Genomic DNA, 70,160 nt, shown 5'->3' on the forward strand with positions numbered 1-70,160 from the left:
GAGAAGCTGGACTTGGACATGGTGTGCATTCAGGAAACGCACATTAACAGCTTTAGGGTGGCTTGATGGGTAGAGGGTGACTGGAGGAAGGGCCTGTCTTTCTGGCCCTCCTGGCCAGGGAATAATGATAAGGTTGGAGTCTTGTTCTTCACATTTGCAGTGCTCCATGGCACTTGTTACTGCTAGATTAGTGTTTATGGTCCCCAGTTAAAGTGTGAAAGGAACTGGCTCCCTTCCTCTGGACTACACAGTGTTTGGTGTAGGGGGTGTATTTTAATTGTGTCAGATGGCCTGAGAACTGCTGGTCCCATTTTCCCAACTGTCAGAGGAAACTCTTCTATGATGACAACTCCCTGGTGCAGGTTTGTAGTGAGGTCAGTTTAGAGGACATTTCTCTCCATAGTGGAACCAGTGGAGGGCAGGAGGTAGCCTCCAATTCCTCTGATCTGAGCTCACACCAGACACAGATGCAGTACACCTTTCTGCAGGGATAGGCCAGGAGTCACATTGATTTACGTGAAAGAGAGCAAGTCGACAGTCCAGTTGCCACCATCTTCCCCTTGCCCAGGTTTAATAGTCATGGATAGGCAGGAGGGAGGAAGAGTCCCAGGCTGGACCCCAGCACACCTCTCCTTCTCTGAGCATCTGGAGCAGAGGCAGCTGGTGCTGACAGCTCCAAGGGAAGGCTTAAAAGCCACAGAGCAATTGAGGGTGGGGCAAGAGGAGGGGAGGATTTCCCCCAAGAGGCTCTTTCCCAGCTGCTGAGAAGCACAGAAGTACCCGGTGTTTGCTCTTGCGGTGAAAGGGGTTAATATGTTTAGACGGCCTGGCTAACTCAGCTGGCAGCACCTCTGGCTCTTACTCTGAAGGTTGAAGTTACAATTCCCTGTCTGGGTGCTTGGGGCTCCTCTTCAACAACACAACACACAATCTGCTTAAGCCCCCACCCAGTAACCTGGGGAAACTAGCCCTGGCCACTGGGTACCTCTAAGAGGCGATACTTTCCCCACTCACACGCACTGAGTGTAGAAAAGAAACTTTAAGAAAAAGGAGAAAGCTCACCTTGTATTAACTTGGGAAAACACCACAATCAGGATTCATAACACAACACTATGAGCAAAACATCCACCCACAGCCCGCTGAGCAGTGGCCTTTTGCCTCCGGCTTGTAAATCCAGACACCAAAAGCTCTTTGGATGTGCTGCTCCCTCCACTGCACCTCACCCACAGCTGCTGCCCTGAGTTAATGAAAACCCAGAGTTCACCTCTCACCTCCTGGGGGGAAAGCCCCTTTCTCCCTCCACTGTCTGGCAACATTGCCGGCCACTTGCCATTCCCCTCGTCACCACTCTGCTGGCCACCCTCTCTGCTCTGGGATGTCTTGTGGTCCCTCCAGGAGCGGAACAGGCTCCCTAAAAGTAGTCGCCACCAGAGCCTGAACAGTAGCTCCATCCCTTCCACTCGAGGCCACGCCCCTGCAGCACCCCTTCTCCCCAAGGCCCCACTCCTGTGCGGCCTTTTCCCCACAAGACCCTACCTCCTGCTCACTGCTCTTTGCCCCCTCCCCCCTGACTCGCCCTTATGGTCATTACAAAGTGGCAAGGCAGAGCCCTTCCATTTTTAAAAGTCCTGGGATGTTGTTCCCCCCTGTTCAGGCAACCCTGGGGCCCTGCACTTCACACAGCTCTCCCTGATTTCAGCTGTTAGTGAGGGAGCCTCACTGCTAGCACAGACTGGGTAGTTTGTTGGATGAGAGACACTGTCCCAAAGCAGGACTAATGCTTAGACCTGGTGATCAGTTATTTCAGATCTGTTGGTCTGCAGCAAGACTCTACAGTGAGTCTTAACCAGCTCTGTTATTACACAGGGATGAACAAAAGGGTCAAATGGTGCCTGGAAGCCTTAAGAAGAATCCACCCCACCAAGTACACCACTTGTTGCTACGTGCTCTCAAGTCCACTGAGAATGTTTTGGGGTCACTCCTCGCCATTATCAACCTAGGGAGAATACCAATTAGCAGGTGCTCCAGTGGTGCAATTGGTTAGCACACAGTACTTATATGGCAGTGCTGAGAGGGAGTTGTGAGTTCAAACCTCCCCTGGAGTGCTACTGGCTTTCATTAATCAAGTGGCACCACCCCTCATTTGGCCCTCTGAAATGTACAATTCCAGCCCAGGGGACACTGAGGCAGGGCAGAGGTTAAAAATGCCCCCTTCACTTATTAGCTCCTCTCGAAAGTGCAGGTCAGAATCTACAATCCTTTCTCCCCCACCAGCCCCTGTGCCAGGATTCCTCAAGCAGAGCCTAGAGTCCTGCTCATGGCGTCCGTACTACAAACCCTAAGTGACAGGGAGAAAACACTCAAATCCCGCCTGGTGCAGGGAGCCAGGTTTGCTCTTCAAATTCTGTCGTTGGTACATTTCCAGGTCTGGGAATGTCCCACAACAGCATTTAATGGGAAGCTGCCTGCAGAACAGTTACACTGCACAGAGCTGCTATGGAGGAGGGGTGGGAATTAGTAACATTTTGAGGATTGTTTGGGAAATAAGCCTTTATTTGGTGAGGTTAATAACTATCTCAAGTTTATTTACTCAACTTAAAAATTGGTGTCACTTGATTTTTGCATTTCCCTGTGAAAATACAACTGGCACGTGTGGCTTTCTACAGGGGGTCATGACGTTAAAGTTGGGGAATTCGGTTTCTGTACTTGTGTGTGGGGGGGGGAGTTACTTTTTTACAGCTGTCTCACAGCCAGGCACACCGGGCTGTTACCTGCACCCACTGTCCTTGCCAGGGGCCCCTGTTGAACCCTTGGGGCTGCACTGCAGTGCTGGCGTGATGCTGCAGGGGGAGAAGCTGCTGTGGAGCAATGTAGAGCACGATGATTCAATTCTCACTGAATTGTCATTCCAATTGTTTGCTCAGACCAGCTTCCCCAGCACACTCACGGCTGCGCATCAGTGTAAGTGTGTCCTTGGCTGAACAGTGAGAATTCCTGCCCATTTCCCTTCCGGCTGGAGCAGGATTAGAGTGTGTTTGTGTGAACGACATTGCTGTAGATTGTTGTTCTTTCCTCACTCTGACAATTCAGACAGTCCCTTTCCTAGTCTAATCTCCAGCACATTGTTCCAAAAGCCGGGGGCAGGATTTCTCTGGGGCACTGAAATATTTCCAGGGGCCGGTGCATGAACTCAGCCTTGCATTCCACCCTTGATGTTTCCTGGACGAACAACAGCAGCAGAAAGAAAAAGCCGAGCCAATATCTCCCTCTCAGGGATGCAGGTGGCCACGTCCCCTCTGTCTGCCCATCGCCACTGCAGTAGAGAAGGGTTCACTGGAATCGAATGCCCTGGCTCAGACAAGAGACACAGGGATGTTTTGCTGTTCATGGATCTGTGCAAAGGAAATTGTGTCTCTGTATGAAATTGAGGCTGGAAATCAAACGTCAACATGGTGGCCCAATACCCTAAGGAATGTGGGTGAAGGACTCAGGCTGAGAAATGATTTAACAAGGGGTTGTTTCAATTTATTGGCCTGATTAAAACTATGGCTAAAAGCCCCCTGTAACAGGGGCTGCGGGTCAGGACAGGAAGTTCTGTGCAGAGTGTTCAGAGCTGCCCTGTATCTGCCCTTTCTCTGCACCGTACCTGCTCCCAGAATGCACCAGGCCCTGAACTGAACTCTTCCCCTGTGGGCCGAGCTGGTTTCAGAGGCAGGAAATGAAACGTCCACATGGTGGCCCAACACTCTAGGGAATGTGGGTGAAGGACTTGAGCTGAGAAATGATTTTACGGGGATTTGTTTCAATTTATTGCCCTGACTAAAACTATGGCTAAAAGGCAGCCACTGTCGTTAGTACTTGTAGCTGTGTAGGGACACCCCAGTGGGTGTTAAGTCGATTGTTTTCACCAGAGGCAGTCGATTATTTTATCAAGGTACAAATTTCTTGGTCAAGGCCTAGACTCCAGAGAAAACAATACACTGATGATAAGAAGAAGGCTATAAAAAGAATTTGCAGCCACCATGGGCATAACTATGATGTGTCGTGTTTCACTCTTTATATCTGGCGCCACCTCCTTTCCCTTTAGCCTTGTAGTTGACCAAGGGCAAAGCTGAACATCTCTTCAGATACCAGGGAGTGTTTATGTCCATTCCTGCGAGCTACACAAGGGTTTGATGTTGCTGCTTTCAATCCTCCGGCTCTGCTGGGATAAGGAACAATTCAGGCTGTCAATGAACTGAAGGAGGAAGACCGGTTTTTGACAGGGAGAGGGACGTCTCCTCTTAAAGGTGTTTGTCTGGCTGGCAGTCCTGGTTCCCAGGTCTTGTCCGTGGGGCTCCAGCAATTTTGGGACCGGGTCACTCCCTTGGTCCCACCTGCCACCCCCAGGCGCTCCCCCTACCCCCCGGGGCCCTGGCAGTGCAGCATCTGCCTGCTCACTCCAGTGGCTGCTGGCCCCTCCCCATGGCAGGGCGGGGAAGAGCTGTGCCTCCACATGCTGCCCCCACCCCAAGCCCCTGCAACCAATGGGATGCTGCGGGGGTGATGCCTGGGGGCAGCAGCATGCAGAGGCCCCCCAGCCCACCCCGCCTTGGAGCCCCAGATAAGCACCGCACCCCTGACTCCCTCCCAGAGCCTGCACCACCACCCCCTTCCCACATACCCCCTCCTCCCTCCAAACTCCCTCCCAGAGCCTGCACCCCCTCCACACCTCCCAGCCCCCAAATTCCCTCCCAGAGCCTGCACCCCGACCCTCCACACTCCCCAGCCCACAAACTCCCTCCCACAGCCTGCACGCCCCTCCACATATGCCTGCCCCCAACTCCCTCCCACAGCCTGCACCCCCTCCCTCTACAAGCCCACAAACGCCCGCCCCCAATCTCCCTCCTAGAGCCTGCACCGCCACCCCTCCTCCTGTTCCTCCTACCCCCTACCAAGGCCCAGAGCCTGCACCCAGCACCAAAACTCCATCCCACAGCCTGCACCCTAGAACCCCTCCCCCACCCAAACTCCCTCTCAGAGACCAGCCTCTCACCCCTTTTGCACCCAAACTCCCCCCAGAGCCTGCACCCCTCCTGCACCCCAATCCCCAGCCCCAATCCAGGGCCTGAATCCTAGTCCTCCTCCCCCACCCAAACTCCCTCCTACAGTCTTAGGCAGGTGAGAGGTAGAGTTTTGGGGGGTGGGTTCTGAGTGGTATGAGTGACATTATTGGCCCACTGGGAGGATTGGAGGACTGGCACTGGCCCTAAGGTAAATTGAGGTTGAGACCCTGCTTTAAGGGATTGGAGCAATGCTGGAGAGACTGACAGACAGGGAGCTGGGGAGCTGTGTGTGCCCCAAGGAGAGCTGTTGTTGTGCTCTGGTGACACAGAGCGGGGGTGGGGAGTTTGTAAGCTGTGGTGTTTGCATACAGATAAAGTTTAGTAACCCCTAGGTTAAAAACTGTTCCTGCTCTGGGCTATACATGACACTCTTTGTTGCGAGTATAGATCAGTGGGTGAATGTTTCCCTGCAGGATAATAGGTTCCTAGTTCCAATCCAAGTGATTCCCTTGAAAAACTTTTTCGAATGAAAATGGATTTCAAGACCCATCTCCAGTATGTTCAGGAGTTCGCTGAATGTGGGGGGCGGGACTTGAAATGAATTTAAACACTCAGCATTTTCCTATGCAAATGAATGAAGACCTAGCAGAGCTGTCCAGCAGCTGAAATCAGTTCCAGACCTCGGCGTCTCTAAGAGGGACACTCTGTATCTGAGGCATGTGCGACACCTCTGTGGTGATGACAGGTGAAAAAAATGCTGGATTCAATGAAAGATGAGACCATAGGAGGGGAAGGTGAACGGCAGCATCAAACAGGGTCATAACACTGAGACACGGGGCTTCACTGTCACTACCCCTGTTTTCCATCATTTATATCCCCCTCCCCCACACACTGTCACACACAACCTTCTCCCCTTGAGCCCAATCCAACCCTCCCCCTCTCCCACACACTCCATGGGAGACAACCTCTCAGTGACTCACCCAGATGGGGGCTTGTCTTTGCATCTCCCCAACAAGGGAACAGAGAGCCGAAAGGGCCACAGGAGACCAATGGAGCTAGGCAGGACTAAAAAAGACTTCCCTTCCCTTTCCTTCTCTCCTCTTGAGTTCTGTTAATCACACCCATGGGACGTTCCAGCACTGGGTGGGCTCAAAGCACCAACCTTCCCCTCAGCAATGAAAGGGGGAACCAGCTCTATCACACAGAAGGAGGCTCCCCACCTTTGCTGCTGCCATTCAGCAGCCATTAATATGGATTTGTTTTAGTTAATGCAACCCCCTCAACCCCTAATTCATCCATGAATCAAGGAGGCAAGACCCTCAGTTGGGCATCAGAGGGGTAATGGGTTAGTGTACAGGACTTATAGTAGCAGTGCTGAGTGGAGCGATGCTGAGGTTGTGAATTCAAACCTCACCTGAAGCACTAGCTTTCTTTAAGCAAATGGGTTCTGCCAATCAGTTTGCCCTATAGAAAATACAATTGCAGCTCAGAAGACACCGAGGTCCCCTTGCTTTACAGAGAGCAGGGCAGATTCCACAGATCTACCAGGCTCTGCTCTCCACCAGCCACCTGTGTCAGGAGGGGTCAGGCAGAGCCCAGAGCACTGCCCCTGACTTCCCCTCAGTCTTTGCTCCCCAAACCACCTGTGTGGTCACCCTCTTCGCTGTGAGACTCAAACCCTGCCTGACTTTCTGTATGTTGATGTGGTTTTCGTCTGTCCTGTTGATGTGCATGTGGGTCCTGTGTGATTTTGGTGGATGCCTGGCATAGTTTTGGGTGCGTGTGTGTATGATTTTTGCATACAGATTGTTTTTTTGCTTAGTATTCTTTTGGTATGTGGGTTTTGTGCTTTCTTATTGTGGGCTTTTGCAGTATTTTTTGGTGTGGATTTGTTCTTTCTATATTTTGTGTGGCTTTCCCTTTTGCATATATGTCTCTGTGTGCTGTGTGGGTTTGTGTGGGTTTGGTTTTTGTTTATGTCTGTGTGGGCCTGTGCAGTCTGTGATTTTCTCTTTCTCTCTGTGTGTTTGTCTCTCTGTTTGTATCTTCATGTGTAAATTCACTGGAATTTTTCAAAATCTTCACAGCTTTGCCAATTTTCACCAGGAATTTTTCTCTATTAACAAATTCTCACGTGTTCCCTACCAGTTGCTGACCATTGCCCCAGGGGCATGTCAGTCTCAGGGGCCTGATTGCCCATTGACCCTTCCCTTATTGGGATTGGGAACTAGCCAACCAAAAACCCCACTAAGTTTTAGTAAAGGGCCAACAGTCCCTTACACGAGCCAGCCCCATGAGGGTCACCGATGGCCAGAAAAGGCAGCACAAGCTGGTCCCATGGTGTAATGGGCAGCACTCAGGACCCTGAATCTTGTGGTGTGAGTTCAAATGTCAGTGGGACCTTGTGTGGGTTTGTGGTAAAGCCCTAGTGCTCAATTTCACTGTCTCCAGTTGTTTAAGAGTGAGTCTTTTCCCTCCTGCTGGGTGACTCACACCTACTGGAGCCAGGTGTTTGGTTGGGATGGCTGCAATGGATTGGGGTGTAGAAGAGGCTATGGCTGCCTGTAGTCCTGTGGTGTGACCTGGTGGTTGGTATTCTTGCTGCTTCACCTGATGCTCACGAGTTTGGCCCTTGTGCTTCCTGCCACACTTTTCCTCTGGCCCACAAGGAACTTGAAGAAAGGAGTGCCAGGGCCAGGATTAATAGTCAGGGCTTGGCAGGAGGGAGATGGAGCCCAGCCTGGAGCCCCTCACACCTTCCCTCCTCCGGACACTTAGAGCAGAGGCAGCTGGTGCTGACAGCTCCAAGGGAAGGTTTATAAGCCATAGAGCAATTGAAGGCGGGGCTAGAGGAGGGGAGAACCATGCCTTTGAATGGCCAGCAGACAGTCACAAAGACCCCCGGCCAGGCTGCTTCCTGGCATGCCAAACACCCACTGAAAGCGACCCGCAGACGAGACGGAAGTGCCCCGGGGCAGGCTGGGAGTTGTAGTTCCTGGCTCGTCTCAGAGCGGAAGTGACAATTGGTTGCTCAGGCAACGCGCCCCCTCCCGGTGCACACTGGGAAGCGTAGTTCTCCCTCTCACACGCGGCCTCTATTGGAGGAGGGGCCGTAGCTCGGCAGTTCGCCGCGCCCCTCCCCGCTCCCTGATTGGCAGAGAGAGCGCGGGACAGAGACTCGGCGCGGGGGCGGGGCCTGGTTCCCTCGCCCCGAGGCTTCGCTGCCTCTGCCCCCGCCCCCTCCCCGCGGGGAGCCGGGGGGGGGCACCAGTGGGACCCGCCCCGGCGCTGCTGGGGGGACTCGGGCTCGGGGGCAGCCGGCGGGCGGGGCCGGGCCGAGGGGCGCTGAGGCGGGACGGGGAGAGGCGGCTCCGCACGGGGGGGCCGGGGGCTCAGACACCCAGTTCCAGGCGCCAGGCCCAGCCCCTGCCCCGGGAGCAGCCCGGGCCCGTCGGAGCCGGGCGGGGGGGGCACAGGGCAGAGGCAGCGCGAATGAAAGGGCTTCACCCCCCCCGATGGGCCTGGGGGGGCAACGGGGGGGCTGAGCTGTCTGGGAGCAGCCCCACAAGCGGCAGCCTGGGGCCGCGGGGCCTTTAACCTCCCCAACCTGCCCCCTAGTGTCCCCCCCGTCCGCTGACTCTCCTGTCAGCACCGCCCCCTCCTCCCCCTCCGTCTTCAGCACCCCGACACCGACCTCCTCTCGCCCCATCCCCCACATCCTCCTTCCCGTCCTCAGCACCCCACCCTCCTTCCTCTTCCTCCCCCTCCATCCCCATCCTCACCGCCCCATCCCTAATTGCCTCCAACCCATTTCTCATTGCTGGGCCCCACTTTCCCATCCTCCCACTCCCCCAGTCCATCCCCAGGGTGTGAGGTTCCTCATCTTCAATCTCTGCTACACCCAAACCTGCCAGGTTCCCCTTTTCAACCACTGTGGGGTCGTCCAACCCGCCGACACCCATCCACTCTGGGCTCTCTAAATCCCACATTCCCACAATGCACCTTGGTAACCCCTCCCTCTTCTATCTCTAATCCCCCTATTCCCTTCGCTTAGGTCCTCCTGGATACCCCAGCCCACAGTCAGGCCCCCACATACATCCCAGTCACTCATTCACATCCTGAGCTAGTTCTTCAGGGCCCCCCACAGCCCAGCAAACTTCTCCATCCATGAGCCCCATGGACCACATGGACCTGTGGCCGGGAAGGTGAGGAAGCTCCCACTTTGGCTGGGCAGGCTGTGGGTGTTAATCTTTTCCTGTCTTGTGTGTGCTATGCTCACAAAGGCTTTTTGCTCCCTCGGGGTGGGGTGTGGTTTTGGCTGAAGATGAGGTGTTTTGGTAGCCCTGTGGATGCTGTGTGGTGTCTGGAAGGGGGCGTGTGTGTTCCCATCATGCCCCTTCCCCTCTGCCTGCAGAGCTGAGGACAGACAGGTCTGAGGAGCAGAGCAGGAGCTCTGGGAAGGAGAAGAGCAATATGAAGATGGAGTCTAAGATGAGGCCAGGTAACTTCTGTGGAGGGAGACATGCTGGACAGGGCCTAGGATTGGGGAGACAAGGAGGTGTGAGCCCTGGGCTCAGATTTCTAATTGTAGCTGTGATGGCAGAATGGGAGGAGGGTTGAAGCCGAAGCCCTGGGGTGCGGGAGTAGCGAGAAAAGGAACCTCACCACCATTGCTTTTTCTTTTCCTCTTGTGTTGTGTTTCATACCAAGGGAGAAGAAGTCATGGGGACGGAGTGCAGCCCTGAGGTGAGATGGAAAGTGATCAAGAGCAGTGACAGCGTGAATCCTGTTGATGCCAGGCAAGAGCTCCCCAACTGGGACAAGAGTAACCGTCCCTGTCGGTGAGAAGTGTATCTGGTTTGGGAAGGTTTCTAGTCACAGCCGTACTGGCTCCAGGCAGGGACTTCCCGTTACCTGGGTGTGGGTTTCCGGACTAGCTGTGGCTTCAGGGGAGATGATGTTGCCATTTGCGAGAGCTGATCATCTCTCTGGCCAGGAGTGGTGTGTGCTCCCTAGCAGAAAGTTGGATCCATGAGGGTGACTCCCTGTTGTGAATTTCTTTCGTCCTCCTAGGTTTCTCTCTCTGTGTTGGCCAACTTTCACTCAAACTCTCTCTCTCTCCTTTCATAGACACCTGTCATGAAAATTCCCCAAACTGAAAATTTTCTGCTGAAAAACCAATACTAATCTGTTTGAGGACTTGATTTGAATGTATTATTGTTATTCTCTTCTGATTTATCTCATTTCAGTCTTTGTCCTCCAGATGTGTTTCCAGCTGTTGAGTTGTGGGGGAGAGAGGCCAATTCATAATGTCTCTACTTCCCTTTCATAGTTTCTTTCAACTTGCTAGAAAGTACCTTTGCTACGACATGAGTCAAGCACTGTCCATTGTCTCTGCGCTATCTCAGAGAAGTCTGCATTGTACATGGTTCCTGGAATAGTCCTTGGGAGTGTGGATACCTTCAATGGGCCAGCAGGGAGTCTGGCTCCTCCATTTTTGCACCTGAAAGGCTGGTGGGGGGCATTTCCCAACCTCATAACATATTTCTGTAATGCACACAGAGCAAACTTCATAACTTCTCAAACCAATGTGAACACATAGAATGCAAGAAGACATTAATGTTCAACAGATGAACAGTTCAAGATTTTTGAAATGATCCCTCACCAGGCAGACTTTGTTCAAAACGTATCATCACTATATGAGAGTGGTGAATATGGGGCTTGCAGGGTGCTGCTTTGAGCACAGCTTGCCACCCCTGGGCTTACATTACAATGGGAACGTGCCCTTAGAGTCTATCTCTCCCGGGATAAAGATGGCAGGATGACTGGCCTGGGTCATCTGACTTGGGCTCATTATGCTAAGGCTGAGAGGCTAAAAACTGTGGTGCAGATATTTGTGTTCACACTGAAACCTGGGTTCAGAAACCATCGCCCCTCGTGGGGTCTCAGAGGTTGGGCTCAAGTCCATATGTCTGCACTGTCATTTTATAGTCTTGCAGTCCCAGCCCCATAAGCCTGAGTCAGCTGACCCGGGCTTTGAGATAGCTGCTCTGAGTGTGTTAACGGCAGTGTAGACATAATGTTAGGGTACGTCTCCAGTGCAATGAAACATCCAGGGCAGGCCTGTGTTGGAGTTATCAAGGTAATGTGGCTTCTTCTGTAAAGTTGCAGTGTACGTGTCACAGCTCAGGCTCAGTACCCTGCTCTAGGAGCCCAGAAGGTTGGGAGGGAGTTTAGCAAGTGGAAATGGTAAAACCGCAGTGAAGTATTACCCTGGAGTCATGTCAGTTCTCCATTGGTCTTTCTGCTTTTGGGGCAGGGATAATAACTCTCAGTGGTGCCTTGTTGAGTGGCTTTTGGGGCACCTGCTCTTGGCTCCTGTCAGAAGAGAAGATTCAGAGCTAGATGGTCCTTTGGTCTAGCCCAGTGTGGTTTTTCTTATGGTTTAAATTACACTCCAGGCACTGATAATAGAGTTACTGAAAGTTTAGGAGTTAGCAGCTGGTAGGTTGTGCATGACCCCCTGGGGCAGGGTCAGAGGCAGAGGCAGGGGCAGGTGTGGGCTCTCACACCAAATGCTCTTTGTGGCTGCCAGAATCTGTGGGCTGCTCATTTAGGTTACACTGAGTGTTAAGTCCTGCTTTGTGCACAGTGTATGAGAATGAAAATCCTAAACCGCCCTTTGAAATAACGAATGTAGCAGGACGTGTTATTGTCCCTGCCCCAAAGCAGACAGACCAATGGAGAAATGCCATTGAGTCCAGGGTAATACTTCATTGCAGTTTTACCTTTTTTGCTTGCTAAACTCCCTTGCAGCTTTGAGGGGGCCCAGAGCCCAGTATTGGAAGCACCTGACCTTTCTTTCTTCTCTTGCTCTTTGTCAGCAAGGAGAAGAAAAAGAAGCTCTCCTTCAAGCTGGAGTCAGAAGGGCGGCGTCAGGATGACTTCCTGAGTGCCAGCTCTAGTCATTTGCTCTACCAGCTGACCTATCGAAGGGCTGCCACTTCTCTCTCCAGGTTCGCCCATTGGTGTGTTCAGAATGGAGAGGGGTAACTAGTGGTGTTCCCCAATGGTCAGTCTTAGGAGCACTCTTATTCAATTTATTCATAAATGATCTGGAGAAAGAGGTAAACGGAGGTGGCAAAGTTTGCAGATGATACTAAACTGCTCAAGATAGTTAAGACCAAAGCAGACAGTGAAGAACTTCAGAGACATATCACAAAACTGTGATTGGGCAACAAAATGGCAAATGAAATTTAATGTGGATAAATGTCAAGTAATGCACACTGGAAAAAATACCCTCAACTATACATACAATATGATGGAGGCTAATTTAGCTATAAATAATCAGGAAAGAAATCTTTGAGTCATCATGGATAGTTCTCTGAAGACTACCATGCAGAGTGCAGCAGCAGTCAAAAGAGCAAACAGGATGTTAGGAATCATTAAAAAAAGGAGAATAAGATAGAGAATATCTTACTGCCTTTATATAAATCCATGGTACACCCACATCTTGAATACTGTGCACAGATGTGGTCTCCTCTTTTCAAAAAAGATATACTGGCATTAGAAAAGGTTCAGAGAAGGGCAACTAAAATGATTACGGGTTTGGAATGGGTCCCATATGAGGAGAGATTAAAGAGACTAGAAATTTTCAGCTTGGAAAAGAGAAGACTAAGAGGGGATATGATAAAGGTATATAAAATCATGAGTGGTGTGGAGAAAGTGAATAAGGAAAAGTTATTTACTTGATCCCATAATATAAGACCTAGGGGCCACCAAATGAAATTAATAGGTAGCAGGTTTAAAACAAATAAAAGGAAGTTCTTCTTCACACAGTGCACAGTCAACTTGTGGAACTCCTTACCTGAGGAGGTTGTGAAGGCTGGGACTATAACAATGTTTAAAAGGGAACTGGATAAATTCATGGTAGCTAGGTCCATAAATGGCTATTAGCCAGGAAGGGTAAAAAATGGTGTCCCTAGCTTCTGTTCATCAGAGGATGGAGATGGATGGCAGGAGAGAGATCACTTGATCACTGCCTATTAGCTTCAATCCCTCTGGGGCACCCGGCATTGACCACTGTTGGTAAACAGATACTGGGCTAGATGGACCTTTGGTCTGACCCGGTATGGCCGTTCTTATGTTCTTATAGGGCACCTTCTACACGGCGACTGGGCAATTGACTGACTTTAAATCTAGCTAGCTCTGTTGGTAGAGCGTGATGCTCTTAATCCCACCATCATAAATTCAAGCCCCATGGTGGGTGATAGCGACAGCCCTTAGGTGTCACTCTTCTGCTAATAGTCACAGATCAAAAGGAAACAAACGCTCTGTGCTCTTTGGCAGGTCATGTTTCTTCTTCTCTCTGAGCTTCACTAAAACATGAAGAGAGAACAAACTGACATTTGCATCCTATGTTAAGAGAGTATTTTCTCCTCTTCCATTGTACCCCAGGCAAGAAGAGGGGATAATAACCAGTTAACGGATGATTGCAGAAGGAAAAGTTTGGTCTTTATAAATAGGGCAATTATCATTTGGTCTCCATGTCCACTGATGGTAGGACAAGAAGTAATGAACTTAATCTGCAGCCAGGGAGATTCACGTTAGATAGTGGGAACAGCTTTCTAACTCTGAGGGTAGTTAAGCTCTGGAATAGGCTCCCAAGGGTGTCTGTGGAGTCTCTGTCCTAGGAGGCTTTTAAGAACAGGTTGAACAAACCTCTGTCAAGGATACTCTGCATATACTTGGTCCCATAGACAACCTGCTCTGGCTCTGCTTCCCTCCTTCTGCTCCCTGCCTGGGCCGGCTGCTCTGGGCACTTGATCCCACATGCCCCCAATGCATCGTCTCTGCTTGGCTCTGCTTCAGCAGAGAGGGCTGGATTTCATGACCTCTCCAGGGCCCTTGCAGCCGTACAGCTCTATAATTCGATGCCATCGCAATACAATACAAACAACAACAAAAGTGGAAACACCCCAATCTAACATCTAACAATTGAGCGTGAACTGACATTCCACAGCACAAAGTGACAACACGTAGGAGTGCAAAGCCTGACAATTCAGCACCATGCAAATGAACGCCCCATGGGGCAAAATGATGCACTGCAAAAGAGCTCAGCTCAAACCAGTGCAACACAAGCCAGTGCAAAAACCATACAACACGAAAAAATGCATCAGAGTGCAAAGGTTCACTGTGCAAAACAGCTCAGCGTGGAACAATGACACAGCACAAACCCACACAACAGAATCATATAGAAAGGTAGGGCAGGGAGGGACCCTGAGAGTCAGGACCAAGTCTCCCTTGGCCGTCCCTGACAGGTGTTTGAAGAACAAGGAAACAAAGGGCACCACAAACTTATGTTTTTTGGATGAGCAAATAAAAGGGAGTAGCATTGTCCCCCTTGGGTAGCCCCTGTTCAATTCCAGGTCAGAAAACAAAACTCTTCTGCAAGAATATCCAAAAAATATTGTGTTTCACTTTACTTCATAAGTACAGTTGTGTGGCAATTAAATGATGACTCTAAAGTTTCCTAAAAGTGTGGGAAATATGGATGTATCTGAGGAAATGGCTTGGAATGAAGGAAGACAAAAACTGATGGGTCGAGAGAACAGGCCCTGTTTCCCCCTGGTTTGGAACTTCTCTCACAACTACTGGAAGAGAAAAGCTAAGCAAATGGTGTTCTATTGTTGCAAAGGAGATTAAAGTGAGGCCATTTTCTGCAGATAGAATTAAATGGTCATGTCAGGAGTGGGATTTGAAACCACGTCTCCATGCAGAGACCAGAACACCCAATGGATTGGAAAAAAAGAAACTTATAACTAGTACTTTAGACCAGTCCACCATCCTGATACTACAAAGAAGGTGACTTATCAACCCTAGTTTTCATTAATAGTTGATGAACTCTTTAGGGAGGTCAAGATGGCACATCTCTTTCAACTCCTAGAGACTTTCTACAGCACAGCTGATTTTTAGATACACTCACCCGGACCTAAAGTTACATGTTTCCTGGAGCTCCATGAGTTCTGCGGTGTTGGAATCTCCCTGTTCGCTTTTTAAGTGAACAAAAGATGGGTGCTGGCATTCTGAGAGAGTAATGATGAACCTCAAAATCCTGCCCTGTGCGCCAGACAGTTAAGCAACCAGCACCCACAACCTCTACTATGATAGCATCCTGTCTGGGAACAACTCACTTACCAACAGCTGGGGTGTGAAATCCTCATTTTTTTGTTGTTCTGTCACTGTAGTCCCCACTTTCCTATTACGTGTCTGTATAATCTCTGTCTGGTTCTGTAACCGTTTCTGTCTGCTGTATAATTAATTTGTTTTGCGTAAACCAATTAAGGTGGTGGGGTATAATTGGTTAGAAAATCATGTTACAATATGTTATGATTGGTCAGTAAAATGATTGGTTAAGATAGAGCTAAGCAGAACTCAAGTTTTACTATATAGTCTGCAGTCAATCAGGAAGTAAGGGGGGGAATGCGAATGGGAATTGGAATTATGTTTTGCTAAGGGGGGGAATAGGAACAGGGAAGGGGAACAGAGACACAGGCAAGCCTCTGTGGTGTCAGAGCTGGGAAGGGGGATCCTGAGGAAGGAAACTGGAATCATTGCTTGCTGGAAGTTTACCCCAATAAACATTGAATTGTTTGCACCTTTGAGCTTCATGCATTGCTGCTCTCTGTAACAAGTACGTCTTTCAGGGTGTGAAACCCCCCAGAACCAGTATAATTAAGCTGACCTAAGCCATGGCTAGATAGTGCTAAATGAAAGGAAAGAATGTTTTGCCAATGCTGCTATTACAGGGATGGAAAACCCCTCCCCTCACTGTAGCAGCTGTCTATTCCACAATGCTACAGCAGTATTTTAAGCACAGCCAGCCTCAAAGGGAGACCAGATCTGGCTTCATGGAGGGTCAGGCACTAAGACAGCAGCAATGACAACACACTAATGCTTTCACAGTTGGCAGGATTTGAACCTGCGTGGGGAGACTCCAATGGATTTCTAGTCCATCGCCTTAACCACTTGGCCACAACTACTTGATGAGCAGCTGTTGCCCTACATGATAATTCTGTTCTCACAGAATTGTCACTTCAAATGGCTCAGACCAGCTTCCCCAGCACACTCACTGCTGTGCATTAGTGTAAGTGTGTCCATGGTGAACAGCAAGAGTTCCTGCCCATTTCCCTTCCAGCTGGAACATGATTAGTGTGTTTGTGGCTAACGACATTGCTATAGATTGTTGTTCATTCCTCACACTGACAATTCAGACAGTCCCTTTCCTATTCGAATCTCCACCATATCATTCCAATAGCCGGGGGGAGGATTTCTCTGGGGCACTGAAATGTTTCAGGGGATTGGTGTGTGAGCTCAGCCTTGCATTCCATCCCTGATGTTTCATGGACTAACAACAGCAGCAGAAAGAAAGAGCCTAGCCAATATCTCCCTGGCAGGGATGCAGGTGACCACGTCCCCTCTGTCTGACCATCGCCATTGCAGGAGAGAAGGGTTCACTGCAATCGAATGCCCTGGCTCAGACAAGAGACACAGGGAGGTTTTACTGTTATTGGATCTGTGCAAAGGAAATTGTGGCTCCGTGTGAAATTGAGGAGGGAAATGAAACGTCCACATGGTGGCCCAGTGCCTTAAGGAATGTAGGCGATGGACTCTGGCTGAGAAATGATTTAACAGGAATTTGTATCAATGTATTGTCCTGATTAAAAGCTATGGGTGTAAGGTGCCACTGTTGTTAGTACTTGAACCTGCGTGGAGACACCCGAGTGGGTGTCAAGTCCACTACCTTAACGAGAGGTAGTTGATTATTTTGTCAAGATCCAAATTTCTTGGTCAAGGTCTAGTCAATGTCTAGATGACAGAGAAAATAATACACTGATGATAATAAGAAGAATTTAGAAATATTTACAGTTGCTTTGGGCATAACTATGATGATTGTTTTATGTTTCACCCTTTATATCTGACACCACCATCATCTTTCCCTTTAGCCTTGTAGTTTACCAAGGGTAAAACTAAACATCTCTTCAGATACAAAGGAGTGTTTGTGTTCATTCCTGCTAGCTACACAGAGGCTTGATGTAGCTGCTTTCAATCCTCCGGCTCTGCCCTGATAAGTAACATTTCAGAGTGTCACTGAACTGAAGGAGGGAGATCATTTTTTGACAGATTACGCTTCCTCTTTAAGGTGTTTGTCTGGCTGGCAGCCCTGCTTCCCAGGTCTCTCCTGAGGGAAGAAAGTTTCTGTGCAAAATACTAAAACTTTTAACAGAGAGGAGGGAAAAGCGATGGTCACATGATGGGGCCAGTATGTACCACAACATGATTCTTTTATGTGGGATGACTCGGAAGATTGACTGATCTCCACTTCCTTGGATTTGAAGAGATGTTTAGTTTTGTGCTTGAGAACCTGTAAGACTGAAGCAATTTTATGGATGATGACACTACAATTGAAGGGTTATTTAATGTTGTAGAAATCATTAAAAACACTTAGTTTCAACTTGAGCTGCCTGTTATTAAAGGCTGGTTTCCCCACGTCAGTTCCATAAGCTCTGCTAGAAAGGCCCTGGGTTCTCTCCTGCCTTGGTGGGAACTAAAGGCAATCGTCCCCTGCTGCCCTTGGCTTCAGGCTGATTTTCCTGGGGAGGGGATGTGGAATTGGTTTGTTTGCTATTGAGAGGGAGCCGGGCCAGTCTCAGGGAACGAGAACTCCTAGCACCTTCCCAGCCCAACCCAGGCTGCTGCCCTGTCCCAGCCTCTGTTCCCCTGGGAGCCCTGCTTGTTTGACTCTAGAGCAGGCTGGGAGCAGCAGCTGGGGCAGAGGACAGCCTGGGCTGGGCAGATGCTAGGAGCAGAGCACCAGAGGCCTCTACTGGCTCCCTCCTCAGCAGCAAACAATCAGTCCCCACACACACCCTGGGACAGCAGCCTGGAGCCAAGGACAGTGTCCAGTGGGGGGTTCTCTTTTTCCTCTTCCTGGGGTGAGCAGGGACCTGGGGGTGTTTCTTGCAGGGCAGTTGGAACTGAATTGGGGAACAGGCTTTTAATAACAGGCAGCTCAAGTTCAGACTAATTTTGTTACAATTTTCTTTATAATGTAAAATAATTCAAAAGTAAATGGGCAGGAATGATTGGAACTCTTTTCTCCCTGTCGTACAAAGAAATGGCTTTTTGGCTTTTCATGATACAGGAGTCAGGTTCGTTCACTGTGCAGAATCAATGTGCACAGAAGCCTGCTGTGTTTCATTTCTTTAGTTCTGCTGCCCTCATGTGGCCATTTCCTTCCCCTCCTTTCTGTCCAAAGTGAAGAGCCCAGTTCCTGCAGGGAGAGAAGGATATCTTTCTTCTTTCCTTCCTCAAAAGCCCCCTTCCTTGGAAAGCCCTTTGCTGGGTCTGGGTGGGGAACAGCCATTCCTGAGGATTAATTTCACACCATATTTGGGGTTGATATTTAGATTTTACAGCCAGACTAGATCACTAGGTACCTCTGCTCTGACCTGATTCAGAACAGAGTCCAGAGAATTTTATCCAGTGACTCCTACACCCACCCTAAGATCTTCTGGCTGAACGAGGCAGGTTCATTCAGAAAGTCATCATGTTTGGATGTAAAGGTGGGAAATGATGGGGAAATTGGTCCCTCTTTCAAGTTTCAATGTTGTAACTTCTACATCTAGACCGAGGTGGCCAACCTGAGCCTGAGAAGGAGCCAGAATTTCCCAATGTAACCGCCAAATGTGCACCTTTGTATGCAACTACTGAGTCAATTGTGAACCTTCCCATCATTATCCCTCTGAAATAATGATGTGATGGATACTTGGCTGTATATCCCAGTGTGCCCTGCACGTTTACAAGCTGCATTAGCCAATCCAACCATTCGGCACTTGCAGATGGGCACCTCTGTACTGTGCCTGAGTCTTGTACAGCTATGAAAGGCTGATAGATGCCAATATTTCACTGTCTTTTTAACCTGCACTAATACCAGGCCAAGCCAGGACTGGGAAGAGAGACAGAGCAGCAGGTTTCCCATATTGTATCCATTTCCCTTTTTCTTGACCAGTTTCTCCTCTGCATAACTTGTATTTTTTTTATTGTGAGCCTGGCTAACTCAGCTGGTAGAGTGTCAGACTTTTAATCTGAGGGTCCAGGGTTCAAGTCCCTGCTCAGGTAATAAACTACTCACTATATCTTTAAACATTGTTCTTCTGATGTCCTCTTTGGTGTTACTTTTTCTCTTCAAGACTGTGCCTTTCCTAAGAAGGGCCTTTGTGTGTGTGGGTTTGAAGGGGCAACTTCCTAACATCCTCACTGTCCTTGCAGCCTGGAGGAATAAAGGCCTCTGGGCACACAGCATGTTCCTCCCCTGCATGCTCACGCACACACAGAAAACAAAACAGAATATCTCTAAGGAATTAGAATCACCTGCGGCCTTCCTTTATCCTGCTGGATCCCCAAATGATGATGCTCTTCAGCCTAAACCCATGTCCCCTCTACTCCCAGTGACCCTCAGTCCCAATCCACTGCCCCTCCTATGCACACTGCTCCTCACTCCCAACCAGAGCCTACTCCTCTTCACCCTTCTCCTCTATCCAAACCCACAGCCCCCTCCTATTTCCAGTGCCCCTCTGTCATAAACAGATAGCTAAGGGTTAATGTCTCTTTCACCTGAAGCACCTGACCAGAGGACCAATCAGGAAACCGGATTTTTTCAACTTTGGGTGGAGGGAATTTTGTGTCTAAGGTCTTTGTCTGTCTGCCTGCTTTCTCTGAGCTTTGGAGAAGTAGTTTCTGTTTTCTAATCTTCTGTTTCTAAGTGTAAGGACAAAGAGATCAGATGGTAAGTTATATGGTTTCTTTTCTTTGGTATTTGCATGAATATAAGTGCTGGAGTGCTTTGATTTGTATTCTTTTTGAATAAGGCTGTTTATTCAATATTCTTTTGAGCAATTAACCCTGTGTTTTGTCACCTTAATACAGAGAGACCATTTGTATGTATTTTTCTTTCTTTTTTATATAAAGCTTTCTTTTAAGACCTGTTGGAGTTTTTCTTTACTTCAGGGAAATTGAGTCTGTACTCACCAGGGAATTGGTGGGAGGAAGAAATCAGGGGGGAGATCTGTGTGTGTTGGATTTGCTAGCCTGATTTTGCATTCCCTCTGGGTGAAGAGGAAAGTTCTTTTTGTTTCCAGGACTGGGAACGGAGAGGGGGAGTCACTCTGTTTGGATTCACAGAGCTTGTGTCTGTGTATCTCTCCAGGAGCACCTGGAGGGGGGAAGGGAAAAAGGATTATTTCCCTTTGTTGTGAGACTCAAGGGATTTGGGTCTTGGGGTCCCCAGGGAAGGTTTTTTCAGAGGGACCAGAGTGCCCCAAAACACTCTAATTTTTTGGGTGGTGGCAGCAAGTACCAGGTCCAAGCTGGTAACTAAGCTTGGAGGTTTTCATGCTAACCCCCATATTTTGGACGCTAAGGTCCAAATCTGGGACTAAGGTTATGATACCCTCAATCCCAACGCACAGGCCTCTCCTATTCCCAGTGCCCCTCAATCCCAAACCACGGCTCCTTCCTTCCCTCCAGCAGCAGGTGCTTCAGACTCCCTCAGGAAGATTTTCTTGCAAGGTTTCATGTATGAGTCTGCATGTGGATTTCACAGTGCGTTGGAAATATGTTGCATTGCTTGCCAAAATGATCACTTTTGGCTCGTGTTGGATTCCCAGTCTCCTTGTTATTGGGACAGGAGAAAGAAAGAGTTGTTATCCTTGTTGTGTGAATCAAGGGCAGCACAGCTGTGCTTGGCAGACCCCGATTGAGGGACTCACCCTCAATTCAATAGCACTTGGTAGGCAGGGGACAAGGGTTCCAGGACCAAGTGGGCTGGGGTCCCAATACTAAAATTTAGGTGTTAAATCAACTTTAGGACAGGGTGGCAGTGGAGGGATGAGTGAGTTCCTAGACAAGACAGTGATGTACAGTGCCTTCTTATTTTCCCTCTTTTCCACTCAGGATGGCAGGTGAACTCTACAGAGGCACCTCTGGGCTTGCACTGACTAAGGACAACAGTTGTGAGTGGAGTAACGGGGGGGCTCATATTTAAGGACTTTTGGTTGCTGGACCTACAAACCGTAGGGATAAGGACACTGCCCAGCTTATTTGGGGGTGGGTCTTTTCCTCGTGGTATATGTTTATGTGCTGGGGCTGCTGACATGACTTCTGCTAACCCTAGGCTTACATTGCAATGTAGACATATCCTAAGAGGGCATCTATACTGTGATAAAATCCCGCTTACCTGGATGATCTGATTTGGGCTCCTGGGGATCAGACTGGAGCCCAGGCTTGGAAACCCTCACTCCTTGTGGGGTCTCGGAGGCTGGGCTGAAGCTCAAGTGTCTACACTGTAATTTTATAACCCTGCAGCACAAGCCCCACAAGCCTGAAGCAACTGACTCAGGGTTTGAGAATAGTGACTTGGGTGTGTTAATGGCAGTGTAGACATAATGCTCGGCTATGTCCACACTGCAATGAAACACCCAAGGCTGTCCTGTGCCAGCTCAGGCTCCTGAGGGTTTTGGCCGTGGGGTGGTAAATTTGCACTGTAGACATCTCAGCTCAAGCTCAATATTGGGCTCTGGGAGCTCTCAAGGTTGGGAGGGAGTTTAGCAAGCAAAAAAGGTAAAATGCCAGTGGAGTAATACGCTGGACTCAGTGGCATTTCTCCATTGTCTATCTGCTTTGGGGGAGTGACAATAACACGTCCTGCTGCATTCGTTATTTCAAAGGGTGGTTTAGGATTTTCATTCTCACGGTGCCTGAAGCAGGGCTCAACCCTTGGTGCAAACTAAATGAGCTGCTCACAGATTCTGGCAGCCACAATGAGCAACTGGTGTGAGAGCCCAGACCTGCCCCTGTCCCAGAGGGAGGGGCTCATCTGTGACAGGCTGGACCACTGACCTATCAGCTCTTAACTCCCAAACTTTCAGTAATTCTGTTATCAGTGCCTGTGAGTATAATTTAAACTGCCATACTGGGCTAGACCAAAGGCCCATCAAGCTCTGTGTTTTGTCCATTGGCAGTAGCCAATAGCAGGTGCCTCAAAAGTTAATCAACAAGGCACCACTGGGAGTTGAACCCAGGATCTCCTGCTTACAAGACAGGGGCTTTAACCAGCTAAGCCACAGTGCCCACCTGTGGTTGAAGCACAGTGTCTGCCCACACCTGACTCCCTGCCATCCCCACTGGGGCCTGACAAGCTTTGCTTGTGTTTGGATTCTCCAAAGCAGAGAAGCAGGTGAGCTTTTCCTTGCAAGCTCTGTGTGTGTGTGTGAGATTCGTTGGCCAGGTCTGCACTACAAAGTTATTTCAGCATCATTGTATTGCTCAGGTGTGTGAAAAACACACAACGCTCCCTTGGTCAGCAGCTTTTGGCTGGTGCACACACTGCAATGCCATGTCTGGCAACAAAACTGCCCTGTTTTGGTGACAAAATAAAACCACCTCAATGAGAGGCCTAGAGCTTTGTGCAGCAAACTTAAAGTGACAAATTGTCAGTGTAAATGCTGCTGTTCATTATATCACCATAACTGGCCTCCATCAGTATCCCATAATGCCCACTGTGAACTCACCTGCCCTGCATTCCTGCTACAGAGGCTGGGCCCCTCCCCTTTCATAGTTCCAGAAAGTTCTGAGAGCTGAGCCGCTATCTGCCCTGGGATTAGGTTGATATACTGCATTGCCAGCCTAAGTAACGTAATTACACCAACCTAATTTTGTAGTGTAGATCTGTCCAAAGAATCACACACACATCTTGGGAGCAAAACTTCACCTGCTCTTCTGCTTTACAGAAGCCAAACACGAGCAACATTTGTCAGGACCCAGTGGGGATTGGCAGACAGTCAGGTGTGGTCAGACACGGTGCTTTAAGTAACAGCAGGTACCATGGCTTAGGTGGTTAAAGTACCTGTTTTGTAAAGAGGAGATCCTGGATTCAACTCCCAGTTGTGCCTTGGGGAGTGGCTTTTGGGGCACCTGGCATTGGCTACTGATAGAAGACAAGATTCAGAACTAGATGGACTTATTGTTTAAATTACACGCACAGGCACTGATAATAGAGTTACTAAAAGTTTGGGTGTTAAGAGCTGATAGGTCAGTGGTCCACTCCCCTCAATGCAGTTTTACTATTTCCACTTGCTAAACTCCCTCCAAACCTCTATAAAATTACAGTGCAGACATATGGGCTTGAGCCCAACCTCTGAGGCCCCACGATGGGTGGGAGTTTTTGAACCCAGGCTTCAGTGTGAACACAAATATCTGCACCACAGTTTTTAGCCCCTCAGCTTTACGTCCATGAGCCCAAGTCAGATGAGCCAGGCCAGTCCTGCTGCCATCTTTATCCCAGGAGAGATGGACTCTAAGGGTACGTCTCCATTGCAATGGAAGCCCAGGTGCGGCACGCTGTGCTCAAAGCAGCACCCTGGAAGCCCCATATTCACCACTCTCATATAATGATCATATGGTTTGTACAAGTCTGCCTTGTGAGGATGGACACTGCTTGATTCACATCCTAGCAAAGGAGCTTCCTAACAAGCTGGATGAAAACATGAAAGAAGGGTAGAGACACCATGATTTGGCCTCTCTCCCCCTTAACTCAACAGCTGGAAACACACCTGGAGGACAAAGACTGAGCTGAACTGATTCAGAAATCAGAAGAGAATACTAATAATACATTCATACCAAATTCCCCTGCCAGACTAGTATTGGTTTCTCAGCAGGATTCCTGGGCCCAGCCTTGGTTGGGGTTATGAGGACTCTGCCACACATGAGAGTAGAAAGAGCATCCTTGGGGTCAGGCAGGCCTCTGGTAAGGGGTGGGGACTGAGATCCTTTCTCTGGCCAATTGCACCAGGGTCATGTATAAACCAGGGAAGTTCCCCACAATAGCCGGACCTGAACCCACTGTACACTTGCCCTCTGTACTCATTGCTTCTCTGTCTCTCTTCCCCTCATCTCTGCTGCTCTCCCTCTGAGCTTTCTCAGCACCTGGCCCCACAGCACTTCCTGCCAGCCAGAGACTGCTTGTTCTAGGCCTGCTCCTGTGGATGTGGCCTCTCTCCTGATTCCTGAGGAAAGGAACCTTTCCAGGAAATGGCCATGGATTCTGGGAATCTGCATGTGGCTGGTGGACAGCACCAGGAATCATTTGGCTCCTGGCACACAAGGCCACTTAAAACCTGAGCACCCAGAGAGGGGCTTGAACCTTCAGATTAAGAGCCTGATGCTTTACCAACTGAGCTGCCTGGGCTTGTTGAAACCATCTTCACCATTCACCACAAGAGCGAGCAGGTAGGCAAAAGAGAGGCAAAAAAAGTCCTAGGGAACCCTCATGTGGCCTAATGGATAAGGTATCTGAGTGTGGGTCAAAAGATTGAGGGTTGGAGTCCCTTGGTGGTTGTGTTTCTGCAGTTTTACCATTGTGCTGAAAGTCCTGTTCCCTTCAGGGTTGGAACCTCTTCTTGGCTGCTCAGGCCAATGCTCTGGCTTCAGCTAGAGCCCTGGGAAGGAGTTGGGGGTTGGGTGTCACAAAGGCTGGGACATGAGACCCAGGTGCTTCCAGTCTAGCCTTTGCCATTCCTGACTTGTCAAAGAAAGTGGGTGACTGCCCGGGCTGGTGTGTGCACCTGACCCTATGTTGGAGGGTACTTACTATATAGCGTCTTCGGAGCCTGGGTGTTTCTCTGCTTCTCGCCAGCTTGGGAAAAGCCTCTTGGGGTAAAATCTCCTGCCCCACTGCAAAAGTGAGCACCTTGAGTGGGACCAGTCAGAGGCCTCACCATGGGGGCTGGCCCTGCTTTCCTACCAATTTATGATGTTATCCACAGAGCATCAGCAGCTGCCCCGCATGCTGGTGACCTTCAGTGGGTGTTTGGCATGGCAGGGAGCAGCCTGGCTAAGTGTTTTTGTGCCTGTCTGAAGGCCACACAAAGGCATGGTCCTGCCGTCCTCTAGCTCTGACCTCAGTTGCTCTGTGGCTTTTAAGCCTGCCCTTGGAGCCATCAGCACTAGCTGCTTCTGCTCTAGGTGCCCAGAGGAGGAGAGGTGTGCTGGGTCAGTTTAACAGATGCCCCTTCCCTGGTACTGCCATTGCTCAGCTGCACAGAGGAGCTTTCATCCCCAATCCCTGCCTGTCACTGCCCAGCAGCCCTCTGGCACCATTCCTGAGGGCTGCCCTGCCTCACTTTCTTCCTACCATGTTGGGAAAGACAGTTCTCATTATTAAAGGTGAGGTGGGCCATCTAGGGGCAGAAGCCTGTTCTATGTTTTCCTACTGCAGAGCCCAAGCTCAGGAACTTACCTTGGGTGCAGGCACTGCTGTGCTCCCAGAAAACATCCCCTGCATAAAGAGGGATGACAAGGCCTGCTAAACCCAGGGATTGAACCAGGGACCTTTAGAGCTTTGGTTTAACGCTCACCCAACTGAGCTACTTTGGCACCTGCGTGAAAACATTTTGGCCAGTTGCTTCCCTATCTGGAATGTTTTTGTCAGCAGTTGCACACAAAAGGGACAGGAAAACAAACGGCTGCTCCACACCCCCACTGGAGGAACCCGGAACCATTAGCTGAGGTGAGTAAGAAGTGTCTGTTGGCTGACTGGGCCTGTCCCTCAGGAGCTGGAACAGCAGCTGCTGCCTCCCCCTCGGCTCCAGGCTGTGGGAAATGCTCATTGCCTGGCTGCATGGGCGGATGCGGCTCCGTGCTCTGGAGAGCGTCTGTATTGCTCTGTCAACCCCCCGTCTTCACTGAGCCAGTCTGGTAAGGTCCCAAGTGCCCCCTCCGGCCTGGCAGCTGCGAGTGTGCAGACATCAACCCCCCTGCAAGCCCCAGAGCCAGCAGAAGCGCCAGCCCCCCCAGCACCACAGGGACACTCAATGAACTTCCTGTGGGGATATGGTTCCTTGGCGTCCAGCTGCTAGAGTGAGAGTCAGGAGAGAGCAGTGTCTGGCTCACCTTGGGGGAGAGAAGAGACCTGATGAGTGCGGATCTCCCTCAGCCTCCCCCGCAATGCTGGTCAGTTTTATTACCACTGTAATAGTCAGTGCTTCCCTTCAGGGCCGGCCCTAGAGGGGTCTGGGGTATGGGACAAATCCCCCCCTTTCCTCCCCAGGCCCTGCCCCCACTACACCCCTTCCCCCAAGTCCCCACCCCATCCTGTCCCATCTCTTCCCTTCCTGCACCTTCCTGACCCATTCCTCTCCTACCCCCAGCTCTTCCTGTCCCTGCTCCTTCCCCTCCCCACCCAGTGCCTCCTGCACCCCACTGAACAGCTGATCACTGGCAAGTGAGAGGCACTGAAAGGGAAGAGGAGGAGCTTGTCAGCAAGGCCTGTAGTGTGGAGGAGGAGCTGGCTGTCAATGGGCGCTGAGCACCTATTTTTTCTCTGTTGGTTCTGCAGCCCCATAGCTCCCATGGAGTCGCTGACTTGGCTCTTTTCGCACTCTAGAGAGAGGAGCAGAACCAGGGCTATGGCTGATCTATGGGGCATCAGGTGAGTGCCAGCGGCTTCAGGTGCTGAGAGTTTGCCTGACCCCTCAGGGTCACAGTGTGAGGTGGTGCCCCAGGGATCTCTATGAAAGGAGCAGAACAGGATTTACTTGGGGTGGGGAGAGAATTGAGAGTGTCTCAGGGGGTTGTACAGAGGTGTTGCCGGGATTAGAGACTGGCTAAAACACAGGCCTCACTGGGAGCAGGATTTAAACCTGCGCAGGGAAACCCTATTGGATTTCAACTCCCACATCTTAACCACTCGGCCATCACAGCTGTGAACACAAAAATGCCCCAATGCCAGAGAAACTAGTAAAAAATCACAATGCCCAGGTGTGAAGTCATCTGAACCACAAAATTCCCACCACAAACCTGGCTCCCAAAGCACGGGGGGGATTGGGGTTTGTTCTCTTTGCTTAGCCATGTGCAGTCACACAGACAGCGCGTTTAAAAGTCTCCCCTCCTGCAGAGCGGGAATGGGAAATGATTCTCAACTTGAAGCCCGATGTAGGGTGACCAGACGTCCTGATTTTATCGGGACTGTCCTGATATTTCCTTGTTTGTCCCGCGTCCCGACCGATGTTTGGTCGGGACCCTGGACAAACAAATAACTTTGTCCTCTGCTCCGACACACAGGCATAGTCTGGAGGGATACTTACCCCCCCCCCAACTCCGCCCCCTCATTCCCCCATTGGATCCATCCCCAAATCCTGGCCCTGGCCCTGCCCCCAGCCCCACCCCCTCACTGCCCCATTGGATCCCTCCCCAAATCCTTGCCCTGGCTCTGCCTCTTTCCCAAGCACACAGCATTCTTCCTCCCTCCCAGGTTTGCACACAGGCCATGCCCATGGCCAGGAGCGCAGCGCGGAAGCTGCTCCAGCCCTGCAGCCTGCGGGGCAGTGCAATGGGGCTGGGGGCAGCGTGGAGCAGGCAGGGCCCAGGTGGGCGGGGGGCAGAGACACACATGGGGCTGACACACTCCTGCCGGGAGCTGCCTGGTTCACCCCTTGCCCGGGAGCTGCTGGAAGGGCCCGGGTCATGGCTCGGCTGCAGAGCTCGGAGCCCAGGCTGGGCCCAGGAGTGAGGGGATGGGGGAGCTGGGGGTGTATCGGGGGTCAGAGCCGAGAGTTGGTTGGAGATGGGGCTGTGCCACTGCCTCTTGGCGGCGGGGCGGCCCTCTGGTTTTTTTTTTTTGCTCCGCCCCCCATGTCCTGATATTTCATCTTTGATATCTGGTCACCCTAGCCTGATATAAAGGAGGAAGTCTGGACCAAGGGGCCAGGGACTGGCCTTTGCTAGAGAAACCACTGTCAAGTTTTAGCCAGTTAGGATAAGTCAGCAAATAAGAACAACTTCAGGTGTCAGTAACTGCTACAGGTTGCAAATTCCTACATGTAGCAGTTTCTGGCACTACACCTGCACAGCTCTGCTCCCCGGCTCTTCTCAGGCTCCTGCTCTCTCCTTAGCTCTGCCCCACTCTCACCCAGGCAGTTCCAGCTCACATGGAGGATGGGACCCCCTGGCCTGGTGACTCCCTCATTACACTACCTGGCCTGTCAGTGCGGCTAACTTGGAGCTTTGGCCTCTCCCCATTGTCCCTGCGGACTGTCAGTCTCAGGGTCCTGATTTCCCATTGATCCTTCCCCCTTCTATTGGTGCTGGGAACTAGCCAACCAACCCCCACCCCAAACACACACTAAGTTTTAGTATAGAGCCAAGAGCCCCCTTACACAAGCCAGCCCCATGAGGTTCACCAATGTGCAGAGAAGGCAGCACAAGCTGGTCCCATGGTGTAATAGGCAGCACTCAGGACTCTGAATCCTGTAATCTGAGTTCAAATCTCAGTGGGACCTTGTGTTGGCTTGTGGTCATAGGCGGCAGGTTATATACATTTGCGGTGCTCGGGCTCCAGGAATATTCAGGGCTGGGGGCCCTGCTCGGGCAATATTTGGAGTTGGGTCTCTTCCTCTGGGCCCTGGCACCCCTCTGCATGCTGTGGTGCGTCTCCTGCCTGACAAAAAGCAGCAGGGGCCTGTCTCCTGCCTGCTCCTGTTGCTGGAGTAGAGGGATTCTGGGTAGAACTGCTGCCCCAGAGTCCTAGTGCAGGCTGCCCTCAGCCTCTCCAACACCCCCAACCCTGAGCTCCCTCTGAAGCCTGATACTCTGCCCCAGTCCTGAGCCCCTCCTGCATCATGAATCCCTCATCCTCAGCCCTATGCTCCCTCCCAGAGGCTGCACTCCTTCCCATCCCCAGAGCCTGCACCTCTCACCCCTTCCTACAACCCTGCCGGAGCCTGCACCCAGCACCCAAACTCCATCCTAAACCCTGCACCCTAATCCCCAGCCCAGGATCTGAAGCCCAGACTTCCTGCCTAAATCCCCTCCCAGAGCCTTAGGCAGGTGGGGGTGGAGTTTGGGGGTAGGTTCTGGGCACCACCAAAATTTCTACAAACTTGCCACCGATGCTTATGGTAACACCCCAGAGCTTAACTTCCCTGTCTCCAGCTGTGTAAGAGTGAATCTTTCCCCTCCTGCTGGGTGTCTCACACCTCCGAGAGCCAGGTCTTTGGCTGGGATGGCCACAATGGGTCAGGGCTCTAGAACTTGTTACCCTGATAGTTGGGATTCTTGCTGCTGCACCTGATGTTCACAAGCTTGGCCCTTTTGCTTCCTACCACACTTTTCCTCTGGCCCATATGGCGCTTGAAGAAAGGAGTGACAGGGCTGGGATTAACAGTCAGGGCTTGGCAGGAGGAAGACTCCCAGACTGGAGCCCCACACACCTTCCCTCCTCCGGGCACCTAGAGCAGAGGCAGCCCAGCTCTGTCCGCTGGATATCTCAGCAGTGTAGGTGAGTTCATGTAAATACAGTCTGGTCCGAAAGCCTCCTCTCAACCCTGGTCATCAGTAGCTGCCAGGGGAGAGCTCATTCACACCTCGCTTACAAATCATCATTTGAAATTCTAAGGTTGGCCAACACTGCCGAAGCCAATGCACCGACATTGTCAGCAAACATAACAGCTGGGTGAGGAAACCTGGCTTTGTCCAGACTTTCCATACCTATTTTACTTTCTCAGGTACAAGTAGTTTTCATACGTTGTATCTGCTTTTAAAGTGTGTTAACGTTTCAATTTCCATTCAAATTTGCAACCAATGACAACATTGGCAATGCTGCATGTAACTACCTGACCACTGAGGGAGGGGCTGTTGGGGAAATTCGGGGAAGGGGGTGCACATCCCCCTGATTGGGGGGTGTATAGGGAATGCCCAGTTTCACTGAATTGAGTCTCCTACTGCAGCACCTCAGTTGGTTACATCAGAAAGGAGCTGCAGTGTCTAGGCAGTGGGATGCCTGTGCCTTTAAGAGCCCAGCCCTGGGAAGCCCATGCTGAGAGGTGCTGCCTGTGAGAGGGGAAGTAAAAAAGCCCTCTGCTCCCCCCACCCATGTTTGCAAACACTGGAGTCTCAGCCCACCGGGATAACTGTTACCCCTCTGCCCCTGCCTGTGCCAGGGTTTAACCCTCTGGGCTTAACTCTGGCTCCTTCCCCTCTCACTGACTTTGCCTTCAGTCTCTCTCCTAACTCTGCCTCCAGCTGCTTGACCCCCTGACCAGTCAATTTCCACCTCCTGCTCAGACCCTGGCCACCCACTCCTCTGATTTGCCCCCCTTTGCCCCTTTTTAATCCCTGTAAAAAGTAGGGAGTGCTGGGTCCCATTCTCTGGAGGGAGGGCTGGGTGCCTGTCCCCTGCCAGCCCAATGCTCAAAGTGCCCCATGATCTTGTGGATGTTTGCTGAATGCTGCAGGGTCACCCGAAGGGGGAGAGAGATGTGGTTAGGAGGTGATGCAGCCAAGGGTGCCTCACCCAACACTGAGATGCAGCTACCTCTGGGGTGAGTTACACAAGTCAGCAAATGAATATGGAACAAGAAACACATTGAAAGGACCAAGGCAGCTGCAGTAGGTGGAGAAAACCAGAAAAAGCAGTATCCCTGGATCCCAGCCCTGCCCCTCCCCCACTCTACCCCCTAATCTCCACTCCCCTCCCACATTTGAGGGGAGAACCCAGGAGTCCTGGTCCCCAGCCTTGCCCACCCCCATATTTTGATATGGCTCCATCCAACAGCTGCCCCCACAATTGCAGGGCAGTGCCACAGGGCACACTGGGGCCTGCTTGTTTGCACAGGATGGGCAATGCCAGTGCTCCAGGATGGGGAGAGATGATGCTAAGGGAGAAGCAAGCAGCAGACAGCTCCCATGACAGAGAAAGAAATGCTAGGGGGTGCTGTGCTGCAAGGACTGAAGGGAGTTGGCAGGGAATGGGAGGATCTTCCCTCACAGCAGGTGCGTCTGTCTCCCTCCCAATTCCTCCCCAGCCCTACCCCAGCCCAGGCAAATCCCGGCCCAGCTACCAGGGTTAAATTTGGCCTGGATTCCCCAGCTGCTAGGGGTGGGGTGTGGGGCTGGGAAGCATGAGCCTTTACTCCTCCTTCCCCAGACACAGTTGCATGGGCACAGACCAAAGGAGCCTGCAGCACTGCTGCCTAGAGGAAACTGAGGCACCAGCAACTGATAGACACATCATGGCTCTCCTCATCCTCATCCTCTTTTCCATGTACAACCTGGCCAGGGGAGGGAGGGGTAAACTCAGGGCAGTTGCACAGTTAACCTGTGGAACTCCTTGCAAGAGCATGTTGTGAAGGCCAAGACTAAAACAGGGTTCAAAAAAGAACTAGATTAGTTTACAGTGGATAGGTCCATCAAGGGCTATTAGCCAGGGTGGGCAGGGATGCTGCCTGTAGCCTCTGTTTGCCAGAAGCTGGGAATGGGCAATAGGGGACGGATCACTTGATGAGTCCCTGCTCTGTTCATTCCCTCTGGGGCACCTGGCACTGGCCACTGTCAGAAGATAGGAGGATACTGGGCTAGATGGACTTTGCGTCTGAACCAGTCTGGCCGTTCTTCTGTCTCCCTTGGAGCAGCAGTGACACCCAGTGGGCAGTCAGAGTAATGCACAGAAGGTGTTTCCCTTGGCGCAGCAGTGACACCCAATGGCCAATCAGGGTAACACACAGAGTATGTATCCCTAGGAGCAGCAGTGGCACCTCGTGGTCATTCCAGGTAATGCACAGAAGGTGTTTCCCTTGATACAGCAGTGACACCCAGTGGTCAGGTGGCGTAATGCACAGCATGTGTCTGCCCTCTACGAGCAGTGACACCCACGGACCAGTCACGGTAAGGCACAGAATGTGTTTCCCACCAATCTGGGTAAGGCACAGAGCATGTTTCCCATGGAGCAGCAGTGACACTCAGTGACCAGCAGGGGTGGCATCAGACTCTTCTCCTTTAGTGGGGGACTGAGGCTACGTCTACACTACAGGATAAATTCGAATTAGCTTAAACCGATTTTATAAAACAGATATTATAAAGCCGATTGTGAGCCTCCACACTAGGCACATGAATTCGGTGGTGTGCGTCCATGGTCTGAGGCTAGCGTCGATTTCTGGAGCGGTGCACTGTGGGTAGCTACTGTAAAATAATGAGGCCAATAACGTCAATTTGCGTCCACACTAATCCTAATCCGATATAGTAATATCGATTTTAGGGTTACTCCTCTCATTTTGTAGGAGTACAGAAATCGATTTAAAGAGACCTTTAAATTGATATAAAGAGCAGTGTAGTGTGGACGGGTGCAGCGTTAAATCAATTTAACACTGTTAAAATCAGTTTAACAGCATAGTGTAGACCAGGCCTGAGATGGGCTAGACAAAAAAAATTGGGGAGCTGTGCCCCCCATCACCTGGCCTCACCCTTCACGGGGGCCAAGCCTCTGTTCCTTCTCAGTTAAAGGCCAGGCTCATCTCCTCTCCCCCGGGCTAGGGTTTACAGCAATACAAACTTTATTAAAATAAAATAGTAAACAGGGTTTACTTAAAATATTCTAAATCTGTCCAAATTTTAGTACTGAATCCAAAGTTAGTACTGAAACAAACCTACACAGAAGCAAAATTAAACCTGTACCAACATTGGAACAAACGATGTAAATTTCTATTTCTAACTTCTTGTGTCTCCCAGGAGGAAGGTGTTTTGCACCCCAGTAGCCAGGCTGTCACTGCAGCTTTCCTTTCACTAAATAAGATTTGTACCAAATATAAATTGCCCTCCAATTTCTCTAACAGAAATTGAAATTGTATCTTTGCACTAATATCCCAAGTGTGCAAGTCCATCCTCTCAGAGCAGCCCCACACCCTGAGGCCAGGGGAGAATCCCAACTGGTTTGTGCATTTGTAACCCTGGGGCCTGAAGCTGATGAGAGAAAGGGAAATGAGCCATCTTGGAGCTTTCCGATACCACCTGTGGGGAGCACAGGGATTTGACTGAGTGACATCCTGGCTAATATTCACCTTGTTCTCCGCCAGCAGGCTCCACTGGAGAGCTCGGGAGTGACTTGACCATGGCAGCACCCTATTTACATATTAAAAGACGGCATTTTGGGGCCAATGGGGTAAAATGTGAGTACTTTTGGGGTTGGGACCCACATGAGAAGGGATGTGGACAAACTGGAGAGAGTCCAGAAGAGGGCAATAAAAATGATTAGGGGACTGAGACACATGACTTACGAGAACCTACAGGCCATATCCTGTATGTTAAGCTAAGGCAAAGTTAGCATATGTATATTGTGACCTTTTACTCAGAGAGGAAAATCGACCTTTATCACGTTACTTAAAAAGATAAGTACCCATGCCTGTCCAAGACCTTTACTTAGACCAATCGACAATGGAGAATAGCATAGGGTTTTATTCAGTGTTGTACCCACAGATTTAACAGGTACACTACAAGGTAACTTATGTGCATATGTACATGTCATCAGCAAGCACAAACATACTAGCCTATGAAGTAAATGTACCCTAATTTTTTGTGGGTGAGGAATGAAATTTGAGCATAGGAGGAAGGATTTCCGGCCCTTGTGCCCTATAAAAGAGGTAACCCACCTCACTAGAGCACTTTGCTCTATCATTGTGACTTAATTCCTCCACTCTCTCTCTATGTACTATCAGTATGCTGTACTTTTTTCTTAAATTTTAAGTTTCAAGGGAACTAGGCTAAGTTCGGTTTCCCTACGTTTTTAGTCTTTGTTTATTAGGTTTTGATTTTAAGTTTAACATATTCAAGTAAACCCTAAGTAACACTAGCATTTTCTAAGCACTGCATCTTTCATTTAAGAATTGAGAAACCTGAACTGCAAGGCTGGTCCTGTGTCTCTTACCACCAGGTTATCAAGGAAGGCTGTGAGTATATTAACCAAATCTTTGTTGCATATAATGCCATATGTATCTTTTGAATAGCAGTAATGCAAATGTAACTTTGTAAGTCAATTAAATTAAATAACATGTAAGCTAATCAATTAAATTTTCATCAAATTATCCAAATTAATATTATTAGTACACCCTAAATCACGGTACATGGGACAGAGAGTTGGAGTGCAGAGGGATGAAGGCACTGGTTCTAGAGGTGCTGACTCTGAGGTGGGGTTAGAATGAGACATTCAGAGTGCAGTAGAGGACTCAGGGTTAGGATAGAGAATTGGGCTGTGAATGGTCTGGAATGAGGCCAAGAAAGAGAAAACTGAGACGCAAGAGAGAAATCAAGCTAGAGCAAAAACCAGAGAAGAAATATGCCACGTGAGCTGCAAAGGGGAAAAAAAACCTCTGCCTATCCCCTCTCACCAAAGCATCTAAGAACCAGATGAGAGACATTTCTCTCCCACTACAACAACAATTCCAGTTGACCTGGACTGAGGAAGGAAATCTTCTCCTTTGCAGCACTAGCAAACGTGGACTGAGTCATGAACACCTCCCTACATCCAATCTGGTGTTCCTGGCCTGGGACACGGGAGGCGCTCCTCTCTTCTCCATTTGGGACATGACGGGATAACAGAAGTGACAGGGCTTTATGGGAAATAATTATTTGACTGATTCATGTGCAAGTCCTAGTCCTTCTTAACCCAAACAAATGGTTTATCCTGCATGCTGATGCCAGTTTGGAGGGTCTGGGAGCAGTCCCGTACCAGGAAGTGGAAGGAAATGTAAATCTGTAGGCTTTGCCACCTGAGGACTGTCTGATAGCGAAACTCGCTATCCCATCCACCAGCAACAGTTCTTGGTCTTGAAATGGGCCATCACTGAGAAATTTCGAGACTGCTTGTGTGGTGCTCAGTTTCAGGTGTGGACAGAGAACAATCCACTGACTTATGTGTTAACAAGGACTAAGCTGGATGCTACAAGGCAGAGATGGGTGGCTACTTTTGCTAGCCATAACTTCGTATTCAATACCAATGAGTTAGTATAATAGGGAATGTGATTTATCAGGACCACCAATTCTTGGCTGGTGGGAGGATGTAAGCAGGGCCGCTATGAACCCTACCCTGCCATCTGTTGGTGATCTGTTGTAAAGGCTTTTTGAGGCTGATGTCATTTGCATGGTTCCACCCACCCCGGATTGCATGATGGGAGTGCTTGTCCAGAGGGTCATTTCAGCTGCTGTGGGATCCCCAGTCTCTTTGATATTGGGGCAGGAGTAATGCAGTGTATTTTGCTGTTCGTTTTGGATCAAGGAGAGAGTAACTGTAGCTGGCATTTGAGGCCTGAGAGCTTCACCCTCGCCTGAAAAGTACTCATCATTAAGGGGTCTGGGTTCCCAATGCCCAAGGCTTGTGGGATGCTGGAATGGATGTTTGTTTGGCTTTTGGCAGCTGGTGCGTGTTGGTTTCATTTCTGCCGTTGGTGGTGTATAACGACAGAGATGTTTTTGAATCTGTTGGAGTTGCTGTTAGCGGTGCAGTCGCTGGTCTTAAGCTTATGCCTTTTGATCTCTTTCAGGGTGTGTTTTGGTTCTGAGAGGTAAAAGGCAGCTGTTGTGTGTGTGGTGTAATGGAGTGAGGTGACAAATGTTGATTTGCAGAGGTGGTGCATGTGCCACAAAAGTTGTGGGGGCCCACCCCCAGCTCTGGTCCCAGAGGCCAGAATTTGCATTAACCCACCTGCTGACCTCTGACTAGGAATTTCGCCCTGCTAACTCTTCCAGCAAAACAGGCCAAAGAAAGTGTACGCAAGCACTGTACCGCAGCCCCTGTGCTCTTTTCGGTTCCTTCCCACAGAACTTAAACTGCATACCAGTCCAGTCCCTTGCTGTTGCTTGTCTAAGAACTGCATGCATATGCTAGATCGTACCCTGTGCTGATTCCCGACTTTTGTGCTCCATACAGTCTTGCCTGTCTGTGTCTCTGTGGCGCAATGGGTTAGCGCGTTTGGCTGCTAACCGAAAGGATGGTGGATCGAGCCCACCCGGGGATGGCGATGAGCCCGTGCTACTTCCTTGCTTCCCCGAGGCCTGCAGGGAGCCTCCAAAGTCCCCTTTTGCTGCCTCTTGGCCTCAGTGCTTTCAGCTGGTGGCCCAAAGAGCGTGCTGGATGCCATTCAGAAACCCGTCTCCCAGCAGCCGTGCCGGAGGCTCAGGCTTAATCCTCGAGGCCGAGCACAAAAACTTTCAGCCGGGAACATTTTGCTCCCTTCCCGCCTCCGCCAAAGCGGCAAGGGAGAAGGGGACGAGACACGCCTGCTCAGAGACGCCTCCCTCCCACTTCCCTGTAGGCTGTGCAAAGCTGTTGGCCTGCCTCATGCCTCGTCAGGAAAGAGCAGCCATGCTGCCCAAGCCTGAGTCACGTGCGCAGCCAGGCCCGCCCCGGCTGACGGCGCGCAGAGCCACGTGAGTCAATGGCAGGTCGAGTCGGTAGCCTCGGCTCTTTCCCCTGACAGCCACACAGCACTGTCTAGCGCCCCGAGAGCCTCCCTCGTGTTCTCCCGCAGCCCGCCGGGGTGGGTGGGAAAAGGGGACCAGGAAGCACTGCAGCCTCATTCTGGGACAGGAGGCCCTTGCCACACCCAGACCTCCCTCTTGCCTTCAGCCCAGGTAGCCAGGGAGCTCTCTGGCAGGCCACCGCCTCAGCCACCTCTTGCAGCTCTGCTGGTCACCGCCTCGCTGGAAGGCCCAGAGGGAAAAGAAACAAACACACACGTAGTAGAGGATGGTTTCGATCCATCGACCTCTGGGTTATGGGCCCAGCACGCTTCCGCTGCGCCACTCTGCTGGCTCTTCACAGCCCTGCCACCCAGCCGGCACTATCCAGATTAGGGCCTTACGCGCTCTCGTGCTGGCAGGCGGATGCGCAGGCTGCTGGCAGCTGCCCTGGTCACAGGATTTTACAGCATCTGCAGGGTAAAAGGGATCTCTTTGGGGTTTGGACCCCACTGGGAGCTGGGTAGCTGAGTGCCGGAGACGGGAGCACTTCTTAAACTGTTCTCAGTTAAGCCTTCAGCTGGTGGGGGACGTGGTTCAGCCTTGGATCCCTGTCTGCAGCAGGCAAGCGCCTCTGGCTCAATCGGCCCCCCTCGCTGTCTTAGCAGACTAAAACCCGGAGCAAACGCAAAAGCCTTGCAAAGGAAGAGGAGCCGGGATCTCGAACAAATGTCAACATTTTATTAAGATGACGTTCAAAGAAAAAAAAAACGGGTACGGTACAGCGTTTAGGAGCAGAAGTTTCTGGTGATCAGGGAACAACGTACAGATTACCCGGGGGTGCGAAGTTCGGTTTAAGATCGGGTGGCATAAGGAATACATAATGTGCAATAGCCCCGACTGGGGGTAAAAGGTTAACGTACAGACACTGAGTTAGGAGGGTATGTTGTCCATGTGAGGGCTAAGTTCCGGTGTGGAGTATAAAGAGCGGATAGGACGATGAGGATGGATTGACCCGCATTTGGTGAGTTTGAACATTCAGTGTTTTTTAATCTTTTCCACAATCTTGTTTAAGCAGGGTCGCTATGAACTCTACCCTGCCATCTGTTGGTGATCTGTTGTAAAGGCCTTTTGAGGCTGCTGTCATTTGCATGGTTCCACCCACCCCGGATTGCATGATGGGAGTGCTTGTCCAAACGGTCATTTCAGCTGCTGTGGGATCCCCAGTCTCTTTGTTATTGGGGCAGGAGTAATGCAGTGTATTTTGCTGTTCGTTTTGGATCAAGGAGAGAGTAACTGTAGCTGGCATTTGAGGCCTGAGAGCTTCACCCTCGCCTGAAAAGTACTCATCATTAAGGGGTCTGGGTTCCCAAGGCCCAAGGTTTGTGGGAGGCTGGAATGGATGTTTGTTTGGCAGCCGGTGCGTGCTGGTTTTGTTCCTGTCATCGGTGGTGTGTAAAGACAGAGATGTTTTTGAATCTGTTTGAGTTGTTGTTAGTGGTGCAGTTGCTGGCCTTAAGCTTATGCCGTTTGATCTCTTTCAGGGTGTGTTTTGGTTCTGAGAGGTAAAAGGCAGCTGCTGTGTGTGTGGTGTAATGGAGTGAGGTGGCAAAGGTTGATTTACAGAGGTGGTGCATGTGCCACAAAAGTTGTGGGGGCCCACCCCCAGCTCTGGTCCCAGAGGCCAGAATTTGCATTAACCCACCTGCTGACCTCTGACTAGGAATTTCACCCTGCTAACTCTTCCAGCAAAACAGGCCAAAGAAAGTGTACGCAAGCACTCTACCGCAGCCCCTGTGCTCTTTTCGGTTCCTTCCCACAGAACTTAAACTGCATACCAGTCCAGTCCCTTGCTGTTGCTTGTCTAAGAACTGCTAGACCGTACCCTGTGCTGATTCCCGACTTTTGTGCTCCATACAGCCTTGCCCGTCTGTGTCTCTGTCACAGAGTGTGGGGGAGTCCGGCCCTGCACCCCTCTTCCTGGGACCCACAGTGACTCTTAGCCAGCCAGTAAAACAGAAGGTTTATTGGACAACAGGAACACAGGTTACAGCAGGGCTTGCAGGCACAGTCAGGACCCCTCCACCGAGTCCTTCTGGGCTTTCAGGGTGCTTGGATCCTAGCTAGGATACCCTGAATTCCGCCCACACAGCCCCAAGCCCAAACTCCAACTGCTTCCCTCCTGCCGCTCCCTTCCTTTGTTCCCCTTCCCGGGCAAAGGTGTTTGACCTTTCCCCTCCCTTACCTAGCTCAGGTTACAGGCCCTGGCATCGTCCATCCCCTAAAGTCCTCCCCTGCTCTCCCACTCCCCACACAGACAGTCCCTACTGCATCACATCTCTCCCCCCTTCGAGACTGAACTGAGCGGGGTCACTCTGCCCAGTGACCTGGGGAAGTTCAGGGCCCCCTCTCCGGGACAACGCATCCGCTGTCAGGTTGGCACTTCCTTTCACATGGACCACGTCCATGTCATAGTCCTGCAGGAGCAGGCTCCACCTCAGGAGCTTGGCGTTGGCTCCTTTCATCTGGTGCAGCCAGGTCAGGGGAGAGTGGTCGGTGTACACGGTGAAGTGTCGCCCAAAGAGATATGGCTCTAGTTTCTTAAGGGCCCACACTATGGCCAGGCATTCCTTCTCGATGGCTGCGTAGCTTTGTTCCCGGGGGTAGCAGCTTCTTACTCAGGTACACGATGGGGTGTCTCTCCCCCTTTTCATCCTCCTGCATTAACACTGCCCCCAGTCCCGTGTCTGAGGCATCAGTGAACACCATAAAGGGTTTGTCAAAATTTGGGTTTGCCAGAACTGGGCCACTAACCAGAGCCTCCTTCAGCGCCCGGAAAGCCTCCTGGCACTGCTCAGTCCAGATCACCTTGTCTGGCTTCCCCTTTTTGCATAGTTCAGTGATGGGGCCGGCTATGGCACTAAAGTGGGGCACGAACCTTCGATAGTACCCCGCCATCCCAATAAAGGCCTGGACCTGCTTTTTGGTTTGGGGAGCAGGCCAGTCTCTGATCACCTCCACCTTGGCTGGTTCCGGCTTCAGGCAGCCGCTCCCCACCCGATGGCCCAGGTAAGATACTTCAGCCATCCCCACCTTGCACTTCTCAGCCTTTACTGTTAACCCAGCCTTTCGGAGTCGGTCTAGGACTTGTTTAACCTGGGACATGTGGTCCTCCCAGGTCTGGCTGAAGAGGCAGATGTCGTCAATATACGCCACGGCAAAACTCTCCATCCCCCTCAGTAGCTGATCCACCAGGCGCTGGAAGGTGGCTGGCGCTCCCTTGAGGCCGAAGGGCAGGGTCAGAAACTCATAGAGCCCCAGAGGGGTGATAAAGGCAGATTTCAGCCTGGCATCTGCGTCCAGCGGCACTTGCCAGTAGCCTTTGGTAAGATCCATAGTGGTGAGGTACCGAGCACCTCCTAGCTTGTCTAGGAGCTCGTCAGGCCTGGGCATAGGGTAGGCATCAGATACGGTGATGGCATTGAGCTTTCGATAGTCCACACAGAACCGGATTGACCCATCTTTCTTGGGGACTAGCACCACTGGCGAGGCCCAAGGGCTGGAAGACGGCTGGATCACCCCCAAAGCCAGCATGTCCCTGACCTCTCTTTCAAGATCCTGGGCAGTTTTACCAGTGACCCGAAAAGGGGAGCATCTTATAGGGGGATGTGACCCAGTCTCCACCCGGTGGACAGTCAAATTAGTGCGTCCAGGCTGGTTGGGAAACAGCTGTCGGTACAGATGCAGCACCCCTCTGATCTCAGCGTGCTGGCCCGGGGTCAGTTGCTCAGAGAGGGGAATCGCCTCCAGGGGGGAACCAGCTTTTGTCCCAGGGAATAGATCCACTAAGGGGTCATCTCCCTGCCCCTCCCAATGTCCACACACGGCCAACACCACATTCCCCCTGTCATAGTATGGTTTCATCATGTTCACATGGTACACCCGACGGTGATGTGCCCGGTTTGACAGCTCCACCACATAGTTTACCTCATTCAGTTGCTTGATAACCTTGAAGGGCCCTTCCCAGGCGGCCTGGAGTTTGTTTCTCCTCACGGGGATAAGAACCATCACCTGATCCCCGGTGGCGAAGGTACGGGCTCGTGCTGTGCGGTCATACCAGACCTTCTGCCTCCTCTGGGCTCGGGCCAGATTCTCCCTGGCCAGGCCCATGAGCTCGGCCAGTCTTTCCCGGAAGGTCAGGACATACTCCACCACTGACTCTCCCTCGGGAGCGGCCTTCCCCTCCCATTCGTCCCTCATCAGGTCTAGGGGCCCCCTCACCCGCCTTCGATACAACAGTTCGAAAGGTGAAAACCCGGTAGATTCCTGGGGTACCTCCCTGTATGCAAACAGCAGGTGAGGTAAGTACTTGTCCCAATCTTGCGGATGCTGGTTCATAAATGTTTTTAGCATCATCTTCAGCGTCCCGTTGAACCTTTCTACCAGCCCGTTGGACTGGGGGTGATACGCTGAGGCCCAGTTGTGCTGGACCCCACATTTCTGCCATAAGGACCGGAGCAGGGCCGACATGAAGTTGGACCCCTGGTCCGTTAAGACCTCCTTGGGGAACCCCACCCAGCTGAAAATTGTCAGCAGCGCATCTGCCACTGTGTCTGCTTCGATAGAGGACAAGGCCACCGCCTCGGGGTAGCGAGTGGCAAAAGCCACCACCACCAGGATGTATTTCTTCCCTGACCGGGTCGTCTTGCTGAGAGGTCCCACTATGTCCATGGCCACCTTCTGGAAAGGTTCTTCTATGATGGGTAAAGGCCTCAAAGCCGCTTTCCCCTTGTCCCGGGCCTTCCCCACCCTCTGGCAGGGGTCACAGGATTGGCAGTACTGTCGGACATGGGTAAAGACCCCAGGCCAGTAAAAGTTCTGTAGCAGCCTCTGCCTGGTGCGCCGGATTCCCTGGTGCCCTGCGAGAGGGATGTCATGGGCCAGGTACAACAGCTTGTGACGGAACTTCTGGGGAACCACCAGCTGCCTCCTGATCCCCCATGACTCTACTTCCCCTGGGGGAGCCCATTCTCGGTACAGGAACCCCTTCTCCCACAGGAACCTCTCCTTGCAACCTCTCCTCATGGTCTGTACCGCACTAAGGTCAGCCCGGTCCCTGTGCTTCCGCAAGGAGGGATCTTTCTGCAACTCGGCCTGGAACTCAGCAGCTGGGACAGGAATGGGGACCGGCTCTCTCTTGCTGGCTGGGTCTGAGGCCGCAGCCTCTCTGCACCGTGCCCCTGGGCGTTCCCCGCTCCCTGAGTTAGGGTCCTGCACCTCAGGTCGAGTACCTTCCCCGTTGTTGGGGAGCAGTGCCATTTGCCGACTCTGACTACGAGTCACGACCAGGGCACTCTGGGTGTTACTAGGCCAGTCCTCAAGGTCCCCTCCCATTAACACGTCAGTGGGCAAATATTGGTGTACTCCCACATCCTTGGGGCCCTCCTTGGCCCCCCATTTCAGGTGTACCCTTGCCACGGGTACCTTGAATGGGGTCCCGCCCACGCCCATCAGGGTCAGGTAGGTGTCGGGCACCATCCGATCTGAGGCCACCACCTCGGGCCGGGCCAGCGTCACCTCTGCGCCCGTGTCCCAGTACCCAGTGACCTTCCTCCCATCCACTTCCAGGGAAACAATGCACTCTTTCCGGAGGGGCAGCCCCGCGCCCACCCGGTAAACCAAAAACCCGGAACCGGGAGCATCCACAGGTGGTATGTTGCCAACCCCCCTTTCCTGGGAATGTAGCCCCTCCTCCGATTGGGTTTTTACCCAGTCCACCCTCTGCGGGTTGGGTCTGCTTGGTCTGTCCCTGAGCTTGGGGCACTGGGCCCGTATGTGACCTCGTTGGCCACAGCGATAGCAGCCCATATCTCGTGGGTCCCCTTGAGTGGGTCGGAGGGACCTGCCGCTGGATGTTCCCCTTTTGGGGGGGTTCTCCATAGGCCCCCTTTGGGAGGTCCCATGATGACTCTCTCTCTGCGTTGAGGCAGGCCTGCTCCTTCGAGACTCCTCCCTGCCATCCCCTGCCCGACTGTCCACAAATTGGTCGGCCAGCTGGCCTGCATGCTGCGGGTTCTCCGGCTTCTGGTCCATCAACCACAGCCTCAGGTCGGACGGGCACTGCTTGTACAGGTGCTCCAGTATAAATAGGTCAAGCAGGTCCTATTTAGTTTGGGCCCCAGCTGTCCACTTGCGAGCATACCCCTGCGCCCGGTTGACCAGTTGTAGGTATGTAACCTCACGGGTTTTACGCTGGCTCCGGAACTTTTCCCGGTACATCTCAGGAGTCAGCCCAAACTCGCGGAGCAGGGCCTGTTTGAACAGTTCGTAGTCCCCTGCCTCCGCCCCTTTCAGTCGGCTGTACACCTCCACGGCTGTGGAGTCCAGTAAGGGGGTGAGAACTGCGATCCTGTCTGCAGGGTCAACCCTGTGCAGCTCGCAGGCATTCTCAAAGGCCGTCAAGAAGGTATCTATGTCCTCCCCCTCCTTACGCCGGGGCAGCAAGTGCTTATCAAAGCTCTTTGTAGGCTTGGGTCCCCCCTCACTCACCGCAGCCGGGGCCTCACTTCTCCTCAGCCGGGCCAGGTCCAGCTCATGTTTACGCTGTTTCTCCTTCTCCTCCCACTCACGCTGGCGCTGGTTCTCCTCATGTTCACGCTGTTTCGCCTTCTCCTCCAGCTCTCGCCTCTTTAACTCGAGCTCCTCCCGTCTCAGCTCCCTTTCATATTCCAGCCGCATCCGCTCCACGGATGCCGAGCGTTGCCGGGAGGATCCCCTGCTGGGGGGTGAGCTTCGCCGTGAGGCTCCCCTGCTGGCCGGGGGTGTCACGGTGCCCTCGGTATACACTGGGCTCCTCCCCGCCCTTCCTCTACGCCTAGGAAGGGGGGGGTCTCGGGAAGCCCTCGTCTGCCGGCTGACCACTCCCAGCAGGGACAGTCACTGGTGCCTGCGCTGCATCTGCTCGGCTGCTTCCCTCAGAGACAGGGCTCCGTTCATTCATGCGGTCTCCCTGCTCCAGCTGGGCAATCAGCTGGTCCTTGCTGAGCCTCCCTGGGTGCAGCCCCCTCTGCTTACACAGCTCCAGCAGGTCACACTTGCGCCGCTTGGCATACATCTTCCTGCTGGCCACTCACAGGCCGGGGTGCTCGCCACTCCCCACGGTTTCCAGGGGGACCCCTAGTGCACCAGCCCTTCTTGAGGTCACCACCTCTCTGCCAGGGTCGAGCTGCAGACTCCTCCGCCCCTGGGACCGCTCGCTGCAATCCCCCGGGGACCCTGTTACTGCAAAGTCCTTCTCACTGGGCACACAATCCCAGGGGTTAACCACCCCTTCGTTTTACTGCTCCCCAGTCACTTACTGCAGGAAGCGCCGTCCACGGGGTGCAGTATATCCCACCGCTGCCACCAGTTGTCACGGAGTGTGGGGGAGTCCGGCCCTGCACCCCTCTTCCTGGGACCCACAGTGACTCTTAGCCAGCCAGTAAAACAGAAGGTTTATTGGACAACAGGAACACAGGTTACAGCAGGGCTTGCAGGCACAGTCAGGACCCTCCACCGAGTCCTTCTGGGCTTTCAGGGTGCTTGGATCCTAGCTAGGATACCCTGAATTCCGCCCACACAGCCCCAAGCCCAAACTCCAACTGCTTCCCTCCTGCCGCTCCCTTCCTTTGTTCCCCTTCCCGGGCAAAGGTGTTTGACCTTTCCCCTCCCTTACCTAGCTCAGGTTACAGGCCCTGGCATCATCCATCCCCTAAAGTCCTCCCCTGCTCTCCCACTCCCCACACAGACAATCCCTACTGCATCACAGTCTCTGTGGCGCAATGGGTTAGAGCGTTCGGCTGTTAACCGAAAGGATGGTGGTTCGAGCCCACCCGGGGACGGCGATGAGCCCGTGCTACTTCCTTGCTTCCCCGAGGCCTGCAGGGAGCCTCCAAAGTCCCCTTTTGCTGCCTCTTGGCCTCAGTGCTTTCAGCTGGTGGCCCAAAGAGCGTGCTGGATGCCATTCAGAAACCCGTCTCCCAGCAGCCGTGCCGGAGGCTCAGGCTTAATCCTCGAGGCCGAGCACAAAAACTTTCAGCCGGGAACATTTTGCTCCCTTCCCGCCTCCGCCAAAGCGGCAAGGGAGAAGGGGACGAGACACGCCTGCTCAGAGACGCCTCCCTCCCACTTCCCTGTAGGCTGTGCAAAGCTGTTGGCCTGCCTCATGCCTCGTCAGGAAAGAGCAGCCATGCTGCCCAAGCCTGAGTCACGTGCGCAGCCAGGCCCGCCCCGGCTGACGGCGCGCAGAGCCACGTGAGTCAATGGCAGGTCGAGTCGGTAGCCTCGGCTCTTTCCCCTGACAGCCACACAGCACTGTCTAGCGCCCCGAGAGCCTCCCTCGTGTTCTCCCGCAGCCCGCCGGGGTGGGTGGGAAAAGGGGACCAGGAAGCACTGCAGCCTCATTCTGGGACAGGAGGCCCTTGCCACACCCAGACCTCCCTCTTGCCTTCAGCCCAGGTAGCCAGGGAGCTCTCTGGCAGGCCACCGCCTCAGCCACCTCTTGCAGCTCTGCTGGTCACCGCCTCGCTGGAAGGCCCAGAGGGAAAAGAAACAAACACACACGTAGCAGAGGATGGTTTCGATCCATCGACCTCTGGGTTATGGGCCCAGCACGCTTCCGCTGCGCCACTCTGCTGGCTCTTCACAGCCCTGCCACCCAGCCGGCACTATCCAGATTAGGGCCTTACGCGCTCTCGTGCTGGCAGGCAGATGCGCAGGCTGCTGGCAGCTGCCCTGGTCACAGGATTTTACAGCATCTGCAGGGTAAAAGGGATCTCTTTGGGGTTTGGACCCCACTGGGAGCTGGGTAGCTGAGTGCCGGAGACGGGAGCAGTTCTTAAACTGTTCTCAGTTAAGCCTTCAACTGGTGGGGGACGTGGTTCAGCCTTGGATCCCTGTCTGCAGCAGGCAAGCGCCTCTGGCTCAATCGGCCCCCCTCGCTGTCTTAGCAGACTAAAACCCGGAGCAAACGCAAAAGCCTTGCAAAGGAAGAGGAGCCGGGATCTCGAACAAATGTCAACATTTTATTAAGATGACGTTCAAAGAAAAAAAAAACGGGTACGGTACAGCGTTTAGGAGCAGAAGTTTCTGGTGATCAGGGAACAACGTACAGATTACCCGGGGGTGCGAAATTCGGTTTAAGATCGGGTGGCATAAGGAATACATAATGTGCAATAGCCCCGACTGGGGGTAAAAGGTTAACGTACAGACACTGAGTTAGGAGGGTATGTTGTCCATGTGAGGGCTAAGTTCAGGTGTGGAGTATAAAGAGCGGATAGGACGATGAGGATGAATTGACCCGCATTTGGTGAGTTTGAACATTCAGTGTTTTTTAATCTTTTCCACAATCTTGTTTAAGCAGGGTCGCTATGAACTCTACCCTGCCATCTGTTGGTGATCTGTTGTAAAGGCCTTTTGAGGCTGCTGTCATTTGCATGGTTCCACCCACCCCGGATTGCATGATGGGAGTGCTTGTCCAAATGGTCATTTCAGCTGCTGTGGGATCCCCAGTCTCTTTGTTATTGGGGCAGGATTAATGCAGTGTATTTTGCTGTTCGTTTTGGATCAAGGAGAGAGTAACTGTAGCTGGCATTTGAGGCCTGAGAGCTTCACCCTCGCCTCAAAAGTACTCATCATTAAGAGGTCTGGGTTCCCAAGGCCCAAGGCTTGTGGGAGGCTGGAATGGATGTTTGTTTGGCTTTTGGCAGCCGGTGCGTGGCGGTTTCGTTCCTGTCATCGGTGGTGTGTAAAGACAGAGGTGTTTTTGAATCTGTTTGAGTTGTTGTTAGTGGTGCAGTCGCTGGTCTTAAGCTTATGCTGTTTGATCTCTTTCAGGGTGTGTTTTGGTTCTGAGAGGTAAAAGGCAGCTGCTGTGTGTGTGGTGTAATGGAGTGAGGTGGCAAAGGTTGATTTGCAGAGGTGGTGCATGTGCCACAAAAGTTGTGGGGGCCCATCCCCAGCTCTGGTCCCAGAGGCCAGAATTTGTGTAAACCTACCCATTGACCTGTTACTAAGAATCTGGTTTCAGAGTGTGGCACAAAAGCTGTGCCCCACAGTTTAACTCTCAGAATCCAATCTGCAAAATTTTTTTGCTGTGTGAGTGCTGAGGAGCTTTTTCCCCAACTATGGAGTTGTTTTCAACTTCTTGCGTGAAAAAGAGATCACAGCATAGCCCTTTAGAAATACTGGAAAACTGCTTTGAGTCACTTACCAGTGTTTACCTATGGCTAGTTCTAAACATGGGTTAGAAACATAAAACATCCTATTTTTGAACTGGTGAGACATAAAGAGCATAAAATGTGCATTTAAAGATTCCACAAGAAATCCATAGCACTAAGTGCAAATATTTCTTTTCAGTCTCTCTTATTTTACCATGTTTTGGAACCCATGTCCCTTGCCTAACGACATTCGTGTAGGTTCGGGTGAGTCCCGAAATCATGAACCGCTAAGTTCCGTTCTACTGTCCTAGATTCATATCACCGGAATAACTGCACTTTATTACCACTGCCCTAATAAGAAAGAGACTGAGGATCCCACAGCAGCCGAAATGATCCTTTGGACAAGCACCCCCATCATGCAATCCGGGGTGGGTGGAACCATGCAAACGACAGCAGCCTCAAAAGGCCTTTACAACAGATCACCAACAGATGGCAGGGTAGAGTTCATTCTCACCCTGCTTACATCCTCCCCCCAGCCAGGCAGATTGGACAAATGACCAGGGAATAGTATAAAAATATTGCTCAGGCAGGCAGGAGTGAAATCAGGAAGGGCAAGTCATGCTTGGAGTTGTAGCTAGCAAGAGATGTTAAGAGTAACAACAAGAAGGGTTTCTTCAGGTATGTTAGCAACAAGAAGAAAGTCAATGAAAATGTAGGCCCCTTACTCAATGAGGGAGGCAACCTAGTGACAGAGGATGTGGAAAAAACTAATGTAGTTGATGCTTCCCCCTGTCCCCATCTTCACGAACAAAATCAGCTCCCAGACTGCTGCACTGGGCAGCATAGCATGGAGAGGAGGTGACCAGCCCACTGTGGAGAAAGAAGTGGTTCAAATCTATTTAGAAAAGCTGGACGAGCAAGAATCCTTTGGGCTGCATGCGATGCATCCGAGGGTGCTAAAGGAGTTGGCGGGTGTAATTGCAGGGCCACTGGCTATCTTTGAAAAGTCATGGTGATCGGGGGAGGTCCCAGATGACTGGAAAAAGGCTAATGTAGTGCCCATCTTTCAAAAAGGGAAGAAAGAAGGAGGATCAGGGGAACTACAGGCCAGTCAGCCTCACCTCAGTCCCTGGAAAAATCATGGAGCAGGTCCTCGAGGAATCAATTCTAAAGCACTCAGAGGAGAGGCAAGTGATCAGGAGCAGTCAGCATGGATTCAGCAAGGGCAAGTCACGCCTGACTAACCTAATTGCCTTCTGTGAGGAGATAACTGGGTCTGCGGATGAGTGGAAAGCAATGGAGGTGTTACTCCTTGACTTTATCAAAGCTTTTGATACAATCTCCCACAGTATTCTTGTCGGCAAGTTCAAAAAGTATGGGCTGGATGAATAGATTATAAAGTGGACAGAAAGCTGGCTAGGTCGTCGGGTTCAGCGGGTAGTGATCAATGGCTCCACGTCTAATTGGCAGCCGATATCAAGCGGCGTGCCCCAAGGGTTGGTTCTGGGGCTGGTTGTGTTCAACATCTTCATTAATGATCTGGAGGATGGCTTGGACTGCACTCTCAGCAAGTTTGCAGATGACACTAAACTGGGAGGAGCGGTCGATACGCTGGAGAGTAGGGATAGGATAAAGAGGGACCTAGAAAAATTAGAGGATTGGGCTGAAAGAAACCTGATGAGGTTCAGCAAGGACAAGTGCCCAATCCTACACTTAGGATGGAAAAATCCCATGCACTGCTCCAGACTAGGGACCGAATGGCTAGGCAGCAGTTCTGCAGAAAAGGGCCTAGGGGTTACAGTGGATGAGAAGCTGGATATGAGTCAACAGTGTGCCCTTGTTGCCAAGAAGGCTAACGGCATTTTGGACTGTATACATAGGGGCATTGCCAGCAGATCGAGGGACGTGATCATTCCCTTCTATTCGACATTGGTGAGGCCTCATCTGGAGTACCGTGTCCAGTTTTTGGCCCCACACTCCAAGAAGGATGTGGAAAAACTGAAAAGAGTCCAGCCTAGGGCAACAAAAATGATTAGGGGGCTGGAAGACATGACTTATGAGGAGAGGCTGAGGGAACTGGGATTGTTTAGTCTGCAGAAGAGAAGAATGAGGGGGGATTGATCGCTGCTTTCAACTACCTGAAAGGGGGTTCCAAAAAGGATGGATCTAGACTGTTCTCAGTGGTACCAGGTGATGGAACAAGGAGCAATGGTCCCAAGTTGTGGTGGGGAAGGTTTAGGTTGGATATTAGGAAAACCCTTTTTCATGAGGAGGGTGGTGAAGCATTGGAATAGGTTCCCTAGGGAGGTGGTGGAATCTCCTTCCTTAGAGGTTTTTAAGGTCAGGTTTGACAAAGCCCTGGCTGGGATGATTTAGTTGGGGATTGGGTTGGACTAGATGACCTCCTGAGGTCCCTTCCAACCCTGAGAGGCCATGATTTTTAAGCTGTTCCCGTGTATCAAGGTGAGCTGCAGCTCAGCGAACCCCAAGGATCTGAGGCCAGCTACTTTGCAGGAGAGACAGACCAAGGAGCAAGTACAACACGGGGTTGCACCCCGGCCAGCAGATAGAATCTCATGTCTGAGATCCCGGCTCCTGTTCCTTTGCAAAGTGTGTGCTTTTGCTCCAGATTTTAGCTGTGGGCCAAGTGCCCTCTGGCTTCTCGTCCGGGCTCCGTCCTCCATGTGCCTGGCCATCAGCGGGACTGTCTCAGGAGAGCAGCTTCCCCACCCTCACTGCATCCCAATCTCCGCCCAGCTGGGGAAGGAGCAGAGGCAGCTCGGAGAAAAGACTCCTTTGAGCACCGGAGACGGCCGGAGCATCTTATTTGCATACCCACAGTGCATTGCCTGCAGTGAAGCGAGTCCCTGGTCAAGGGGCTGGTTTTGCTCCCTGTGTCCCCGGATCCCATGATCCAACTCAGGCTGTCAATTGGTTCAATTCCATTTCCTCTAAAAGCTAGCAGTTTAGTGGGCTGTGAGAGTACTCACCCTGACTTGTGGTAGGATATGCGGTTGCCCCGGCAGAGACTCTGCTTTTTTTTTTCTTTTTCTTTTTTTTCTTCCTTCTTCTTCTTTTTCTTCTCTCCTCTTCCCAGTATGTATAAATCTTTTGCCTTTTACTAAAGATTTTTGTGGCGAGGAGCATTTATGAATTTGTACCCAATTTTTTTGAGGCTTTGTTTTGGTAAGGCAGTTCCCTGTTGTGAAAAAAACAGAAGGATACTATCTCAACTAGTGTCAGTAACTTAAGCTTTTCTATTAGTGTATGAAAACAACTGAGAGCTCTGAAAATGACTGTGTGGGATTTTTTGCCCTTTTTTTTTTTTTTTTTTGAGCTCATCGTGTTAGTGAGATGGCTTCCTAGCTAACAGGGGACTGTTTTGTGGTGTGTATTCTGCTGGCTCTTTGGTTTCATAAGTTTTTGGTTATCACACTTAAAGAGCAGCAAAGAATTGCGTTGTTGTTTGTGTTAACGTTTGGTCTGTCCTAAGAGTGTATGGTTTGGAGTCATTTGTAACTCTTAGGTTAGTTATTGTCAACAGCTTATTTTTGGGTCCCTGAGTTGAAAGGCTGCTCTTGCGGATTTCAGTTTCTCATTGTTGGAAGGTCAGTTAAAGAGCTGCTTTCTTAATCTAGTCCATGAGGGTTCTTACGCCGCCCTCCTTAATATACCTTCCAGAAGGTAATTGCATGGTTTCCCTCGTCTCCCCACAGAAGAGAAATTGTCCATCCCTTTCCTGTTGGGAAAACACCAGTGTTTTTAAATGTTTTGCCCAGATGAGGGATAGTTCATAGGAGCAGAAGAGGAGGAAGTTTGTGGCCATTTGAGTCAGATTCCTAGCATTTAAGGCCAGAAGGAACCAGCCGATCACCTCAGAGGGACTAAGGGGCACCAATGCCCCAAATAGCGAGGAACTGCTTTGATGCAATTGACTGTATGTTTGATATAGTTGCGTGGGAAGGAGCAGAAAAGAGCACTGGGGCTGCGGAATAGCGCTTGCATAGGCATTCTTTGCCCTGGTTTCCTATAAGAGTTAACAGTGAGAGATTGGTAGTCACAGGTCAGTGGGTGGGTTTATGGAAATTAGGAGTCTAGAGGGGAAACCAGGGAGAGGAAGGCATCTGCAAGACTTGTCTGTCTTTGAACAGAATTGTGTGTTAAGGGTTCTTGCTTTGAATTCTTCCACTGGAGTCATTTCGGGGAAGTGAGTCAGTCTTCCTAGAGTTCCCTAGTTATGGTGTTTGTTGCATGTCTGGGAGCTCGTCCTGGTGAGGTAGAAATCGGTAGGCGCAGGGGTGTGCGTGCGTGGCAGAATGTCAGTATTGTTTCTTGGCTCCCTGGAGCTATGATTAAAGCATAGTGTCTGTTCATTATAATGTGTAATATGTCTTTGATGTGAGCACTGTGTATTAGCTTGATTTTTGAAAGAGAAGAATTAGTGAGAACAGGAGCTTGCTTTATTTACCCCATGCATGGATCTGGTATTGCAGTGTTTCCAGGAACAGTGTATCTGCTTTAGGGGAGAACCTCCTGGTTAAATAACAGAAAAGAGTTAAACTGTGATGATTCTTTTTTCAAGCAGATTTTTTTTTGAAAAAGCAGAAAAATATGGTGTTTTTAGTGGTTTTGTTTCTTTATGATAAACACAATACAGTTATACTTTCTTGGAAGTGTTTTGTGAGTCTGCAGATGTGAGAGGTTCTTCTTTGTCTTGCTAGATAATTATTTAAGAGGCTGGACTTCTTCTTTCTGCTGTGAGTCTTTTCAACAGTATGAGGGACAAATGCTTTCCGGACTCTGGGTCTGTAGGGGAGATGGTTGTTTTTTTTGTTTTTGTTTTTCTTGGGGTGGGGGCTTGGTAATATTTGAGATTACGTGTACATCAACAACTGCACGAGTTACACAGACTTCTCCGTACCCGACCTACGTTCTATGTATCTTGGTTCGTAAGATCGAGACAAGGCACTAGATGTCGTGCTGCATCCGGCACACAAGGGCCCCAAGCCTGATTTTTTCCCCCCAAACTGACTGTAATCTAAATGCTAAATAATTACCCTTAACTTCTCATTATTGCCACCCTCACTATTGGAAAATCCCCTAAGTCACATGAGAATTCTTTGTTTAAAAAATGTAATGTGGGTTCTCTATCTTTCCCTTCCAGTTTTCTGAACCAGGCAAGCTTGAAACTTACTTTTCTAGTGCAGCCAGAGCCCCAGAGAGCAGAAGCCCCTGGAGCCTGGGGCTGGCAGGCAGTGGGGTTCCGCACGGTTGTGTATTGCACACACACTTTGATCTCACCCACCAAGCATCAAGTGTGATCTCCTCAGGCACAAGAACAGCCTTAACATGGAGTCACAGACAGCCCCTTTGGGCACCCTGACTCTAGCTTGCCACCCAGGTGTAGTAGAAGCTGCTGTAACACTCAAACTCTGTATGTCCTTTAGGGCTAACCCTAGCCAAACAGCCGGGATCCCTTGCTTATGCTTAGAAGGCATGCCGTCTCCCTGAAGTCCAAGCAGCATCGCGGGTGGGGACAACAGTTTCTTCCTGACAGAGATTTTTATTCCATTCCCCCAGAGCTCAAGCTGATGGGGGCAAGTGTTTGTGCAGGTCTCTGCCTCCTCGTGGGTGTGTGAGGGGGAGCAATCAACCAGGTCTTTTGTCCATGGATGATCCACAGTGGCCTGTCTGATGTCTCAGTCAGGGCCTTCTCCTGTTGGAAAGGAGATGACGCTTCTTCTGGTAAACTAGCGTTTCACACTTGGTAATGCTTCTCTCCTGACTGGTGGCGGAATGGCAGCAAGGGGGTTTACAGCTTTAGTGCCAACGCTTATATATCACCTTACAACACAGGCTACGGCTATTATAGGTGAGAAGAATGCATGCAGCAACTAACGAGCTAGTCATAAACTCTAAACACATTTTTATGAATCTAATGCCTGTTTTAACAACACTAACAAACAGGTGAGCAAGACTAGTTTCCAGCCATGCGTTTGTCACTTATCAGTAAGGCCTAGGGGCCTTGGCGTGAGCTGGCACCTGGTCTGCCAGCGTCAGAAGAGGATCTTCCCTCTCTTATCCCCAGGTGTTTGTACTGGGAGCAGTACTGTTCAACTTATTCATAAATGATCTGGGGAAAGGGGTAAACGGTGAAGTGGCAAAATTTGCAGATGATACAAAATTGCTCAGGATAGTTAATTCCCAGGCAGACTGCGAAGAGCCACAAAGAGATCTGACACAACTGGGTGACGGGACAACCAAATGGCAGATGAACATCGGCGCTGTTAAGTGCAAAGTAATGCACGTTGGAAAACAGAATCCCAACTATCCCTATAAAAAGATGGGGTCTAAATTAGCTGTTACCACTTGAGAAAGAGATCTGGGAGTCGTTGTGGATAGTTCTTTGAAAACATCCACTCAATGTGCAGTGGAGTGTTGGGAATCATTAAGAAAGGGATAGGTAAGAAGACAGAAACTATCATATCGCTTCAATATCAATCCACGGTACATCCACATCTTGAATACTGTGTGCTGATGCAGTCGCCCCAATCTCAAAAAAGATCTATTGGAATGGGAAAGATTCAGAAAAGGACAACAAAGATGATGAGGGGATATGGACCAGCTTCTGTCTAAGAAGAGATTCATAAGATTGGGACTTTTCATCTTGGAAAAGAGACGACTAAAGGGGGATACGACGGAGGTCTATAAAACCATGACAGGTGTGGAGAAAGTAAATATAAAAGAAAAAAAAAGCTGTGGCTCTTTGACGGCAGCTCAACCACACTGCTTCTTCTGCGGCAGTTCGGCGGCGAGTCCTCCCTCCCTTCCTCTTTGGTAGACATTTGGTGGCAGCTCAAAGACTAAGACAGGAAATGGGGGACCCGCCGCCGAATTTCCGCCAAAGACCAGACATGCTGACCCGATACCAGACGGGCCGCCCCTTTGAATTGGCTGCTCCAAGCACCTGCTTGCTACGCTGGTGCCTGGAGCCAGCCCTGCTCCCGTGACAAGCAGGGGCTGGTGCAGAGCACGGCAGGGCAGGGAGATGACATCTCCTCTAATAGCGGGGCCCTTCCACAGCAAGGGAAGCACCTCCTCGCAGTAGCACAGACCCACTTACTCCTCCTGCTTTCTCCTGACACCAGCACCACCCTTCCCGGCAGCACCTGCTTCCAGACTCGCACCAGAAATGGGAAGTTTAGGCCGGGCCTGGCAGCAGCTGTCAGGAAATGGAAGCAGGAGACACAAACACTCCCATTGTGCTGTGGGGCCCATCCTGGCTGGTGGGAGATGGAGGCAGTGGACACTACCACCCCCATGGTGCCGTAGGGTTTTCAGATAGGGTGCCCTCCCCAGGGTTGGGCTCCAGGGGAGGTTTGGCATCTTAAGGGACTGGGTGAAGAGGCTTGGAGGAAGTTTGAAGACCAACAGTGAAGGGGAAGTTGGACACTGGCCAGAATACCAGAGAGACAAGGCAGGTGAGGTGATACCTGTTATTGGACCAGCTTTGGAGTCACACAAGGTCTTCTTCATGGAAGGGAAAGGTGCTCAGAGCATCACAGTTCAACAGAAGGTGGAACACTCTGCCCCGAACACCAGACTTTCCCCTACTTACTGGAAAGGGGCGGCAGTCCCCACTGTCCTGTCAACAGCCCCACCACGTAACCCAGAGGTGGCTGCATCTTAGCACCAAGACACCAGTGGTCACCGCTCCAGAGGAGATGGTACATACAGGCCACTGCCCTACGTGGCCACCAGACGTCACAGACTGTGCTCTGTCTTAGCTGGCCCCACATGTTACTGCCCCAAGAGGTGAGGTAAACACAGGCTACTACTCAAACTGAGCACCTGGGGTCATTGCAGCAAAGGTTAAGGGGGATACAGGCGGGGCACTGTTGCACATGGCCACCAGGTGGCACTGCTGCAATGGCGCTGGTGCGGTGGAGATGATAAACAGGCCACTGCCTGATGTGGCCACTACCACAATGGCATGGGGAGAGGGGGAGGGAGATACCAATAGGGCACTGCCACACCAGGGCACCACGGGGAGGTCACTGCTCCAATTAATAGAGATTAATAGGGGCCCTACCCTAGAGAGAGGGGGGGCTGGGGAGAGAAGAGGAAATCAAAGGCCACTGCCTCACTTAGCCATCGGGGTCACTACCTAAATAGGGGACACACACACACAGGGCACTGCCCCACTTGACCAGCAGGGGTCACTGCCCCAATTGGGGGGTATACAGAGGGTATTGCCCCACAGGAATGCCAGGGATCAGTGCCTGCCATATCTGGCACACGGGTAGAGGGGATAGGGTGACCAGATGTCCCGATTTTATAGGGATAGTCCCGATATTCGGGACTTTTTCTTATGTAGGTGCCTATTATCCTCCACCCTGTCCCGATTCTTCACACTTTCTATCTGGTCACCCTGGGAGTGGGGGAGGGAGGGGGCTACACAAAGGGTACTGCCATACTGGGCCAACCGTGCACATCCCTAGTGGGGGAGTGATACACACCAGAAGCAGGGCTCACTGCCACAAAGGAGTTGGAAGACACCCAGGGCACTGCTTGACACAGCCACCCAGGCACCCTGCCCCCTTGGGGGAGGTGAAGAATACAGCTTGGGCACTGACTCCTCTGGCTATTAGTGGTCACATGCCCAATATAGGGGTTGGGGAGGAGTAAATATACACAGGGGACTGCCCCACCTGGGGAACACGTGTCAACGAGATGAGAGTGAGATACACAGAGGGCCCTGCCCCACTGGCTGATATACACACAAGGCCCTGCCTCACCTACGCACCAGCGCTAACAGGCACAATGGCAGTAGTGGGGTCACACAGACAACTGACCTCAGTTGCCACCAGGGGTCACTGCAGCAATGCTAGGGGGGATACATGCAAGACATTGCTGTCCCTCGCCACCAGGAGTCACTGCTCCTACAAGAAGGCACCTACAGGACACTCCCGTGCCTGGCCAGCAGAGGTCACTATCACTGGGGAGGGGCTATGGGGAAGCTGAGAAAGAGCAACTACATGCAGTGGGAAAAATCATAATCTACCGGGGAGAAAGAACGGATTCCGCTAGGACATCACACCAACTCCGGCCAGGCTGGATACCACCAATTCGGGGCTGGAGCAGCTCCAGCTAGAGGCTGGGTGGAGACAGGTGACCTCGGTTTCTGCGCTGAGCAGGCTGCTTTGGCAGCGAGGAGGGACAGGGAACCCCCTGCCCAGGGTCTTGCTGCCCAAGGAAGGGGAGATCTGCGGCACTCTTTGGAGTAGCTGGTTCAGCAGCTGTGAGCCACACGCTTCTCCCTGCCTGAGCTCTCCAGGAGCACATTACACACAGGTGTGCGCTGGATGTAGGCACCAGTATAACAACAGGGCCAGACTCTGCTGAGTGCTGCCTGTGAGAGACAGGGGCAGAGTCAGACGGGCAGATGGGGGAAGGACATGACAGAGTCAGCGGCCATGAGCTGAACCCATCACAAGTCCAGCCTGTGACATCACCATCCGGCCCTACAGCTCTTCATCTGTCCTGCTGTCTGTCCAACCCTCAACCCCCCATCCATCCCAAATGTATGCCACACACACCCCTTCACCCATCTGCCTCACACACTCATCTATTTCCTCATGCATCCTGCTGTCCCTATGATTGTCCCTGCAGTGCCCAGCAAAAGGAAGCATAGTGGACCCTGAGCGAGGCTTTTGGGCGATGCAGTAATGGAGCTAGTGGGTGAAAGGGGCATCTCTAATCCCAGCCCCACTTCTCCTCTGCCCAAAGCCATGACCGCGAGCCCACCCCTCTCAGTCTCAGACCTCACAGCCCCAAAGACATTACTGGCCACTCACGCTGTGACCCAGTTACAGCAATGAGGTCTCCCCAAAGATAGGGGGTGGGAGGAGCAACCCCCTTATCCTGGCAGGCAGGACACATCCTTCCCAGTATGGCAGAGACCCTGCCCATGGGCAGATAGACCCAGCTGAGCCCATAGGAGACTGGGGGAGGGGGAGCAGAGGAAGAGAATGCAGGCAACTGAACATGACAGGTGTCCATGTAAGGAGAGACAGAGAGCTTGAGTGAAAGTTGGCCAACACAAAGAGAGAAACCTAGGAGGACGAAAGAAATTCACAACAAGGAGTCACTCTCATGGATCCAACTTTCTGCTAGTGAGCACACACCACTCCTGGCCAGAGAGATGATCAGCTCTCGCAAATGGCAACATCATCTCCCCTGAAGCCACAGCTAGTCCGGAAACCCACACCCAGGTAATGGGAAGAACCTGCCTGGAGCCAGGAGGGCTGTGACCAGAGCCCTTCCCAAACCAGATACACATCTCACCGACAAAGATGTTTACTCTTGTCCCAGTCGGGCAGGTCTTGCCTGGCATCAACAGGATTCACACTGTCACTGCTCTCGATCACTTTCCATCTCACTTCAGGGCTGGACTCCATCCCCGCGACTTCTTTTCCCTTGCTATGAAACACAACATAAGAGGAAAAGAAAAAGCAATGGTGGTGAGGCTCCTCTTCTCGCTACTCCCGCACACCAGGGCTTCGGCTTCAACCCTCCTCCCATTCTGTCATCACAGCTACAATTAGAAATCTGAGCCCGGGGCTCACACCTGCTTGTCTCCCCAATCCTAGGCCCTGTCCAGCATGTCTCCCTCCACAGAACTTACCTGGCCTCATCTTAGACTCCATCTTCATATTGCTCTTCTCCTTCCCACAGCTCCTGCTCTGCTCCTCAGACCTGTCTGTCTCAGCTCTGCAGGCAGAGGGGAAGGGGCATGATGGGAACACACACGCCCCATTCCAGACACCACACAGCATCCACAGGGCTACCAAAACACCTCATCTTCGGCGAAAACCACACCCCACCCCGAGAGAGGAAAAAGCCTTTGTGAGTACAGCACACACAAGACAGGAAAAGATTAACACCCACACCCAGCCCAGCCAAAGTGGGAGCTTCCTCACCTTCCTGGCCACAGGTTCATTGGGCTCATGGATGGAGAAGTTTGGTGGGCTGTGGGGGTCCCTGAAGAACTAGCTCAGCATGTGAATGACTGGGATGTATGTGGAAGCCTGACTGTGGGTTGGGGTGTCCAGGAGGACGTAAGGGAAGGGAATAGGGGGATTAAGGATAGAGAAGAGTGGCGTTATCAAGGAGCATTGTGGGAATGTGGGATTTAGAGAGCCCAGAGTGGATGGGTGATGGTGGGTTGGACAACCACACAGTGGTTGAAAAGGGGAACCTGGCAGGTTTGGGTGTAGCAGAGATTGAAGATGAAGAACCTCACACCCTGGGGATGGACTGGGGGAGTGGGAGGATGGGAAAGTGGGGCCCAGCAATGAGAAATGGGTTGGAGGAAATTAGGGGTGGGGCGCTGAGAACAGGGATGGGGGGAGGAGGAGGAAGGGGGGGCGGGGTGCTGAGGACGTGGATGGAGGGGAGGAGGGGGGGGGTTGCTGAGGCCAGGAAGGAGGATGTGGGGGATGGGGCGAGAGGAGGAGGACAATGTCGGGGTGCTGAGGACAGGGGGGAGGAGGAGGTCGGGGCGAAGGGAAAGGGCAGGCAGAGTGTACTCGATGGGGGAGGGGATGCTGGGGCCTGAGGGATCCCCACAGATGGGGGTGGGGCTGGCAAGAGGGTCACAACAGATGAGGGGACACTGGGGGGCAGGTTGTGGGGGCTTGAAGGGGCTGCTGGGGCCCTACAGAGGGAGAGGAGGGGGCGGTGCTGGCAGGAGAGTCACAGCGGACGGGGGGGGACACCGGGGGGCAGGTTGGGGGAGGTTGAAGGCCCCGCGGCCCCAGGCTGCCGCTTGTGGGGCTGCTGCCAGGCAGCTCAGCCCACCCCCACCTGTTGCCCCCAGGCCCAGCGGGGGGGGTGGACTGAAGCCCTTTCACTCGCGCTGCCTCTGCCCTGTGCCCCCCCCGCCCGGCTCCCACGGGCCCGGGGCTGCTCCCGGGGCAGGGCTGGGCCTGGCGCCTGGAACTGGGTGTCTGAGCCCCCGGCCCCCCCGTACGGAGCCGCCTCTCCCCGTCCCGCCTCAGCGCCCCTCGGCCCGGCCCCGCCCGCCGGCTGCCCCCGAGCCCGCGTCCCCCCAGCAGCGCCGGGGCGGGTCCCACTGGTGCCCCCCCCCCGGCTCCCCGTGGGGAGGGGGAGGGGGCAGCGAAGCCTCGGGGCGAGGGAACCAGGCCCGCCCCCCACGCACCGAGTCTCTGTCCCGCGCTCTCTCCGCCAATCAGGGAGCGGGGAGGGGCACGGCGATCTGACGAGCTACGGCCCCTCCTCCAATAGAGGCCGCGTGTGAGAGGGAGAACTACGCTTCCCAGTGTGCACCGGGACGGGGCGCGTTGCCTGAGCAACCGTTCGTCCCTTCCGCTCTGAGACGGGCCAGAAACTACAACTCCCAGCCTGTCCCGGGGCACTTCCGTTCTCTCGAGCCCAGGTGAGGGCGGGTCCCTGGGTCAACCTGACACCTCCCGCCCCGCCCCCCAGAGAGCCCCGCCCCCCGTGCAGTGTGTTACCTGCTCCGCGTGGGAACGTGCCGCGCCGCTTCGCCCCTTTCACCCCCGCACAAAGCAGCTGATCGGGGCGGGGGCGGGAGCGCTGGGGGCGGAGGCCGAGGACCGGGGGGGTCAGGTCAGTGCCGGGTCTGTCTCTGCCCGGTGACTTGGTACATTTGTCTGCACCGCGGGGATGTTCCCAGCGCCCCTTGTTCGCTGGGGCTGTAACCTCCCGTCTGGGTGTGAGCTGGTTTCTGGGGGTGTCCGATGAGCCTTGGAACCGGCTCCTTGTCACTCCCCGAACTCCCGCTGTGCCCGGCCACCCAGCCCCGTCCTCCTCCCTCGGGTGAGCCCGGCTTTAACCCCCCTGCAGTGCCAGTGTCACCCGCAGACAAACCTGCCACTGAACCGAATTAATCCTCCTCATTCCCCGAGCTCCGCCCTCCCCCCAAAGCCCTGCCCCTGCCCACTCCTCCTGGGGTCCTGCCCCCACCCTGCCCCTGCCCCCTCCTCCTGGGGTCCTGCCCCCACACTGCCCCTGCCCCCTCCTCCTGGGGTCCTGCCCCCACATGGCCCCTACCCCCGACGTCCTGGGGTCCTGCCCCCACACTGCCCCTACCCCCGACATCCTGGGCTCACATCACCTGTTCCTCCTAATCCCTGCCCCATTCCCCAAAGCCCTGCCCCCCTCCTCCTGGGCTCCTGCCCCCACACTGCCCCTACCCCCTCCTCCTGGGGTCCTGCCCCCACATGGCCCCTACCCCCGACGTCCTGGCCTCACAACACCTGTTCCCCTAATCCCTGCCGCATTCCCCAAAGCCCTGCCCCTGCCTCCAAGGCACCGCCTTCGCATTGCCCCTTTTCCCCAATACCCCACCCTAACTCTGCCCCTTCCCCCAAATCCACACTCCTGCATTGCCCCTCCCCAATACACCCCTCCCCTGCACCCTTTCCCCAAGGACCCACCTCCGCCCTCACATTGCCCCTTCTCCAGAGTTCCTGCCCTTGAGCTTCCCTTTCTCCCCGAGAGCCTGACCCTGCACTGCCCCTTCCCCCTGAGACCCTGCCCCTACACCACCCATTCACCTGGGACCCCGCCCTCACATTGCCCTGAGACCCTGCCCCTGCACCACCCATTCACCTGGAACCCCGCACTCACATTGCCCTGAGACCCTGCCCCTGCACCTCCCATTCACCTGGAACCCCGCTCCTACATTGCCCCAAGCAGAGGCTGGCTCTAGCAAATTAGCCACCCCAATCACAGCAGCACGCCGTGGGGGGCCCTCTGCTGCTCGCTGGTCCCGCGGCTCTGGTGGACCTCCCACAGGCGTCCCTGCGGGGGGATCCGGTGGTCCCGCGGCTCCAGTGGACCTCCCGCAGGCATACCTGCAGATGCTCCACCGGAGCCGCCGGACCACCGGACCCCCCCACAGGGACGCCTGCGGGAGGTCCACCAGAGCCACCTGCCGCCCTCCTTGCAACCGGCAGAGCGCCCCCTGTGGCGTGCCGCCCCAAGCACGCACTGGGCGTGCTGTGGCCTGGAGCCGGCCCTGGCCCCAAGACCCTGCCCCTGCACCACCCCTTCCCCCTGAGACCCCGCCCCTACACCACCCATTCACCCGGGACTCTGCCCTCACATTGCCCCAAGACCCTGCCCCTGCACCATCCCTTCCCCCTGACACCCCGCCCTTACACCACCCATTCACCCGGGACCCCCCCCCACATTGCCCCGAGACCCTGCCCCTGCACTGCCCCTTCCCCCTGAGACCCCACCCCTACATCATTCATTCACCTGAGACCCTGTGCTCGCATTGCCCGGAAACCCTGCCCCTGCACCACCCCTTACCCCTGAGACCCCGCCCCTACACCACCAATTCACCCGAGACCCTGTGCTCGCATTGCCCTGAAACCCTGTCCCTGCACCGCCCCTTCCCCCTGAGACCCCGCCCCTGCACTGCCCCTTCCCCCAATCCCAGCCCCCGCCTGGCCCCTTCCCTCTAGTCCCCGCCCCTTCACCACCCATTCCCCTGAATCGCCATCCCTACATCACCCCTTTGCCCGAGACCCCGCCCACATGCTTCCCCTTTGCCCCGAGACCCTGCCCTCACACTGCCTCTTCCCCGAAGTCCCCAATGCCACACTGCCCATTCTCCCGATTCCCTGCCCCCGCACCGCCCCTTCCCCTGAGACCCTGCCCCTGCACCACCCATTCACCTGAGACCCCACCCTTACACCACCCATTCACCTGAGACCCTGCCCTCACATTCCCCTGGGACCCCACCCTCCTACTGCTCCTTCTCCCGACACCCCGCCCCTGCACCACCCATTCACCTGACACCCCGCCCTCCCATTCCCCCGAGACCCCACCCTCCCATTGCTCCTTCTCCTGGGACCCCGCCCCTGCACCACCCATTCACCTGAGACCCCGCCCTCACATTCCCCCGAGACCCCGCCCCTGCACCACCCATTCACCTGAGACCCCGCCCTCACATTCCCCTGAGACCCCGCCCTCCCACTGCTCCTTCTCCTGGGACCCTGCCCCTGCACCACCCATTCCCCTGAGACCCCGCCCTCACACTGCTCCTTCTCCTGGGACCCTGCCCCTGCACCACCCATTCACCTGAGACCCCGCCCTCACATTCCCCCGAGACCCCGCCCTCCCACTGCTCCTTCTCCTGGGACCCCACCCCTGCACTGCCCCTTCCCCTGAGGCCCCCCCTTGCACTGCTCCTTGCCCCGAGGCCCCGCCCCCACCCCATCCAGTGACCCAGGAGCAGGCCAGACCTGGGAGGGGGGAGGCAGAAACATGCTTTGCTCTGCCACAGACTTCCTGGGTGTCCTTCGGCACATCACTCAGCCTCTCTGGGCCTCAGTTCTCCCGTCTGGGAAATGGGGCTGGTGGTGCTTCCTACCCTTGCACGAACCTGGGAGGAGAATTACCCTGCGAATTAGGAAGATGCTCGGATCCTGGAGTAACGGGGGAGGGGCTCAGGGGTGCATACCTCCTGACCCTGGCTGGGCGCCCCCGGTCCCTCGTAGCAGGGGGCTGTGCAGGAGGGTCTCCTTGCAACCATGAGTGGGTGTCTGGTGGGTGCTGTCATCTCTGCCAGAGACCCCCTAGAATCTCACTAGCTTCCTCTGTATGCGGGGAGGGGCTCCCAGCGCCGCCCGGGGGGGGGGCAAGAGGGGCAATTTGCCCCAGGCTCCGCAGGGGCCCCCACGAGAGTTTTTTGGGGCCCCTGGAGCGGGGTCCTTCACTCACTCGGGGGCCCCAGAAAACTCTTGTGGGACCGGGCCCCGGAGCTTCTTCCGCTCCCAGTCTTCGCTGGCGGGGGAGTCCTTCCGCTTCGGGGCGGAAGGACCCCCCGCCATCGCATTACCGCCGAAGCGGGACCTGTCGCCGAAGTGCAACCCGGTCTTCGGCGGTAATTTGGCGGCGGGGGGCACTTCTGTTCAGGGACCCGCCGCCGAAGTGCCCCGAAGACCCGCGGCGGGGGCCCCCGCCACTGAATTACCGCCGAACAGCGGGCTGCACTTCGGCGGCGGGTCCCACTTCGGCGGTAATTTGCCGGCGGGGGGCCCCCGCCGCGGGTCTTCGGAGCACTTCAGCGGTGGGTCCCAGAACGGAAGGGCCCCCTGCCACTGAACAGGGCCGGCTCTAGACATTTCGCCGCACGGGGGGCCCCCTGCCGCTTGCTGGTCCACGGTTCTGGTGGACCTCCCGCAGGCATGGCTGCGGAGGGTCTGCTGGTCCCTCGACTCCGTTGGACCTCCCACAGGCGTGCCTGCAGATGCTCCACCAGAGCCGTGGGACCCGCGGACCCTCTGCAGGAACGCCTGCGGGAGGTCCACTGGAGCCGCCTGCCGCCGATGGTCCCAGGCCCCCAGAATCCTCTAGGCGGCCCTGGGGGCTCCTACTTTCTGACTTGGGGGGGAGATTCTGTGATGTCAGAGCCCGTGTGGGGAGGGGTTTGAATCACGAATCTGGAGTGGCAGGGCAACCCCCTCTCCCAGTCAGATTCCACTAGGGGGCTGGGCTGGGACCTCTAGGGAGGGAGACCCATGAAAAAACAGCCGCCACTATGGAACCCAGGAGTCCTGGCTCCCAGTCCCCCTGCTCTCACCTCTAGACCCACCTCTGCTCCCAGAGCCAGGGATAGAGCCCAACCCGCACCTGCTCTGACCATTAGACCCCACTCTCCTTTTAGGCTCACTGCCTCTTCTATCCATGCAGCCCACCTGTCCGTCCCTTTGCTGCAGGTTCCTGGGATGTCTCCCCTGCTCTGCACTCCCTCAGTGCAACCCAAGGTGTTTCTTCCCACCAACCACATTTCCTCTCCCCCCTTGTGCTGGATCATCTGCTTGCCCCCCTGCCTCTTGCGTTGCGCTGTGCGGCATGGCTGGGGATTGTGCAATGGCCCAGAACCAGGCAAGGCAGAACATAAACCACAGGCCCTGCCCTGCCCTGCCCCACCTCACCCCACCGGATCTGCCTTCCAGGTGCATCGGATCCCAGCGCCCTGCACTTCTGCCCTCCTGCCCCACAAGGGGTGAGCTGCAGTCCCCACCGTGCTCTGCAGAGGGGAGAAAGGTCAAGCCAACCAGCTCATTTAGGATGGGGGAATCAACACCCTTTTTTCTGCACAGCCACTGACCATCAGCAGGATTCCTCCTTCTCCTCCCTCCTGTGCCTCAGTGTGACTAAATCTCTGCACCTAGACAGCCGGTCCATCCACTGCACCTCAATCCCCCATGCCTGAGCCTCCCTGCCAAAGTCCTGCACCTGGTTCCATAGAATTAAGTCTCACATCTCGCTGGGAACTCGACTTCTTGTGCCCAGAGAGTCTCGGCCCCCGTCAGTAGATGACCTGAGTCTGAGAAACACAGTGTCCGTCTTCTCTAAAGAAGTACTTGGAGAGGTTTTTCTTGTGTGACCATGTGGCCTAATGGATAAGGCATGTGACTTTGCATCAGGTGATTGAGAGTTTGAGTCTCTTCATGGTTGTGCTTGTGCAGTTTTACCGTTGTGCTGAAAGTCCTGCTTCCTTTAGAGCTGGAACCTCTTCTTGGCCACTCAGGCCAATGCTCCAGCTTCAGCTAGAGCCCTAGGAAGGAGTTGGAGGATGAGCGTCACAAAGGCTGGGACATGAGCCCCAGGTGCTTCCAGTCTAGCCTTTGCTGTTCCTGACTTGCCAAAGAAACTGGGCAGCTGCCCGGGCTAGCGTGTAGAGCAGTTTCCCTCTTCCAAATGTGCGCCTGTCCCTGTACTTGAGGGGGCTTGGTAAATAGCACCTTGGGAGCCTGAGTGTTTCTCTGCTTCTCGCCAGCCGGGAGAAAGCCTCTTGAGGTAAAATCTCCTGCCCCATTACAGAAGTGAGCACTGTGAGTGGGAACAGACAGAGGCCACACCAGGGGGGCTGGCCCGGCTTTCCTACCTTCTTCTGATGTTGGCCACAGAGCATCAGCAGCTGCCCCGCATGCTGGTCTGTGGGTCGCCTTCAGTGGGTGTTTGGCATGGAAGGGAGCAGGCTGGCTAGGGGTCTTTGTCGCTGTCTGCTGGCCGCACAGAGGCATGGTCCTCCCCTCTCCTGAACAGCCAGAGTTAGTCTGTGCTTGAAAGCAGGGACACAGGAGACTCAAGACAAGAGGGTGAGAAAGACTGAGAAAGGACCTATGAAGACAGCACACACTACAGGGACACTGCCTGGTGAACGGATGTCTAGGCACCAAATTGCCCCATTTTTCCTGGTGCCCTATGCAGCTGCGTACTGCTCCAGCAGCCAGCCCGATCCCCCGGCTGTCTGAGCCAGCCAGGAAAGCTGCCCCTGCTCCGCCTCTTCCACAAAGCCCCCACCCCTGCTCTGCCCCCATGCCTCCTCTTCCCACCCCTGCTGAACTCCATTCTCCCCCCACCCACTCCACCCCTTCCCCTGAGCTACATCCCGGTGGACTGCAGGAGGGATCAGTCTCATCCTGCACTCACCGGGCGGCGGGAAGTGGAACTACCTGGCCCCAGCCTCCTCTGCTCCACCAGTTCCCAGCTGCGGCACTGGTGAGTGCTGGGGGGCGTTTCCCCCCACCGCCCAACTTCCAAGACTGGAAACAGAGTGCAGTCGGCTGGGCCCGGATCACTCCACTTCCTGCCACCCCGTGAGTGTGGGGTCTGGCCTGCCCTGCAATTACCAGGCGGCGGGAAGTGGAGTGACCTGGCCCCAGCCTGCTCCGCTCTGCCACCTCGGGCTGGGGGACGGGGTGCTGTGTAGGGCACCAAAATGTCTAGGGACAACCCTAAATAGATCTTTTTTCCACAGGGACCGATGGCTGTTAGAATACAGATATTCAGACTGCTTGTACAGGCCTAGACTTTAAGAACTTAGGTGTATTTTTATCACTCAGCTAGTGACAGGGGTATAAAACAAAGAACCAAAATCCCAGTCTGCCTGTGTCTGGGCCTTCTCTCCCTAGGAGAGTCTGAGCCCTTGTTCATAGGTGTCATAAACAGATAGTTAAGGGTTAATGTCTCTTTTACCTGTAAAGGGTTAAGAAGCTCCATAAACCTAGCTGACACCTGACCAGAGGACCAAGAGGGGGACAAGATACTTTCAAATCTTGGTGGAGGGAAGTCTTTATTTGTGCTCTTTGTTTTGGGGGTTGTTCGCTCTAGGCTGCCCAGGGAGGGGAATGTTTTGGGGGGACAGAAAGTGTTCCAGACACTAACTTCTGGATGGTGGCAGTGTTACCAGATCTAAGCTAGTAATTAAGCTTAGAAGGGTCCATGCAGGTCCCCCACATCTGTACCCTAAAGTTCAGAGTGGGGAAAAAACCTTGACAGTAGGCTAAGGCCTTTGGCTAAGCAGCAGGGGCAGCTATATGCTGGGAAGTGAACGGTCACATCCTCACCTCCCAAACCTGTCACACTGAACTAAGGTGGGGTTGTGCTGTTAGGAAAACGATCCTTTCTCAATAGTGCCCATCACCACGAGATAAAGAAACAGATCTTAAGGGAGCATCCGATCTGGCAAGAAATCCCTTCTCAATGGTTGTGGTTGTGAAAACGTCATTTCTAGGGTTTATCTTTATGGCCCCCGCTTTTCTATTGTCAATCTGTCTGGTCCTCTAATTGTTTCTGTCTGCTGCAGAATTAATTTTGCTGGGTGTAAGTTAATTAGGGGAGTGGGATGTAATTGGTTAGAGAATTCTGTTACAATAGTTTGGAATTGGTTAATTACATTTCAGTAAATGATTGGTTAAGGTCTCGCTGAGAATATTACTATATAAACTGGGGTCAAACAGGCAGTGGGCGGGGAAATTGGAATTATGCTTGCTAACGGTGGGATGGGAATAGGGAACGGGGGACAGGGACACAGGCAAGGCTCTGCAGTGTCGGAGCTGGGAAGGGGGACATGGGGTAAACACTCTGCAGTGTAAGAGCTCATAGACTTTAAAGTCAGAAGGGACCATTATGATCATCTAGTCCGACCTCCTGCACAACGCAGGCCACAGACTCTCACCCACACACTCCTATAACAAACCCCTGACCTATGTCTGAGCTATTGAAGTCCTCAACTCATTGTTTAAAGACTTCAAGGTGCAGAGCATCCTCCAGCAAGTGACCCGTGCCCTATGCTGCAGAGAAAGGTGAAACCCCCCCAGGGTCTCTGCCAATCTGCCCTGGAGGAAAATCCCTTTCTGACCCCAAATATGGTGATCTGCCAAACCCTGAGCATGTGGGCAAGACTCACCAGCCAGCACCCAGGAAAGAATTGTCTGTAGGGATGTGGGGTAAACGCTCTGTGGTGTCAGAGCTGGGAAGGGAACACAGGGGAACAGACTCTGTTGGTGTATAGATATCAGCCTGACTGGTGTGAAGGGCTTTGGAATCTGCTTGCTTGGAAACTAACCCCAGTAAACATCCCTTTCTCTGTGCTTCAGACTTCTGGTCTTTTGCTGCTTGCTGTCTGTGTGACAAGAGCCAGGGAAGTGAGCAGGGGAAGGGAAAGCCCTCTAACAATGGCTCCTTGCTCCTCTCCCTCCAGGTTCAGGGGTCAAGGATGGGCAGGACTCCAGGCTCTGCTTGAGGGATCCTGGCACAGGGGCTGGTGGGGGAGAAAGGATTGTAGATTCTGACCTGCACTCTGGAGAGGAGGTAATAAGTGAAGGGGGCATTTTTGATTCCTACCCTGCTTCAATGTCCCCAGGGCTGGAATTCTACATTCCATAGGGCCAAATGAGGGGGTGAAGCCATTTGGTTAATGAGAACCACTACTCTAGGTAAGGTTTGAACTCACAACTTCAGCATAGCTCCTCTCCACACTGCCCTATAACTACTGTGCACTAACCAATTGTGCAACTGGAGCACTTGTTAACTGCTTGTCTCTCAGTCCCCTAGGTTGATAAAGGCAAGGAGTCACCCCAAAACATTCTCAGTGGGGTTAAGAGCCGGTATCAACAAGCATTGTACTTGGTGGTGATGCCGGCACAGGGTGCCCGAGGCAAGCAGCAGCGGGGTTCATTGCCCAGAGTGCGTAGCGCCAATAAACACACCAGGGTGGAGAAGCAAAGAACCAAGTGTATTTGAGCTCAAATAAGGTGCAAGGGAGAAATAACAGTCTCAAATCCTGCACACCTAACACACGCAGTTTCTTCCTTTTATATCCCAGTTGTTTACTACAAAACTTTTTCTTGGTGACTAGCTGATCTCTCACTCCCGCCCTTTCCCTTCCAGCTGCAGTGTCTTTTCTCATTCAGTCTTTTGTCTTCCCCCTTCCTCCCCCCTCTCCGCTGCTGAGACATGTGTACAGTATTCAAAAACGACCTTGAGCTCGCTTCAGCGTGTTACAGCAGAAAACTGGCTGTTACAACCAAAAACTAACTGCTAACACTACATTTTTGCAGCTATTAGTACATTAGGTTACACTAGGTTACACAAAGTGTTTAACATGGAGAAACAATGGTTCATTGAGGCCTGAGCAGGAGGGCTTCATCGGCACTCGTGGTCGTCCACCCTCCCGAGCTACCGAGATTTATACCTAGTGACACCAACAACTCCCTCCTTTGAGAATACTCAACAAACTTTTGGCTGAGTGTTCTCACATTCAAAGGATAACATGCGATTAAGCTCTAGGGAGCTGCAGTGCTTTACTGCAAGCAAGCAAGAGAAGAGTAACGATACACAACACCACACCAGTGAGCAGGAGGCAACCAATGCATTCCCCTAGTTTCCCCAGGTTGAGTAACCAGCCAGAGAGGGAATCAGAAATAGTGGGTTCCCTTTCCTGGGCTTTCCACTGTTCAAAAGTCTGTTCGGCTGACATGATGTGCTTGTTAATATCCTGTGCGTTTTCTGGGACATAAGTACAGCATTCATCCCCTATAAGGGTGCGCACACCGCCCTGTGAAGCCACACTTCCACCCAGAAAGTGTCCAAGTATGTCTCCATAATCACAGATCAGATGGTATTCCTGATGCGTCTGTAAGGGCAGTGGGCCAGGTCTGGTACTCAAGATCACTTCGAATGGCCATCAGCTGGTCATTCAGGAAATCCTGAATTCCTACACATACTAGATCCCACTGCAATGCCTTCCCAGCCTCAGGGATATTCAATACCATCTTTCCTTGGTGTAGTACTATAATACACCTGTTATTTAACTATTCTCAGGTACTGTCAAAAGGCATTAACATTAATAGCATAGGAGGGGGTTACATTATTAGTCACTGGAATGATTTCAATACGGGTAAAATTTCTAGTGGCAGAACAAACTCTTCGGGTACTTGTTATTTAAAATCCAATTAGAGAGAGCAATATATGCTGAAGGATTTATCCAGAACACAGGGCACAGCCTGTAGAATAAACCCCAAAACCCAATCAATACCGCATTCCCAGGCATGGGTCCCACAAATGTCGTCCCACCAGTGTATAATTCTTTGTTTCTTCACCGGGGTCAGTTCTTAATGTCCTTTCTAGTCAGGAATTCCTGGACTTTGGCAATTTCAGTGGAGCGAGTGTTTCTTTTTCTTTCTCAAAAACTGTCGTGCTTCAGCATCCTACAGGGGAGAGGTTACCAGCACATCACCCTGTAATGGTTTTGCTTTTTCTAGAAAAATTCAAAGGCACAATAGATCTGTCAGTGGACAAGGGAGAGGTTACTAGCACTTCACCCTGTACTTTTTCCCTGCTGTCCAGAAGGCACAGTGGAGCTAGAAGACGAAATAGGCTAATCTTCAGTAGGAGAATTCTCCCAATGTGGAGGGGTCTTTTTACAGTGAGAATCATGGGTACAGGCAGTCAGTCTTCGGCAATTCACAGCGGTGTTGGTAGTCAGTAGGACTTAATAAGGGCCTTTCCAGCATGGAGCCAAGGCAGTCTTTGGTTGGTGGACCTTTACATCAATCCAGTTTCCTGATTCCAAGGAGTGGCAGGGCTGCTAGGGTCTTTGGGTAGCGCTTCCTTACCTGTGAGAAAAGAAACCTAACACATTTCATTAGTGCCTGGCAGTGTTTTGCAAGCCTTATAGCTGGGTGGGCAAATTCAAGCCCTCCTTTTCCTGGTTGTTAGCCAAGTCTTAACTGTGAGCAGTGTCCTTGAATGGAGTCAGTGTCTTATCTATAGCCTGAGCTTGCTAGCTAATTCTTTTTTTCCAGTTAACTCATTCTGTTCTTTTTCCTTTTCCCCTTTTTGGCTTCTTTTAACCTACAAAGGAAACTTCCACTTTTCACTTATACACCTTTTTCCAACAATGAACAAATAAACATTGCCATTATACAGTACATTAGTCTTATTATTTAATGAATGTATGCCACATATACCCTTCCACTAAAATAACCTTATTACAGAGCTTTGGAGCAACAAGCCAGGACAAGCACATCCACTTTGAGGAGTTCATTTAATACAACCTCTAGTCTAATAGTTTCCCACCATCCCCAGCCCTCTGGCAAGAAATCTGAGGTAGCCAGAAAGATCCCATGTATAATATGGGGAGTGGGTTAACTTTTCATGTCCTTGCTTTCAAAGACTGTTGGTATGCAAATTTTAACAACAATTTTTAATTAAAAGATTTGGCCAA

The 70,160-nt window shown here is 52.6% G+C and overlaps 9 non-coding genes across 9 annotated transcripts; 6 read left to right on the forward strand and 3 right to left on the reverse strand.

Annotated features, from left to right (window-relative positions):
• Positions 1-16,005: 16,005 nt before the first annotated feature.
• Positions 16,006-16,087, reverse strand: TRNAS-AGA (transfer RNA serine (anticodon AGA)). The gene has a single exon. It is a non-coding gene; the product is annotated as a tRNA-Ser (tRNA).
• A 3,066-nt stretch (positions 16,088-19,153) lies between these two features.
• On the forward strand, positions 19,154-19,226 carry TRNAK-UUU (transfer RNA lysine (anticodon UUU)). Its single transcript has one exon. It is a non-coding gene; the product is annotated as a tRNA-Lys (tRNA).
• A 2,935-nt stretch (positions 19,227-22,161) lies between these two features.
• TRNAT-UGU (transfer RNA threonine (anticodon UGU)) lies at positions 22,162-22,235 on the reverse strand. The gene has a single exon. It is a non-coding gene; the product is annotated as a tRNA-Thr (tRNA).
• Positions 22,236-28,369: 6,134 nt separating this feature from the next.
• TRNAQ-CUG (transfer RNA glutamine (anticodon CUG)) lies at positions 28,370-28,441 on the forward strand. Its single transcript has one exon. It is a non-coding gene; the product is annotated as a tRNA-Gln (tRNA).
• Positions 28,442-35,867: 7,426 nt separating this feature from the next.
• Positions 35,868-35,941, forward strand: TRNAS-GCU (transfer RNA serine (anticodon GCU)). Its single transcript has one exon. It is a non-coding gene; the product is annotated as a tRNA-Ser (tRNA).
• Positions 35,942-44,189: 8,248 nt separating this feature from the next.
• On the forward strand, positions 44,190-44,263 carry TRNAN-GUU (transfer RNA asparagine (anticodon GUU)). The gene has a single exon. It is a non-coding gene; the product is annotated as a tRNA-Asn (tRNA).
• A 722-nt stretch (positions 44,264-44,985) lies between these two features.
• TRNAM-CAU (transfer RNA methionine (anticodon CAU)) lies at positions 44,986-45,057 on the reverse strand. Its single transcript has one exon. It is a non-coding gene; the product is annotated as a tRNA-Met (tRNA).
• Positions 45,058-49,656: 4,599 nt separating this feature from the next.
• Positions 49,657-49,773, forward strand: LOC127041802 (U5 spliceosomal RNA). The gene has a single exon (XR_007771722.1). It is a non-coding gene; the product is annotated as a U5 spliceosomal RNA (small nuclear RNA).
• A 1,130-nt stretch (positions 49,774-50,903) lies between these two features.
• Positions 50,904-51,097, forward strand: LOC127041799 (U2 spliceosomal RNA). The gene has a single exon (XR_007771719.1). It is a non-coding gene; the product is annotated as a U2 spliceosomal RNA (small nuclear RNA).
• The last annotated feature ends 19,063 nt before the right edge of the window (positions 51,098-70,160 follow it).

This window comes from Gopherus flavomarginatus, assembly GCF_025201925.1.
Source record: "Gopherus flavomarginatus isolate rGopFla2 chromosome 13 unlocalized genomic scaffold, rGopFla2.mat.asm SUPER_13_unloc_4, whole genome shotgun sequence".
NCBI lineage: Eukaryota > Metazoa > Chordata > Testudines > Testudinidae > Gopherus > Gopherus flavomarginatus.